This window comes from Melanostigma gelatinosum (assembly GCF_949748355.1).
Source record: "Melanostigma gelatinosum genome assembly, chromosome: 19".
NCBI classification, from domain to species: domain Eukaryota; kingdom Metazoa; phylum Chordata; class Actinopteri; order Perciformes; family Zoarcidae; genus Melanostigma; species Melanostigma gelatinosum.
Window position 1 is genome coordinate 176,600 of NC_136652.1, and position 72,089 is coordinate 248,688.

Consider the following 72,089-nt stretch of genomic DNA (forward strand, 5'->3'; position numbering starts at 1 on the left):
TGCCGATGCATGTGATAGAGTCTGCTTGAGAGTGGTGAACGCTTCTTCTGCTTCCGCTGTCCATATTAATGGGGCTGAGGTGTTTCTAGTTCCTGGTTCCTTAAGCAGGCTTCTGAGGCAGGTGGTGAGGTCCGCGTAGTCAGGAATGTGACTGCGAGAGTAGCCTGTTAGACCCAGGAATGCCAGCATATGTCCCACGGTGCTAGGTCTGTCATGATGGAGAATGCTTTCTCTGTGGGCTGGGCTTACTGCTAGGCCGCTTGATGAGAGAGTGCGACCTAGGAAAGTGACTTGTCTTCTACATGTTTGGACCTTGGTTTTCTTGACTTTGTAGCCTTTTGAGGCTAATAGTTGCAGCAGAGTCTCAGTCGTCTCCAGGCACGTGGCTGCTGATGGGGCAGCAATCAGGAGGTCATCCACATATTGTATGAGGACGACACCTTCCGGCACATCTATGTCAGACAAGTGTAGTCTGAGATGATGGTTAAACAACCCTGGAGAACAACGATAGCCTTGTGGTAGGCGAGAATAGGTGTACTGCTGGTCTTTGAATGTGAATGCAAACAGTGACTGTGAGTCTTTGTCCAGTGGGATGCTGAAGAAGGCGTTAGCAAGGTCAATTACTGTGAAATACGAGTGCTGTGGGCTGAGGTTTGTCAAGGAAATGTGTGGGTCTGGAACCGGATATGCGGCAGGTATCGTGGCCGCATTGATTGGTCGAAAATCTTGTACCATCCGCCATCCTGCGTTGGTTCCGGCTTTCTGTACTGGCAATATTGCTGTGTTGTATGGTGATTGAGTTTTCACTAACACTCCAGCGCGTAGCAGTCCTGCTATGGTCGGAGCGATGCCTGCGATTTGTTCTGGCTTTAGTTTGTACTGTGGGTGCCAGATAGGAGGTGCCAATGGATCCAGCAGCGCCACCTTCACAGGTTTGACCGTTGCCAATTTTCCTACATCATAAGGGCCTGTCGTCCATAGCTTCTTAGGTACGCCTTCTAGTAGAGCTTCAGTGGCTGGATGGTCAGTGCATGGTCTACCATGATGTCGTGGCAGTGGTAAATGCTCAGGCAGTGTGTGTTCTTTGGTAGTGATGACCCATCGCCACATATCTTCTTCTGTTGCTTTCAGCAGTCCTGCTGTATCTGTGTGCACCCATGATAATGTATGGGCTCTTTTTATCATAGGACCGAGTCCTCTGGCCTCTTGTCCAAATCCAACCGCTAGGGTGACATGTGGAGCCGATTCTTTGCTGAGACCATACCACTTGGTCTGAAAATCATCCAATATCACTGCCGCAGCCACTCCTTCTTTTCCACAATACACATCTTGACATATGATTGATGGAGTTAGGTGTGCCATATGGTTGTCCCAATCCTCAGCATATGGGCAGTCTGGATCTTCCGTGACATTCATAGTGCAGTGCACATCTGGCAGAGGAGCTTTATATGGATGCAGTCTTTGAATTCGCTCTCTGTGTATGTTGAACCAGTACTGAATTGTAGGTGTGCTTGGTCCTGTAACTAGACATCTCAGCCAGTACACTTCTTCATCCAATGATTCCACATTAATGGATGCTCGTGGCATTGTTAGTATTCGCACCGGCATTGATAGTGTGCTTGTGGGGGGAGGGTCCAGTGAGACCTGGACTCCGTCGTTGTTTAACCATATTGTTAGGCCCAATTTTGACATCAGATCTCTGCCCAGAAGGTTTACTGGGCAGCTTGGAGCGGATAGGAAACTGTGTGTCCACTGTTGATTTCCTATCTGCACATTTAGAGGTTTAGTGCACCACTGGCGTTCTGGCGTGCCTGAGACCCCAATCACTGACACATATTTCGATGACAGGACTTGCGGAGACCTGAGGCTGGAATATGTTGCCCCTGTATCCACCAACAATGTGTGTTCCTGTCCATTTATTGTGCAAGTGAGAGTTGGTTCACTTGCTAGTTCAAATTTCATAGTGTTGGTGCCAGGTGGTTGTGGGGTGTCCTAGTAGGGGCCCTGATTGTAATACCCCCACTGTGTTTGTGGTGCTTGGTTGACATGTTCTCCAGAGCGAGGGTCAGTTGGCGCCCATAGCTCAGTGCCTCCTAGTGGTGGCTGGTATGGCTGTCCAGCTTGATTTTGATTTCTCGGACCCTGATTGCCTCTCCCTCTCTGGCAACTTCCTCTTCCTCTGGGTCCTCCTCCTCTTCTTCCTCGTGGTGGGCCACGCGAGCGGCAGTCACGTGAGTAGTGACCTGGCTTTCCACAGTTGTAGCAGTAGAAAGCTCCTTGGCCATCCCATTGGGCGCCCCCTCTTTGTTGGTTCTGCTCCAATGGTTGTTGCATCATCATCACCGGGAGCACTTGTTCTGCTTGTGCTTCCTGTTGGGTCATCTGTTTCTTTTTATTCTTAGCACTCTTTTGAGCCGCTTCAAGCTCTGCTAGCTGTCTCTTCATTAGTGCCACTTGCAGTGCTTTGAGCTCCACCTCCGTTCCTTCCACCGCGGCCCTGTGTTTATCATAGTGATGCAGTACATGTTCTCTCCATGCAGGTTGAGTGAAGGAGGCAATACCCACGGTGTTTCCAATCGCGTCTCTTACTTTTTCGGGCAAGCCTTTGGTCACCATGCTCCTCCAGAGTGCTAATGATGTTGGCGATGTATCTGGGGACTCTCTGAAGATTGTTCTCCACACTTGCTCCGCACGAGCTAGGAGATCGGCAGCAGCCTCCCCAGGCTTGGCCGCGAAGGTGGACATTTGGCTGTGGTCTGTTGGAGTAGGGTACTCTCTTCTTAGGGACCGATGTAGTTCCTCCCTGATACTGCCTATTGGTGTGGAGTCTGGCAGCTGCTCCGTTCCAGCTGCAATTTCAATTTTGTCCAGCGTGTGCTGGTCAGTAGCTCGGGCTAACAGGCCTCTGTAGTCACCCAGTGCTAGGCTGCGTGTTGACGTGAATGTTCCCAACTCACTGATCCATGGCTCTGCTCCTGAAGTTAGCGACGGCAGTGTGGCCAGCAGTGTCGTCATATCCATGAAGGAGAAGGGGGTGAATGCCATTCGACGAGGCGCGTCGGCTGTTGGAGCCGGCCTGAGGGGCATCATGTGGTGACTGCCGCGGAATAGTTTCCCACTTCGTGTTTGTCCCGCATCCTCGGCCGTGCCTGTGAAGTCTCCGTTGATTTTCAGTCTCTTTATTGTCTTCACTGGTGTCCGTAGCTGGTACGCTCCTTCCTCCTCCTCTTCTTCTCTCTTATCTCTCGCTTCATCTTCACTTGGGTCGTGAAAAACCGAGTTACCTGCAGCTGGCGGAGGCGACGTTAACAGCAGCCCTCCACCCTCCCCCTCTAGGGTAAGATCTGCCAACTTTGATTGTAGATCAGGGCGCGGCGCCATTCGATCGACAAAGTCACTCAACAGACGTGACTCTCTTCTTTCTTGTATTCCCTGCGTGAGCTTCATTTCATTGAGGAGGCGCTCTATCTCTGCTGATTCTGTCAATTCCTCACCAGTAGCGTCATAACATGCTCCGCTCCTTCGTCTAGGTGTGCCTGGTGTTTGAAGCTCACGGAGGCGTTCTTCCAGCACCTTCACTGTTCTTTCAACTTCCTTTGCTTTTCTTCTTCTATCCTTCTCTTGGGGGGAAGTCAGTATTTCCAGACTTCCTCCCTCCACTGTGAAGAATCCTTTCAGTTCTCCTTTTTTCACCTCCCTCTGTGGGGCCTGTATGAAGGGGTTGGAGGACACCTTCTCGGGCGGTGGAGGTGGCAGGTCAGGATACAGATTGCTTTGTTCATGCTCCTGCTTATTTTGGCTGTTAGGAGCATCGTTGTCGTGTGGGGGAGGGGCTGAGGGGTTTAAGGACGGAAATATGCCGCTGACATCTCTGGCGGCCCCTAGTGGTAAGCCTACTGCTCCAGCTGCCAGCTTCATCTCGTCCTTCTGTTCTCCCATGGGCATCGGCTTCCCGTCCATCCTCTTTGTGTCATAGTTAAAGCACCTCTTGATGTAGGGCCAAACTCCTCTCTCTTCATCTACTTGAGTCGACGCCCTCCTTTTCCCCATGTTAAAACTTTTAGGATTTCTGTTCTCCCATTCCTTCTTCTTCTCTTCGTAGTGTTTCAGTACTTCTTTGTTTATCTGTTGCAGCTCTTCTCCCGTTGGAGGACTCCCACGTTCTCCATTCCAAATGTCTTTATCTTTCCATCTCTTTATCATCCTCTTAAATGCCTCTTTCTCCACTGGCCAATGCCTCTTTCTCCCACTCATCCTGCTCTGATTCTGGACCTCATTCTCCAAATTCCACAGATAATTGCTCACTTTCCCTGCCATGTCAAACTTCTCTGCACTGTTCACTGTGCACTGTGATTTGAAATATAAAATTTTTGGAAGTAGTATTCTCAAATGTCCACCAGATGGAGCCAAAGCTCCTGTCAAAATGTTCCTGTTGCCCCTAGCAACTCTCTGTCTGCAGCTGGTTGCTTATCTCCAACTTTGAGCCTTTGTGGCCTTGCTCTGTTTTCGCTCCTAACTTTGTTTAGTCTCCCAGTAAACTAAAGTATTAACCCTCAGCTGTCCCTCACACATACCAAATTAAAACTGTCGCCTCTAAAATACGCACAAATCACGTATCGATCTATTCTAATGTTTTATGTTTGTGTTTGATAGCTTTTTGTTTGGTCTCATATGTGTTCTCTGCTGCCCAACTGGCCCTCAAACTTTGAAAGTCACACACGAACAATTGCAGCAGCTGCAGCCCTCAGCTTTTTCTCTCATATGCACGCTCCAAATAATCACACTCCTTTAAATAAAATTGAAACCAAGCACACTGCCGTCTTTGGAATGCGCACAAATCACAAATACGGTCCCGAAGGAAATGTATACCTTTTACAAATTCAGTCAAATAATAAACACGAAATTAAAACCATCCACTCGATCTGTTCTTTTAACCACTCAACAGTCAATCCACTTCCTCACCCTCAGCAAACAGACTGGCGCATCGATGACCTCTTGATCACGATACAAATGAGAACTGCTTTTTCAGCAACCAAAATACAGTCAAATCATAAACAATTCTTTCCCTGACCAACACACAAAACAAACAACGTTATTTTAATGCATCACAGCGGCCACTGCGTATCATAAAACACAAGTATAATATCTGCTTTGGCTGGGGTTCGAACTCAGGCCTACCGCGTGGAAGGCCGCAATGCTAACCACTATGCCACCAGCCCTGTATATCCACAACACAATTTAGCACACTTAAGTAGCCAAGGCCTCTGCTCTGGACCTGTACTCTGCTGGCCACTTTTCTTTTAAACTCCGACCGTTATCAACGACACACCGATTAACTCAAGATTTGCGCTCTCGTCCAGAAACTCCGTCGAGGATACTCTAAGCAGAGATATCATGTTTTTCCACTGCACCGCTACGCACAATCCTGGTGTCCTGAGACTCGATGCCTTGATAAGGTAATTTTCCCTCTTCGTCCGCTATCAATGATTCATCAGTTAATTTAAAACCTGTGCTCCCGTGCAGAAACTATCTGAAGGTTACTCTTCGCAGAGTTAACTTGGTTTTACACCACACGTAACACACTTGATACGGTAATATTTCACGGTCAATTCACTGTCAGTTTACAGTTTATCAATGACCTTTAACACACATATATCCCCGTCATGTTATACAGTTTCTTCGTAGTCCAAAGCGTCTTATAAATTTCGTTACAGATCACGCTATTTGTGGCATGGAGTGCTTCGTGATTCACGCGTGTGTGCGTTTCACCCTACTTCACATCCAGCCACAGGTGCGCGATCTGTCGTCTTTATCCTACGTTTTCTGATGGACTCAGTCACACCTGTGTACAGACCCCCCAAATGGCTGTATAACAACTCTGTTGCTGTGTGTTTATTCTTTACAATACTTTATAACTATTCCATACCCACAGTTCGGTCAGTCTGATATCAAATTTAGAATTAAAGCTATGAATACAATATGCAGGATTCAGTTAAATAGGGACCTGCTCACCTGTTTGTTATGCCGGCAATATCAGACCTCCCGAAACTGCTGGCACGGACCCAGTGGCAGATACTGGGGCTCCCAGCCTCGGGGAGGATTCGCCAATTATTTCTGAAATCACAGATAGAGAGGTACGTCAGTATTCCAATCCTATAAGCCCTGCGAGAGTCCCGGGTTTCGGCACCAACTTTGTTGTGAAAAATAAAGCTATCTTCCACACTAGGGCGGATTTAAGAATACAACGAAAGCTCTCAGAGACGTTTGGTTATATCAAAGCAATAGATTTATTTATCAACAGAGTTATTCAGCCCAAAACAATTAAACATGCATGGGTTCTAATGGCTGCACTTTGCAAAGATTCACCATAAGACACGCTTGAACACATCAGCATGAACCTTAATATAGGGGGTCCACCCCTTGATACACATTGGTCAAAGTCAAAGATGCAGGCGTGGCACGTTTTTACGTTATGGCACCTGGATGGGGGCCGTGAATGTCCATCCACCTTGGCCCCTCCCAGAAGGCGTCTTCTTCCGTCAGTGTGTGTGAAATGTTGTCGACTGCGGGGGGGTGACTGGTTTAATACAGCCCGAGGCTGCTGGGCCTACTCTAAACTGGCGGCCCTGCTCTTGTGACGCAGTTAAGCCAGTGATCTGCCAGTAATCTTCCACTGCTGCTCTCTCGCCCTACTGTCTCATATGAGTACTGCCTGAGTCACTATTAAAGCTAAGACTATTTAAGCTGCTATAAGCTACTGGTTATTAGAACTGCAAATAAGCTAGTGTTTAATTAAGCTGCATATAAACTAGTTGCTAATTAAAGCTATTTTATCCCTACTAATTGCAAACAGTAGAAGGTGTAACCTATTACACCTTAAAAGGAATATTTTCTCAACAGTGGACAGATTCTCAAAGTGGGTGGAGGCAATCCCAACTAAAAGAGAAGACGCACAGACAGTAATAAAGTGGCTGCAAACACAACTGATACCTCGCTATGGGGTTCCTAGATGCATAAGGTCCGATAATGGTTCACATTTCAGTAATAAGCATTTGCAGGAAGTGGAAGCCAGACTAGGAATCAGACATAGGTATGGATCAGTGTATCATCCACAGTCACAAGGTTTGGTAGAAAGGGCAAATCAGACGCTAAAATCAAAAATAGCGAAGACATGTGCAGCATCAAAGCTGACATGGGTTGAAGCTTTACCACTAGCTCTAATGGCAATGAGGAGCGCACAAGGAAATGAGACACATCTTTCACCACATGAGTTAATGACAGGGAGGCAAATGCCTGGTCCTCCAAGAGACGGTAGTCATATTCCTGCCCTAGATGTGCAGCAAGTTGAAATGAAGGCATATATGACTGCATTAATCATTCTCACGGAGTCTCTCTCCAAACAGGTCCAGCGAACCAGTGCAGCTGACCAGGAAGAGGTAAAAAATCTCATCCGAGTGGGGGACTGGGTCAGGGTCAAAGTTCATAAGAGAAAGTGGACTGACCCCAGGTGGACAGGGCCGTACGAAGTGAAGGAGGTTACTTCACACTCGGTCCAAGTCATAGGTAAAGCAGGAGCACCTTGGCACCACCTGTCACATTGTGCCCCAGCACCTGAGCCGTCCAGACCTCTAGCAGAGGTCCGAGGTGATCTGACGCAAAATGCAGGGTAATTTGTTTTGTAATTTGTAATTTGACTTTTAAGCAACCACCAATCCCTTATCTCTGTCTCTAAACAACGTCACCAAGAGCAGTACAGGAAAAAACATAATATGGTTCGCCCTATTAGTGGACGTCTCCGGCAAAGACCCGAGAGTAGGAATTCAGATAAACATAATTCCACCAGCAGTGAACAAAACTCTGACCCTAGAGAGACCACCACCACCACCGGACCCACCAATTGTCTTGTCAGAAGATTTCTCTAAATGGACTCCCCAACAGGTGATCCAATTAGCTACAGGACATGGAAACAACAATGTTTGGTTAAATTGAATTGTTGATAATGCTATAAAAAACAAAATGGGTGGCTGTGTAGCTTGTGCTGCAGCAAGACCAGCTATGTTCACCGAACCAGCACCACTATATCCTGAATCTGACCCAACAGGATACGCGTGCATGACAAATATGACTAAAATGGCTACTCCACCAAATTGCACGACTCTGGCATCCATATTTCCACCAATTGACAACCAAACTGCAGTAGGTTATTTCAAAGCTTACAAAGGACTAGGATCCAGATATGTCTGTTACCATTTCACCAACGATAGAGCTCAAACCAACCTAGGCAGAGTGCCAGAAGACTGGTGCAATATGACACGACCAGGCTCAGAGATAGGTTCTTGGGCTAGGGGAGGACTATTCTACTACTGTGGGGGTCTGCGCTTATTCTCTAACATACCAGCATCTACAATGGGAGTGTGTGCTATGGTGAGGCTAGCAATGCCACTTACCTTAGTGGGAGACAAAATACTACAGGAGCAAAACAAAGTACAACGCCTGACCCAACGCAGACGCAGACATATCTTAGCAAAAAGAGCAGCTGGAACTGAGTTCAGTCTGGACAAAGGTCCAACCTACATAGATGCAATCGGAGTGCCCATAGGAGTGCCGAATGAATACAAATTGGTAGACTAAATTGCAGCAGGTTTTGAGAGTATCGTGAGTATAATTCCATGCATAACAGTGAATAAAAATGTTGATCGTATCAATTATGTGCATTACAATGTTCTTCGTTTGGCTAATCATACTAGGGATGCAATAGAGGGTCTGGCTGAGCAGCTGGCCCCAACTTCTTTGATTGCTATGCAAAACAGAATGGCTTTGGACATGTTGCTTGCTGAAAAAGGGGGTGTTTGCTCAATGTTTGGAGACCTGTGTTGCACTATCATCCCCAACAACACTGCGCCGGACGGTTCAGTCACAAAAGCACTGAATAGTCTGAAGGCACTGTCAAAAGAAATGCAGGAAGCATCAGGTGTAAACAATCCATATGGAGATTGGATGGAAAACATGTTTGGAAAATGGAAGCACCTGATCTTGTCAATAGCAGTGTCAGCGGGAGTGTTCGTTGCAATACTGGTGTCATGTGGATGTTGTATAATACCCTGTATTCGTTCTTTGGTTGGCCGTCTTATCACCACTGCCCTCTCCAAGGACCAGCCTGGTAGGGTCAGGTGAGGCAGAGCCAGACACAAGCGTGTGAACAGGGCAGGAAGGTAAAGAAAGTGACGTCCTTCAGACGTCAAGAGAGGGATTTGTTGATAAAACTAGCTTATATGCAGCTTTAATTAGCAACTAGCTTATATACAGCTTAATCAGCCACTAGCTTATATATAGCTTTAATTAATCACTATCTTATTTGCAGTTTTAATAACCATTCGATTATGCAGCTCCATTAACCACTCATACAATACACACAGTACACGCTAGGGGCAAGACCAGAAGCAGGAGGGAGACTACTGATTTAACTGCGCCACAAGGAATAGGCCGCCATCTTTAGATAGATAAGGGAGGAACAATAGACAGTGAGATACAGGGACAACGCCCCAGCAGACTCCCCTCTTCACACTTTTCCCAGGTCCTCTCGCCTCAAAATCTCACTACACACTGATAGAAGAAACGCCTTCTGGGAGGGGCCAATGTGAACGGACGTTCAAGGCCTCCAACCAGGTGTCATACACGTACAAACGTGCCACGCCTGCATCTTTGAATTTGACCAATGGGCTTCCATAAGAAGTGACTATATGAATTATCACGCTGCAATGTTCAGGCGTTTTTTTATGGCTGACCTCAATGCGAGCGAAGCTCTATTAACCCATGCATGTTTGATTGCTGGGCCGAATAACTCTGTTGATAAATAAACTATTGCTTTTGATATAACTATACGCCTCTTGAGAGCTTCTGTTTCATTCTTAAATCCGCTCTAAGTGTGAAAGATAGCTTTATTTTCACAACACGGGGGAGGTGTTCAGGTTGGTGTAGATGGTGTCAATTTTTGTTTGGAAAAATTAAAGAAAAGAGCTGCATTTGTTCACTGTGAAGGATGTGGAGGTGTTGTCCTTGGGTTTGAGAAGGTTGTTTATTGTAGAGAACAGAGCCTTTGGGTTAGAAGAGCCAGAGTGTATGAGGTGTGAGTAGTAGGTGGACCGGGCTGAGATGAGAGCGTCTTTGTACTGTTGAAGGTAGTCGGAGAGGGCTTGGAGATGGACTGTTAAACCGCTTTTCTTGCAGAGTCTTTCAAGCTGGCGCTTTCGAGATTTCATCTGGTGGAGTTCGGGAGTGTACCAGGGGGCTGAGTGTGTGAATGAGACAGTTTTGGTTTTGATGGGAGCCAGCTGATCCAGACAGGAGGAGAGTGTGTTATTGTAGTAGTCTACAACAGGGATTCCCAAAGTGGGGTGCGCGCACCCCTGGGGGTGCGCGAGCTGCCTCTAGGGGGTGCGCGAGAGGAAAAATGTAATGGCGGTGCAGTCCTGTCTCCAAAAAATTACGTTCCCCCAAAACTAAAATGCATTCTCAATTACGTTTTACCACGAACGTATTTTCTCCCTGATTACGTTTGTGTTTGACGTACAAATACGCTTCTCATCAACATATCTTTGCCATACTCTAGTCTTTATTATTTTTCTGTGATCTGCCTCGCCTCTACCCCGCCACCCACAAGTTATTGACCCGCGGCCTGTTCCGAGGGCTGACAGACCTGATGATCGGGTGCCTCACGGCGGGGGCGGCTGGAGACCCAGCGCCAACGAGTGAGCGCCGCCACTCGGAACCATAAAACCAAGTCCCGGATTTCACCCGGGGGACATTCTGGAGGTATTGTGACCGGGTGATGTGCCTCGTTGCTGGGGAGGTATGAGCCGAGAGTGGCGGGGTGTTATGGAGGTATATATTACAACTCGGTGTTGTTCCCGTGCGTGGATGAGCGCATTTCTGCCGAAGACAGGCGGCGTGTTGTGGTAGTATTCTGACCGCGTAATAGGGAGAAGGAGAGGCGGTAGTGGAGAGGGAAAAATGTTAAAGAGATGGTGGAATGTATGATTGGAGAGAGAGAAGCGAAAAAGTTGGACGTGATCCCGGTGTCCAACAACACTGTCGCGCGCATCGATGCTTTGTCCGAAGACATCCTGGCTACATTGGTCGGTCGCGTGAAGAAGAGTGAGTTTTACGCTCTGCAAGTAGACGAGCCTACAGATGTGGCCAATCTGGCCAATCGTCCGTTACCTTCGTAACGTTACGTCCGTTACCTTTTCGAAGGCACGGTGCAGGAAGAGTTTTTGTGTTTTTTATCTTGTAAACAAACGCCACGCGTGAGCAAACTGTTCTCTCATTCGTCCGATTTGTATGCGGCTCTGTTGCTTTTTTTTTTTAAGGTGTGTGTATGTGGGGGGGGGGGGGGGGGTTGGGGGTGCGTGAACCCGGTCGGGATGTAGAAGGGGGTGCGTGGCCTAAAAAGTTTGGGAACCGCTGGTCTACAAGATCGGAGGGATTATCAGACAGCGGGGCACGGGAGGCAGACATGGTACTGGCAAGAGAGGCTGAAAGAGTTGTGGGGAGATGGATTTGAGATTTCTGAAGGATATTGTACACAGCGTTGATGTTGTTCTTCCAGTTCAGTCTGCTGTCGATGGAGACACCCAGGAACTTGTACTCCTCCACCATGTTCACATCCTCTCCCAGAACTCTCAGCAGTTGTGGAGCCATCGTCTTCCTCCTGAAGTCGACCACCATCTCTCTGGTTCAGAAGCAGGTGATTTCTACCGGCCCACTCCACAAAGTCCTCCACTACTGCCCTGTACTCCTCCTCCCGTCCGTCCCTTATACACCCGACCACTGCAGAGTCATCAGAGAACTTCTGCAGATGGCATGACCCCGAGATGTACTGGAAGTCAGTGGTGTACAAGGTGAGCAGGAAGGGAGACAGAACAGTTCCCAGTGGGGCTCCAGTATCACTGACCACCGTATCAGACAGCACACGGCCCAGTCGGCCAAACTGTGGTCTGCCTGTGAGGTAGTCAGTGATCCAGGAGACGGTGGACGCGTTAACCCCCACCTCCCGCAGCTTCTCACTCAGCAGCAGTGGTTGGATGGTGTTGAATGCACTGGAGAAATCAAAGAAAGTGATAATCATAGAGCCACCGGTTCCATCCAGGTGCGACTGAGCTCATTGCAGCAGGTAGATGATGGCGTCGTCCACTCCCACACAGGGCTGGTATGCAAATTGCAGAGGGTCCACTGATGATTTTACCTGCGGTCGGAGGTGGGCCAAGACCAGCCTCTCCAGCACCTTCATCACATGAGATGTGAGGGCAACTGGTCGGTAGTTGCTGAGGCCAGATGGTGTCGTCTTCTTGGATACAGGAACCAGGCACGACGTCTTCCACAGCACCGGGACTTCCTCCTGCTTCAGGCTCAGGTTGTAGCGGTGTTGCAGGACATCAGACATCCGATGGCGCAGGGCTTCAAGACCCTGGGGCTGATGCCATCAGGTCCTGCAGCCTTGCCTTGGTGGAGTCTCTCCAGCTGTCTCCTAACCTGGCCAGTCGTCACAGAAAGGGGGGGAGGGGGGTTCTAGTGTCGGTGGTGGCAGAGCCCTTTGAAGTGGAGGGCTCTGAGTCCATGTAGCTCACCAGGGGGGACAGAGGGGGAGTTGTTTGGGAGGTGTGGTGTGTGGAGGAGACAGATGAGGGCTCTGAGCTAAACCTATTGAAGAAAGAGTTTAGCTCGTTGGCCCTTTCCAGCACCCTGGTTGTCTCCCTCCAACCTTGAAGCCAGTAATCTGCTTCATCCCTGTCCACACCTCCTTCACGTTGTTCTGCTGGAGTTTGGCCTCCAGCTTCCTCCTGTAGGTGTCCTTGCACTCCCTGCGCTTCACCTTCAGGTCGCACTGGACTCTCCTGAGCTCGTCCCTGTCCCCAGACCTGAAAGCTGCTTTCTTCTTGTTAAGAATAACTTTCAGGTCACTGGTGATCCATGGCTTATTGTTGGGGTAGCAGTGTACAGTCCGGGATGGAATCGTAGTTTGTTCACAGAATTTGATGTGTTCTGTGATACAGTCCGTCATGCTGTTGATGTCCTCCCCATGTGGTCCACACAGCACATCCCAATCCGTTGACTCAAAGCAGTCCTGCAGGGCATCATTAGCCTCCTGAGACCACCTCCTCACAGCCCTGGTGGTCACAGGCAGCCTCTGCACCAGAGGAACATACCTGGGTGTCAACAGGATCAGGTTGTAATCAGACCTGCCAAGGGGGGGAAGGGCAGTGGCACTGTATACATCCTTTGCATTAGCATACAGTAGGTCCAGAGTTTTATTGTTTCGTGTGGGGCAGTCAACATACTGGTGAAAAGTCGACAGGGCCAGTCCAGAGTCCAGAGTGGTGTGGTTAAAGTCTCCAGTAATTGCCAAAAACGCACCAGGATGTTGACAGCAGTCCAGACACAGTGGAGTGGATTGTGTCCACTGCTACCTCAGCGTCAGCTGATGGCAGGACGTACACAGCCACAACAATGGCGGACGAGAACTCCCTCGGCAAATAATAAGGACGTGCTGCAGTGGATGAAAACTGTTTACCAAATGTGTATTAAGTCCCTCCTCCTGGGAGACATAGGACCCTGCCTCTGTAAATTAACCCTAATATTGGTATTTACTGACAAAAATATTGTCATTTTAGACTGTCTGAAGTAGATCATAGTAAAGAAATACCCCAACATCTCTGCCAATCATATCGATGCCAGGAGAAAACGGCTAATGATAGCAACTGATGCTAATTTAACATGATTGTGGTTAATATCAAATGAGATAATAATTTCTGTAATTGGTTAGTCAGACTGGCGATGGCGGCAAGGCTATCAATAGCTATGCCGACGTCAACATAATTAAGCTTTGGGTACATCGACAAGGATGTCAGAGTGAGACAGAATTTAAATTTCCTGTACTGTCATCAAGGGACGTTGAACGTCTGATAGTAGCCTCCGACTTTATGAAACGTCAGTGCCGACGGAAAGATTTTGGTGGCTGACTTATCTTATGACTCGCGACCAGAGGTGTCTTTAGCTTGCTAGTTAAGAGTTTTCAGGATTTAATGGCTCATTTCAACTTTAACTTATCTTCATCAAGTTTATTACAAGACAGTAACATGGTTGTAACCTCGCTAACTGTACCTACCTCGGTCGGAGAGAACCAAGCTCATATGATTTATTTTAAATTGTGTCATACATGTGTAGCTAACCTTAGCTAACATAGTCATGCCTCAGGTGCATGTAACGTTAGCCCACAGTGGGGCTTCATGTCAGCAGCAGCCTTCCATGTCGGTCTTTAAAAAAAGAGACTCCATGACACTAACAACATGAGAACAAAGTGAAGTGCTGCTACATTTAAAATAATTTTGACAAAACAGAGCAGTATAATGTCAACTTACCTCCTGTCAGTGTTTACAGTGGAAGCAGATACCAAGAGCCAAGTCAAACCCACCAATAGAAACTCCTGGCTCATTCAGCAGCGTATGCCCCGCCCACTACATCCAAACTCTACTCGTAGTTTTTTTTTTGAAAGTATAGGGTATTAAGTGCAATACTTGAGTAAATGTGCTTTATTACATTCCACCACTGCATTTGAGAATTGCTACTGTCATCTATTTATAACAAGAGGGTTAGGGTTACTATAAAGCAACTGGTTTATAAATAATTTACAAATAATTAAGACATATATTTAAATTATGTTAGAATGATGAGTTAATTGGTAAACTAATGGATAATGATGAGTCCTTTTGGTAAAGGGGCATTTATTGCAGCAAAATGTAACTCAAAATGGCAGTACAAACATCTCATAGTTCATGTATGGGGTGACTGCAACAACCTTCACCAAAACAATGACTAAACATTTTTTCACTCTAGTCTATTATTGACCCTGCAATCCATTGCATCTGATAAGCTGATATATTAAATTAAATTGATCCCAATGAAAGATTATACTAAAGTATTAAATATATATCTCAATTTTTTCAGTTATGTCTTGAAAATTAAGTAATGCAGCATTGAATATTAATTATACTGTGCAGTATAGCTTCTTTTAAGAAATGTAACAGCCACCTAACACATGGTTACAACTTTAACCAGTACAAAAATGACAATTACTAATATAAGACACCATGTTCTGAACAGACACATTAGACATTACAAAGACCCTAACAAAATTATTAGTTGCATTTTTGAACATAAAACAGCAAACTTAACAAATTACTCATACCAGCACTAGGCATTAGGCAGGCATGATTGGAAATGTGGGCCGTCCCTATCACCACAAAGGGGGATACAATATATATCTATATAAACACAGCACAAAAAGTAAGGAAATTAGTGATTTGTAGATTATTTCTTTGTTGTAACAATGCTTCTTGGCAATAAATCTTATACCTGTCACGGGAGTTCACAGATAGGACCCAAACGCAAGACCACAGGAGACAGAAGTGAATATTAATCAGGTTTTATTTAGGCTGTGCGTGCAGGTGTGGAGCCCGTGGTCCGACACCCGAGTGGCAGATCGACGGTGTGAGTCCCGTGGCTCGACACCGGAGGCCTGGCAGCTTGACGGCGAGTGTAGTCCGTTTAACACACGGCGGGTAGAGCAGCGGAGTGCAATCCGTGGACCACAAGGAGGGCAGAGCGGCGGAGTGTAATCCACAAACACAAGGAGGGCAGAGGATGCCACGGGGTTTCAGCGGGTGAAAGACGGTACGACCTGACAACCCCAGACTGCAGGGCCAGAGCTTATGTAGTGACATGAGACTCATTAGTGGGCCCTGAGTCTGGTGTGTCAGGCTGCAGGAGGTGATCGGCTTGAGTGTCCTCAGCTGTGCACAATTAAGGGTGCGGCCATGGGAGGTGTCTGGAGGCAGAGGACAAACAGAGCACATGGCACACCACAACAAACAGGGGAATGACAGGACACATGAGGAGAGGAGATCAGGGGAAACACACACCGGGTCAGACAGGGATCCTGGATCCTGACAATACCGTTGGAAAGCCTGTTTATTTCCCTTTTAAATGGGGCCACATTTGTAAGGAACATGTATTTGTGGGATGAGCAGCAGAGCTGAGTCTGTGGGTTGCGCCCATGAAAAATTTGCCAAATCTTCTCTGCCAATGCAAACAGAGCAGTTCATCAGAGGCGGCCTCCAGAATGTGGGAGTGGAGAGAATGGAATGGCCTGCCAGCAGTCCTGACCTCAACCCCATTGAACACTTGTGGGATCAGCTTGGGTGTGCTGTTTGTGCCAAAAATTGTCTGGAGGCTTGTAGACCAGCTGCAATAACCAAACAAGAAAGGGATCTGTATCTGCCAATATAGATAATCAAATATCAGCAATTAGTATAGGCGGCAAAAAAACTTGATCAGGGATCTCTAAAAGTTATATTTGCTCCCTTTTCTCTTTGGTGCTGATCAGACCAGTGACTCTGATCGATGATACGATCTGAACCGTGAGTTTTATGATCCGTTGCAGCACTAATCTAGACTGATAAAAAACACTATAGGTAAGGTGAGGACAAATATGTGTTTTGGATTTGAAGCACAATAATGATTGAGATGTATCAGGTGTCCTTCTCTTTACTAACAGAGTCGATGTGTTTGTCATCATTGCAGAGGCCTGTTAGAGGCAACGGGCACAAGGTGGAGACATGGTACAGTGGAAGTAGGGGACCATGAACACAGGGCCAAAGATGTAGAACTGGCCCACACTGAATCCCACTTCCAGGATGATCTTGAAGACCAGCTGGGTCATGTAAGTGCAGAAGAGGATGCCTGTTATCTTCACCTTCCCTCTGTCATCTGTATACTTGGGCTTCCTCTGTACAGTTCCATGAGTGCTGTCCCATAGCCTCTCCAGCATCTTCTTCTCTTTGTGGATGATGTGTACAGCATGGCCCAGGGAGACTAGGGTGGGCGTTGACACAAAGGTGATCTGCAGAACCCAGTAGTGAATATAGGATATTGGGAACATCCAGTTGTAGCAGGCATGTTTACATCCTGGTTCCTGGGTGTCACAGTAGAACTCTGACACTTCGTCTTCCCAGACTTTGTCTGCAGCAGCACCCAGGACAAAGATCCTGAACAGGAAGAGGATGCTCATCCAGATCTTCCCCACCACGGTGGAGTGAGACTGGACTTTGTCTAGCAGTGACGACATGTAAGACCAGTCCCCCATGGCTGTAGGCTACTGTCTGAAGTAGAGGAGAAACACAGACATCAAACTTACAGTTGTGGATTGAAAAGGTAATGAGACCAGTACAGAGATAAAGCATAATACTCTAATCTTTTATTTATCAAGGTGTCCAATTCCGATATCGATAAGACCTCATTAAATCCAGAGAAATTTAAATAGAGTGTCGCATGAAATAAAATAAAACCAATTTAAAAAACAAGAAGTAAATTAATTAAATAATATTTAACTCTGTTGACCCAGCCTGACTGATCCTAGTGTCCTGTTCTGGAGCTCCCTGACGGTGCCCTGGTCGTGCTTTGCTGGCATGGTAGTGGACGGGGCGATACTGCCCCTGACTTTTTTTTTTACAGAGGTTATTATTTTGCAATTTATGCAATTTTCCCTTTCATTTATGTACTTTCTTATGGTATTTTCTTTCATTTCAAAAGGCTCAGGCAAACACACAAACACACTCCGAAATCACACAGTTCTCCCATACACTGTCTATATGATGTTTGCTGGCTTGTATCTCACTGTTCTTGTTATGTTTATGTATTGTCTCTTGTCTTGCAATAAAATACATTTAAAAAATGAAAAACCCTATATGATTTTGTTTTTTCATGATAATAAGAAAACTAAGTGAAACATGGAGGAAATGTGCTGCTGCTAGATGAGGGTGACAAATAGGTAATGCCTAGAATCGTAGTACAGCACAAGAGCTCCTCCTGTAGATCACCATGTTGAATGATACATTGTGATCCATGATATATTGTACAGTTAATCCAAAACATGTGTGCTTGGCTTTGTTTCTGTCCATCTACGTAAGTCCCGGTCCTTGATTATGATTGAGTCGAGGCTGTTGTATAATACGGACTGCGTCAAACAGATTGTCACAAAATGTCAGATTTGTTGTGAATTTGGATTCACTGGGTGCGCAAAGCATGGAAGAGATGGACAACATAGAGGATGAAGATAAAAAAGAAATTGAAAAGCTGGAAAAGTGAAGAAACTAAGCAGGACCGTTAAATAGACTATGTGGTTCACTGATTTCAGACCTGGTGTGCCGACAAAGATTTTAAAACAATCACCTAAATGGAGCTGAACCAGGCTCTCTTATGGTTTTATGCACTGTGAAAAAAGGGAATGGTTATAGCAGGTAAGCAGAGAAGAAGCTGGAGCTTCTGGCACTGCACAAATATAACGCACCTGTCCATCTGAGACAAACAGCCCTATATACCAGCAAAGACAAGTGCCAACATGATTGAATACCACTTCAATAACTGCACAATTAATGATAAAATCCAAATAGATGTTAATAATCACCCCAATCTGTAAGCATACTTTCCACTGTGTCTGTGTGTTGCTTGGCAACCCTTCTGTTTAATGTAGAAGTGCATGGCTTGGTGGTTATTTGAAATTTCACTTTTATCAGTTTGAATAATAAAGGCCCAGATATCAAAAACTTTTGCTTTCTAAACAGTACAATCTACTGACATATACATACATAAAATGAAGTAAAAACTTGAACTAGTAAGTAAGAATTGCGACTGGTTTGTCTTATAGAAACACTGAATACCTCCTGTGACACAATAGCTTGCAGAAACATTAATTAAATTACATTTTATTTGTATAGCCCAATATCACAAAACACAAATTAGCCTCAGAGGGCTATGTACCGCATACGACATCCTCAACAAAAACAAAACATTAACGGGAAAAAAAGTAAGAAACCTCTGGGAGAGCAACCGAGGACAGAGAGAAACATACATGTACTCACCTGTCAGGCTTCAGATATTAAAAATTCCATCACAGAAGAGTGTGTAAGACAGTGACCAGAATGAGACTTTAATGCTGTTGAGGCATATTGGTTTGGTCTGACTGACTCCCGTACACTTCAGTCTGCTGCTCACAGCTTCTCGTTTCACTCAGTCAAACTCGTGATCATTTTTGATGAGTCATGCCGAGTTCCCATAAAGGATTGATGACCCTTAACACCACATTGTTCTATCATTAATTATCTCTGTAAGTCATATTTTGCCTTTCCTCCCACTTTGATTGACGGGTATGTCACAAGCCTTATACCCAGACTGTACACCTATGTTCATTTCATAGAGGCAGAACACTACAGGTCACGATGAAACTGCAGGCAGAAGTGGCCCAAATCCGATTTATTTTGTACATATGTGACACAGATATGTACAAAGTCATACATACATGTAGTGGTAGTCCTATGTAGTCACAGGAATTCATGCGATTTTGACATTATCTGGCTCCGACTCTGCATCCACACACTGTTCCTTACAGAAGTAGCAGCCACTGCTCCCAGAGAGTCGTAATTAAAAATGGGTATCTATTTCTCTTCATCCTTGTCATCATCTGCTCACAAATTCACTGGCTACCACTCCACATTTATTTGTATAGCCTCAGGGACTTTATAATCTGTACAGCATACAACATCCTCTCTTCTTGGATCTTCATATCGGAACAAGTTTGCTTTAATTTAATTTAGTTTAAAACTTATACTACACATTTCCTGGAGAAAAAGACCCTCTTTAAGACAAAGACCTACATTTAGGACTCTATAATGTCAGTTGACATGTTTTAATGGTACATACACAAACAAAATTTCATTTTAATTGAACAAACCAGTTGATGAACAGCAGGTATGGAGCTTTCAGGGCCCCCGTCTGCGACTGATGCATCCAGCCTCGGCTACAGTGTTTCGTAGCAGCTTGAACTTCAGTGTTGCTAAAGGGTAATTGAGGAGTGAGGGTTATTCATGGAACAGCTGATTTGGTGTCAGCACTGGGGTGTCATTTGTCAACATCAGTCCATTTCAACACTACAGGGTGACGCAGTCATGTCACGGAGTCTGGGCGGGTTAGTGTGGCTTAGGAGGATTCTAATGATTTTGCAATGTCAGCTGAAATATAAGAGGGAAGTGAGAGAATCCCAGTCACTGTGCAGGGGCTGACTGAACAAGACAGTAGTCATTTCTGAGGTAGGAACAGTTTTGTTGATATCAAGTTAGTGTTAATATTGTTCAAATGCCATATTAATTATTGACAGGTTAAAATGTTAAAAACATGATGGAGAAATGTAGTTATTTGCTTATATTTCACAGCCTTCAGGAGTCTTGCGCTGGTTTCAGAATGTTTAGAGAATAAAAATATACTCTGGCATGGAAAAATACATTTCGAATCATATGCAAATGACGAATTGCATATAGAATCATCCTATCCTATTTAGTCCATCCAATACACGGGCCCTTTGTATTTCCTGTTGCAATGTCTGTTAATGCAGTAGCTGACTGGAAGTGAACCTGGACCAAAGCAGTTGCCCTCTCCCCTCTCACAACAGAATGGAAATGAAACGCATACATAGAATCTTTTTCTGTGTCTTTTGTGGTCTCTTGTAACCTATTTGACCTTTTTTGTTTTCTATTTATCGAGCAAACTTCTGGAACAGGATTTTTGTTGGACTATATTCAGAGGTACTGCTGCTTTCATTTATAAGACTAAAAACAAGCACATTCAAATTTCCTGATTGAGAGAATCGCATTCCAAAAGCCTTTCTTTAAAATCACAATTGGCATCAGTAATACATGTTTCTACAATATGACCGACTATATCAATTTCTTCTTTTGTCCATAACTTATCAATTAATGAAAATATCTTGTCCAAACTAATTTGCACGTCCTTCCTGATGGAATAGCAAGACTGTGTGAAACCTACAGTTACATTGACTCACCTGTTTATAGAAAGACAAGTTGGTAAGTGTGGACTGTATTGCATGTATCATTTGTGTTGTAATTCTGCCATGTCTTGTCTCAAAATCCTCTTTGAACTGTTGTGTGTATGAAATATTCTACACAAGTAAGGTTGGTTCATGCCGACTTGACATGAAACCATTGCTCTTCATCATCATCTGTCTCTTTGTCTTCTCTCTCGTAGTCATCATGGGGCAGTGGTCCTTCCTTTCTGATTTGTTGGAAAGGTGCAGTCACACTCCACTGTTGTGGGGAAGGTCTGGATGAGTGTTCTCTTCCTCTTCAGGATCTTCATCCTAGCTGCTGGTGTAGATGAAATATGGGGAGATGAACAGGAAAACATGGACTGTAACACCAAAAGCCCTGGCTGCAGGAACGCCTGCTATGATCGATCCTTTCCCATGTCTCACACACGCTTCTGGGTCCTCCAAATCCTCATGGTGTCCACTCCAACACTCATGTATCTGGACCATGTCCTGTTCGTGATTCGCAGAGAAAACAAGCTGAGGAGACGCTTGGAGCAGAAACTGGGTAAAAATGGGAAGATTAAAGCTCCAAAATATTCAGATGACCATGGCAAAGTAGAGCTCAAGGGCATCCTGCTGGTCAGCTACATGACGCAGCTGCTAGTCAAGATCTTGCTGGAAGTGGCATTCATTGTAGGCCAGTACTTCCTGTATGGCTTCATACTGATGCCCAGTAAGATTTCATTTCCCGACTACCCCTGGACGGCCCCGGTAGACTGCTTCATAAGTCGTCCCACAGAGAAAAATATCTTCATTGTCTTTATGTTGGCGATGGCCGTCCTCTCTGTGATGCTCAACATCATGGAGATGTTCCACCTGATGATCTCAAAGATGAAGGAGAAGTGAAAGAGCAGTGGCTCAACAAACCAAACCACAATTGAACTGAGGGAGTTCAACTTTGCTGAAGGACTGTGAGCAGAGCTGTTCAGCTGAGTCAGTCCGTGAGGGACCTTGCTCTCGCCTCGCTTCAAGGTTGTTACACATAAATATTGAGTTAAGTACTACATGTTTCTTGTATACTGTACCAACAGTAATACATCATATGTTTTAGGATTGTATTAAACCCTATGTGTCAAATTCTATATTCTGTGGTTGATATGAACATGACATTATCTGATTCAAGAATACTAAATGTGGAGTTGAAACTTAAGTAAAAAAAAGAGTTGTCTAGATTTTGAATGTAAATTGGATCGATGTGCATCTGTTGAGTTAATGGCTAACCAAAGCACAGAATTTCTAGGTCATTTCTTAGGTAATCTCTGCATATTGTGGCTGGAGCTCTGGCTCAGGGTCACTTTGACACACTTCCTCCTTACATGCATGTTGGGCGTGCCCCTTAGGAAGCTTAGTTGGATGATGACCATATGCTGCTTTCTTACATTCAAAACTCCCCAAAAATGTCTTAAAGACACAGAAAGCTATTCTACAAGGAGAAGTGCAACTTAATTTATATTGTTTGGTTTTAAAAAGGCTCAGTGTGTAGCATTTAGGGGGATATATTGGCAGTAATAGAATATAAAATAAGTAAGTGTGTAATGACTTAGAATGAACATTTCATATTTACATAGGGAACAGGTCCTCTTCATGTAGTCCACCACATTGCACTGCCATGTTCCTACAGTAGCCAAGAACGGACAAACCAAACACTGGCTCGAGAAAGAGCTTTCACTTTTTACGTCACCTGAAGACCACCGTACTTCTACACGCTTGAGACACAAGAATTTCTGTTGGCTGCAATGTGCAGCCAGAAAATGATCACACTCTTTCCATTGCTATCTAACACAGACGTAAATCACTGTTATTACATTTAAATATTGATTGTAAATAAGTAAAACATTCTTTGGCTTTGCTGTTAAGTGTGTCCAAATGTTTAATACAGGAGCCACATAGAGACAGACCTGGGACACGAGCATTTAAGGTAAAATACTGTCTTCTGGAACATAAGCCTTTAAGTTGACAGACTGCCTACTTGGACTCAAGCGTTTAAGTAAAGAGACTGTCTCCTGCACCAAAAGCCTTTATACTAAGCCATTATGTTAAGAGAAGGTCTTCTGGGCCACGAGCCTTTAAGTTAAGAGACTGTTTCCTGCGAGTTTGCCTCATTACTTGACACTACCGCAAATTCATTTTCACAGGAAGTAAAATCTACATGAGAACCTCACTTAATTCCTCTTCATTTACCATGAATATTTCAAAACAAAGACATTGGACCAGCTGGAATTGCTCAATTATTTATAGCCAACAACCCATGATGCCATTAAGGTAAATTTCAATTCAATGTAATTGATTTTTGTAGAGCCCAAAATCACAAATTTGCCTCAGAGGGCTTTACAATTTGTACACATACGAAATCCTCTGTCCCGGAACCCTCACTGAATTTCAGGTTATTGCCCAACTATCAACCTGACTTCATATCTCAGAGTTCATATTAGTTATATTGTTATTGCGTTACATCTTGGGTAAGATTTATCAACTCTACATTTCCCAGTCTATCTCATAGGGGTGGGGGTAAAAATCGATACAGCATAGTATCGCGATATTTTGCGTGGCGATATTGTATCGATACACGGACGCAAAGTATCAATCTTTTATTATATAAACTATTTTAATTTTTTTTTAAAGAAAAATAAAGAATTACTAGAAAAATCAAATCAATTGCTTTTTCAGTCCACTAGATGGTGCTGAGTTGTTTTCTGGTGAGGTCAGCGTGATTGGTAGGAAGTTGGTCAAAACAAAGAGAGACATCGGAGAAAGAAATCAGAAATGCACCGTCCGCGTTTATATCAGACGTCTGGACTTATTTTGGATTTTTTAACAGGGAAGGGAAGAAGGACATGGCTATGACACATTGATATGACACATGAATATGACACCGTCGCATCGTTTTTTCACCGACACATCCGCGCCCAAGCCCGACAGGGAAGTGAAGCTTAAAGTTGAGGAGTAGGCTGTGTCCCAATTCAGGGTCTGCATCCTTCGGAGGACCCAGCCTTCGCGGTCTACGTGGGTCGGGTCCTTTGAGGACCGCAAAGGCTAGACCAGTGGTTCTCAAACTGTGGTATTACAGGTGGGGCGCAGGGGGAAATGCAGAATTTTTGTATTTAAAAAAAAAAATATATATATATATATATTTTTTTTAAAGTAATTAATAAATACATGGCGAAATGCCTGTACTTTCGTGTAAATGTTTACGTTACGCCGTTAACAGGTTACGCTTGCGCATGCGCGACGGCCATGACCCTTGGCGACTCACATGTGTGGCTTAGTGTTCCAAACGAAGAGACATTTGGCGGGAACAGAAAAGCAACCGCAAGCGATGCATCCGAGACGAACCGAGGTTGCACTTTATTGTTATCTTGAAAAGATGTTTAGTGCAAAACAGGTTAATTGCAGCCAATTGCAATCAGCAATTTTTTGCCAAATTGTAGTTATTTTTTGCACAGATATAACTTTATTTGCATTGTTCTACAAAGTGATTACACATTTTATTTGTTTTTGTCTGATGGAGCAATCTAGTTTACTTAAAGGTGATTGTAATTTTCTTTGTTCTATTATTTGAAAAAGCAGTCACAAAATGTTGTTTCAATAAAAATTCAACACGGACCATTTTGTTACAATTTTGTGGGGGCAGTGGGGCATGAACATTTTTCTTCCTCCAAAGTGGGGCGTGACAGAAAAAGTTTGAGAACCACTGGGCTAGACCATGCGGTCTCCGAAATGAGACTGCCTACCCTACAGAGGACTTCCTGTTTGCGTCAACAGCTGTTCCCGCCCCGCCCCCCTCTTGCTGCTCCCATCGCTTAGAATCCATGCTCAGCAGGATTATAAATATATACACATAAATACAATAAAATATTTCAGTAAATATACTTTGAAGTTTTTAGTTTAGTGTTTTTAATCATCCATTCAAAAATTCATTCATAGTTTTTCACAATATTGTTTTTCTAAATTAATAACTCAGTATAACTTGCGATGTTGTCACTTGTTGACTACATACAGACATTAATACAACTGTTGGCTACTTCAATATACAGTATATGGGACTAAATCATTGCACAAATTAGACATTATTGTGATGTTCCGGACCTTTGATGAGGAAATTCTCTCAAACTGTACCTCGTTGAATAGTAATTGAATACCCCTTATATAGATCATTCTTCGTTTTTAGATAAGCTAAAACAGTATGGCTTCACCATTACTGCATTACAATGGATGGAAAGCTACTTGACAAATAGGAGGCAGAGTTTTCTCTGTCTTTGAACATATGAGACATACTGGTTTTGAACTGGTTGTATGAATAATTAACATACAAGAGTCTGTCCATTCTTGGTTAAAGGCTCTGGTTAAACTTTCCACATTTCTCTTTTTCGAGCAAGTCAATAACTTCTCTGACGCACATACTTTTTCCCTGTCTCGCCCGTGTGTGCGAATATCACACTCGAGTCAAGGGCGATGCTCATCTGAATACACACATATGATTGGACAAGCAGCATCACGTGAGATGGCTTGCTACGCATATTCAGTAACTGGTTGGTGTGTTTCCTGGACCGCTGAACGAGTGCCGTAAAGTCTAGAAAAGCTGCGCCAGTTAAAACAGAAGCGCTCCGTGAAAATGTCATGATTCTCAATTATCTATCTGCTATATCCAGGGTCCAGATACAACGGCATCTGGGTCTGGACTCTGACCTCGGTCCGCCTATTAGTGACCACGCAGATAATTAATTTGCCTGAGCTTCACTGCTATTATAGCTCAGTCCCTCCAGCCTTTTCAACTATAAGAGGACGCAGAAGAAAACACAATTCCACCTGTACTATTCGAATGATTGAACAAGTTTATTTCCAGACTACAGAAGGTAACTAAATCAGACATCAGGAAAAAAATTGAATTGATGAGCCACACAGCAAAACGTGATTGCATTATTGTCCACATACATAGTAGCCCATGGTTTCACATTTTGGCTTTCTTTGAAACCTCTTGGTCCCAGTCAGTGTCAAGAACATCATTACTTAACTCAGCAGAGTCAAACAGAGACAGTCCAGAGAACGGACCCTTGGAAGCATGAACACTACTTGGTGGAGGGCCCAGCTCAAAACACTTTCTCTTCTTCAGATTGCCACTTTGATGGGCAACAGGACCATCATTTGCCATGTCTACACTTGTTCTTTGGTTTGAAGCATGAGAAGGCTGTGCTTTGCATTTAGATATTGTTTTAGTTGGTGACTCTGTCCCTTGTTCATGTCCCTGTCCTGGTGTGAGCTCTGTATTCTTTACTTTGCTCATTACAATTTGCTCTTGAGCATCTTTAGAATTAGCTCTTAAGTGTCTAGTACCATCAATTTGAAGTGGCCTTTTTTCCACTTCAGTAGCAGGATCTGTTTCGACTTCAGCTGTGCAGAGAAATGAGAATCTTGAGAGTTTAGCCAGGGTAGAAGAGGCCACAGTGGACATAGTGTGGCCTGATTTGTAAAGTGCTGGATCAATGACGATAGTGTTTGGCTTTACTTTAGTCTCCTCACTGGTGTTGACTCTGGGTATTTCTTCTTGACTCACAGTTTTTCCTTGAGATGTGGCTTCAGATCTTTTTCCTCCCACCTCACTGACACAGCTCACCTGTATTGTCCTGTTTTCGCCTTCCGAAAGATTTAGGTACTGGTTCTGCCTTTTCTTTCTCTCCATGTCTGTAGGTGGGTCAGCTGAGTCATCATGACTAACTGGCTTCGGCTCACTCATTCTGTTTTCTGTGTAGGTGTGAGGATCTCTGCTGCCCGAGTTACATTGAGTTTGGAACTCTGCACTGATGGCTGAGCTGGCGTTAAGGCTATGGTTGTTGACTGAAGGCCTCATCTTCCTTGGTTTGAATATAAAGCTTGACAATTTTGCATGCAGCTCTTTACCTGTTTCAGCTGCCATCTTTTCCTTTAGTACAGTACTGATGTTCTTAGTTTCAGTCTGGTCCTTCTTGTCTTCCTTCTCAAATCTAGTTTCTTTGCCAGGAGACAAGTTACCCTGAACTAGGTTATTTGAGAGGCTCTTCTTAGCTGAAGACAGTAAGCTGCTAGTGTGGGAATCTAAAACATCAGTCACATCTTTACTTGCATCTCCAGACACCACCCTCTCTCCATGCGGATGATTCAGCTCCAGGTCCCTTCTTCTGTGTCTCAGATTATTTGAGACTCTCTGAAACACCCCCCCCAAGGACTCTGGATGTTTTTTATCGTTCTGTCCTTCAGACTGCATCATCTGCTTTTGGATTATGGAGCTTCTTTCTTCAATGTTTTCTTCTTGTGAAGTAGAGGTACTTGTTCCAAACGGATTTGAAACGACATTGTGGTTTAATGATGGGCTAGTGTTACTTAGAATGTCCTTCTCAGTTGGAGAGCTTGGCAGTTTAGTTGCTGTAGACATGTCTGACCAACTGCAGTTTGGTTTTCTATTGAAGTTTTCTAGAGCTGATGTAGTTATGGACGAGGCTATATCATCTGGGGACAGTAATGAAGTGATGGAGTGGAACCAGTCCAAGCCACTGTCATCACTCTTGTTACTGGTAATGTCATGGCAGTGTGTTTTGTTGATGGAGTTTGTGTCTCTGAGTTGATGTTGGTAATGATCAATGCGGGAGGCCTCTGAGATGTTGCTCTTCAGCCTATTGAACAAAGAAAATGCAGATTAACTCCTTTAGTGATGTCTAAAGCTTTCGAAACCCTGATCCATGTACAATGATGTGTCTATGAACTCCACGGTGATACAAAACCTACTTAAAAACATTAGAGATGATGATGCAACTGTGCAAAAACACAGGTTGCTGTGGAAGTATTGAGAGAAAATACAACCACAAGATGAGATAGAATAAAGTACCCTGGCAATGTCCATCCCAGTATTGATGGTCTTAAAAACAGTGTTTTGGTTGCATAGATATGGTTACATGGACAATACGTGGTAGGATTAGGAGGTTCACTGATCTCTTTATGCGATTTGGTGACAATTATGGAAGAAAAATAACACGAGTCACATCCACACTAAGACGTTTTGGTTTTAAAAAGGAGAACTTTTGCTTTACACCTAGAGTCCACACTGCTCTGCATTTTAGAACCCCTGAAACGGAGACTTCTGAAAACTCTGTGATTACGTATTGTGGACGCACTCCTGATTGTTGTCAGTAGGGGTATAACAGGGGTTCAGTATTTCTGCTTCTACAATTCTCCATCATCGGACTCTTGGCTGTATCTTATACTCATTTATACAGATTAACACAACAGACTGACTAAATGCACATGTGAACTCACATTGTAGCAGGGCTTAAGCATTCTCATCATATGTTTTAAATCTGTATCGTCTATGATGGGAGTGTGATCTAGGGCTGCAACTAACGATCATTTTAATAATCGATTAATCGGGTGATTATTTTTTCGATTAATCGATAAATCGGATTAAAAAAGCATTAATTTCCAACACTATTCAAAAACAGAACTGATCTTCAGAAAGTGCACAAACAGGTTGCTCCTTGAACATCCCTGAGCTGTTAAAAGTAATAATAAAAAATAAATTTAAAACATGGACCAACACAAAAAACAGACATGTGCACAAAAATATGTATATTTTTGTTTAAAAGGGACCTGAGCTGTCGGCACAATAAATAATTTAGAAAAAATAAAGAAAAATACAAATCAGAAAACTTAACAGGATTTGTTTGAACGTCAGAACTTGTTCTCTACACTACACTCACAGACGCACACACTCACAAACTCTCACACTCACAGACGCACAAACTCTCACACAAGTTCACTTGAAGCTTATTCATTAAATTATTACCATCATTGTAGTAAGTGCAAGTTAAGTTCATTTATACACCACATTTAAACAAAGCTTAATGATCAAGCGCTATAAAATAACTTTTTAAATAAATTAAAAAGTACATCACACAAATATATTTGTCAACAATAACTGATATGGGACAAAGCACAGAATATATATACATAACAGGATGAAAAATGAATGGGCCAAAAAAGGCGAGTGAATAAAAACGTGTCTTTAGTCTTGCAAACTATACCAGCCCTGCTTTACTACTGTTATTAACGAGCTAACGCTAACTTGTCATGCTTGTCAAGCTGGATAATGAGTAAACACCAGCATCAGAAGAGCTACTGGAGGGACGTTAGGTTCCTCACTTCAGAACGGAACTAAAGTAGGATTCTCTAGTGATTTACCCTGCTGTTGAACATCCTTCCTCCTCATCAAGGACTCCAACATGTTTACGTTGTTGAATCAGGAAATAAATCCTGTCGCCGTCTGTGTTCACCCAGAGCTCTACGATACCTCATATCAATAGAGACCGGACCAAACTATGTGTACACGTGTGTGTGTGTGTGTGTGTGTGTGTGTAAACTGTGGTGGAAATTTATCATATGGTTCTTTTAGTGATAACTTAAACACTTAAACCTGCATATACCAGCCTAACCCTTTTCCCACGAAAAGGCTGGGAACCTGGCCTTGGTGGGTGAAGCGGCCGACAACATCTGTGAGGGGGAGGGTGAAGGGAGAGGAGACGAGATAACGCGCATATATACTCTGCTTTGTCTTTTAATTGTTGTTAGATCTCCGAACCATCCGTGGGGAAAGAGCTCTATACATTCAGCTGAATTATTGTTGAAGTGTCTGTTCATTAAATATGTTTTTAGTACTTTAAGAAGTTCCATCGTGATTATTTCTCATTATTATTTTTCCACCACAAATGGCGAAGAGGATGGGATCGGACGAGTAATCAGGACTCCGTTAGACGACAGAAGCGCAAACAATATAGCTATTCCTCCCTGAAGGTGAGAGGCTGTCAGACGGGGTTCCAGATTGCCGCTCCGATCCTGGAACCGGGAAAAGAATCCCACTCGGTGAGAGATTATCTTGTGATGGCGCAGACACTTTAATGGTTGAACTTCGTGCTCACACGTTTAGAGTGCTGGACAGTAGGTCCTAGTGTAACTTGAAGGTTTTATAGGGGTTTGGGGTATCCTTTCAAGTTGATTGATTGGACCAGATGTTCTTAAGATCCTGAGACGGTTAACTAGAGCGAAGTTGGTAAACCGGTATTGTTATGGGAAAATATGTCATAGTCTTATGCTTTAGGATTGAAGAATGTAAGTCTTTAAAAGTGCAGGCACAAAACCTATTTGAGTAGATGATTCTATCAGTTTTGCATCCAGGTGTCTTGTTATCTGGTTATCTGTTTTCCTGTGCATTGTTTCTGTCTTCAAAGACGGCGACACACAGAGGCCTTGATTACAGTATTTCCTTGATGGGCATCAGCTGAAGGGCATGACCCTCTTTAGGAATTTATGATGTGTGATGGTTCACAGGCTTATTCCGTCTCTGCAATACTGTGACTTAACTCTTTGACCAGGTCACAGTGACATCAAAGGACGCATCTGGCTGGGTGTATCCATGGTTTATTGTGGGGCAAACTGATAACAAAGGGATTCGTAAACAGGCCATAAAGTGCCTTCAGGGTATCGTAAAGACAGGACACTGTGCTTCAAAGGAAAACATCTGCCTTGACATCTTTTATTATCTTCTGTCTTCTTTTGTTTATTCTTGTTTGCGAACCAAGATAACAGCATGCTGGTTGGGTATAAATGTCTATGCATTTAACTGTGTCATCAGAGCATCTCTAACAGATGACGGTGATGTATCTGTGAGACTGTGTTCTCTTTGCTTGCAAGCAAATAAATTGACTATTACAACTTTGATCGTTCATCCAGACTCTGTTTCATTTGACATTGATTTGATAACACTTTGACACTCTTCTCCCGACTATTCATAGAAATATTCCACAACAGTATTCTCGCACACTGTTAGGGTGGTTAGCGTACAGACGTGTCCTGGTGAACTTGTAGTATTTCAAAGACGATTTGGTGTATCCTTTCAAGTCGATTGATTGGACCATATTGGGTTTTGAAGATACCAGAATCTACAGTAACTAGAGAAGATGGGTTAAAGTCAAAGTTAGTCTGAGCCTAAGCAGCCTGATGCCAAGGTCTTATCTCCAATAATAAAATACATGTGGGACAAAGATAATCAAACGGCCAAACAATTGGAAAATGGACGAAATTGGGGTTCCCTGGAAAAGGCAACTTTAGCCTACGACAAAAATTGGATCAACCCAAACCGTGTCTGGAGCAGAGAGGACAAGGCGACGCAGAAACAGATGAAGTAATGTCCAAGAGGTAAAGAAAGAAACAAATATATTTGAATAAGACATATACAACTGATAGAAAAGGAAAATATACTGCTGAACTTTGTTTTTGTTGTTTTTGTTTTACATGGTCGAGTGGATCCTGATCTGGGCCCCGTGCGTGTCTAACTTAGTTAGCAGGATACTTTTCAGGATAAGATGACGTAGATCAGGCTTTTTGGTTCCACGACGCAAGTTCGGCAAAATCACCATGGCAACACATCCAAAAGCTTGAACCTGCTCCAGCGCAGGCTCAGTGAAGGTAGCTGGATAAACTGGTCACTCCCCCGGAAAGAATGGCAGCTCCCGTCATATACGGTAGTCTAATGCGCATGCGCATATACTGGGAGTTATACGGGAGTTTCGGAAATGCATGTAAAGTGAGACACACTGTGATCCTTAAAACCAGCTGAGCAAACTAAGACGCCTATATTGCATTAATGTACAGCTCCCTTCCTCAGAGATCCATTGATGAAGGAGGATATTAGTTGGATTAGCATTTTATAGGGAGAGAGTTCTTCCACATCGCCAAGATCCGTTATCACATCATGATGACTTCCTATACGAGCGCTATCGATTCTGCCGACAAGAAATCATTTATTTACAGACCTTCTCGAGCCACACATTGAACACCACACGCCGCAGCAGAGCATTGACTGTCCCGCAGCCTTGAGCTGTTCTGCGAGTGGTACATTTTAGTACAGTGTCGGCGATGCGGAGAACATCGGGAAAGCCGCTGCATGCCGTGCTGTTCGCAAAGTTTATTTGGTGCTTAATAAACTTATGGATGTGTCCATGGCACATATTGTATTGACTCACCATTCTGAATTGTGTGTGTGCTTAGTGTTTACTTGCTCCCATGTCCTCTTGATGGCTGGGTTGCATACATGGGGTTAAAGCACTCATAATGATATGACAGTGTTATTAGTACACCAGCACATCATTATTGTAGAAAATGATTAAGGTGGACTCATGATAAGAATAGAGAGAATCACACACTATTTCTTTTCACTGCTTCAATTGATTGAATGTCTGATTATGAATAATACACATACTGATCCGCCCATATTCTCTCACACACATATTCAAACTAGTTCTATATGGTAATCTACACATAATCTATGCATGTATATACACATATATAGTAGGCTACATGATACATAAGGGCATACAGTACATATATCCTCATATTAATTCGTATCAGTTAGATACTCTTTGGGCTTGTTTTTATCTACTTATTCTGAAAGAGTTGAGATCATTATTGTCGCTATAGATCTCATTGGATGATGCATTCATGAAGTCTACTGCCAGCAGGCACATTTAAAGACATATCATCTGATTGATTGGGGTGATGAGGCATTAAAATTAGCTGATACATTTTCCCAACACTTACGCATTTAACTTGTCTGTGATATTTTGTCGTGCTTCCTGTCCAGCCCTCGCAGCGGTGGCGGTGTTCGATTTTGCCGTGATTATGGTCTTGAAATCCTCATATGCGTTCATGATCATCTCCTGCTCGTCAGCGGAGTAAAAAGAGGCTCTTTCTTTGACTTTATTTAACATTGTACTGTTAGAACATCATGGTTTCGGTGATCGGCGCTTCCCCCTTTTGACGTAGGACGAGCACGTGCAATCATCCTGATCCCGATCGTCTGGTTCGAATTAACGAGACTGTTTGAGAGCGGATCAGCCTTGCAGGAACCGAGATAGCCTGACATCAATCATCTCGTTAATGTAGGTTGGCTAATAGGACATTTGATCGACTTTGCTGAACCACTTACGTGGCACCGGGCCCTGGTCTCCGCAACGCCGCTGCTGTATGCTCCCCACAAACAACATTACAGCCAAAAACCCACCAGTCAGCACTCCGAGGATGAACAAGAAGGACTCATCAAAATCTATGGGCACTAAGTCAACGCTCACAACTACAGCCCGTCAATGAACATTGATGACAATATGAATTTGGATTATCTGAACGCGAGACAAAGAGGACATTACAACATAGAAAGAAGACGTGAAGAAGAAGCCATGACTCATGTGGAGAGTTCGAAGAGCAAATTCACAGAATGCAAGAGAACTTTGACCTCCTTTATTATAAAATATCTGCGGCATTCGCACCAGCCGCAATCGACCTGCAGTGTGTTGTATACGACAATGGAGTATAACCATGCAGTGACAGCCCTGACTGGACTTTGTAAGGAGGCTTTTACATCATCCGTGAGCCTGAGATATATCACACCTAAGAGAGTTGTGTGACATGGAATACTGCAACCATATTGCAACACACTGAGGAGCAGTACAACAACAGACAACAAGCAAAGACTGAGTTTGTCAGCGCAAACCCGAGGATGCCCAGCCGACAATGCTGGGGCAGAAGAGGAAAACAGAGGGGCAGAGACTTTGAGACACACACCAGCTGAAAACTCTGTTGACTGTGTCATCAATGTGGCCAAGCCGGACACAGAGAAGAGACTGCCACCAATCTCCATGGAACAAAGACTGGTGGGGAGGCTGAACAATCAGATGGAGGGGAGGAGCAGGGGCAGCGGGGCGGACCCCAGTGATGGACCATTGGACGCACACACACTACAACAGAGGGTGAGTAAACTTTAGATTCTGACGAAGACAACCTTGTACATTAAAAACACACATTAGAAACTAGACAAACACCACTAACACCCACATACCATGTGTATTCGAATGAGAAATTAAGGGTTTAGAAAGTTACCACCGATTATGTTAACTATTAATAACAGCTGGTGCTCCGCATGTGTTCTGGGAGGCTACACTAACGAGCTTAACGGGAAAACAACAGCAGCAACACGCATTCTGCTACACACTCGAGGGCACGGGCCATTCAGATATTAGATGTAAAGAAACAAACGCAGTTGACTTACCAAATGCTGTTCACTTAAAGACAAACTCCATCCTCCTTTCTTTGTTGACAAAGAGTTTAATCCCACGGTTAAATCCCAACTCACCAATCCGTTTCTCCTCCTTCAGCCATTGAGTGTTTAAAAAACAAAGCTAGGTAAAAAAAACAATAATCTACACCGAGCAAAATGCAACAAATGTCATTTATTCCATATCTTTCAATTTGAACTCTCACTACTCCGACTAAGCCTCTGCTGTTAAGTTTCATTTCACAATAGTCACGTGCTCGCCCACTGACCAATCACAGCACACGCTGCAGAGCTGCAGATAGAAACTGAGCTGCTCGTTAATGCTGACGTACTTGTAGGCCAGCTAGCAGTCTCTGGCACGTCAAAGAATACGCCCAACATGTCAAACTAAAGATCGGATTGGTTGAACACTGACAATCAACAATATCGTCTCCATTTACTTTAATCTGCACTGGCTGCAGGTGAGACTCTGCAGGCCTCGGGCCTCTCTTCTTACCTAGAGACACAGAGGTGAGATCTGATTGAATAAAAGCTCCACTTAAAACAAGCTCCACTGGAAGCAGAGCAACTGAGGAAGACAGTAGCTGTGAAACTAGAAAATGCATTTCCTGCTGAAAATGCGTTGGAATGCTGAAAACTGAAATTAATCGCAAAAACACTGCCGAAAATAGATATCCAATGCAAAAACAAATTGCAAAAAGCTTAATAATTCAAAAAGTTTAAAGATTACAAATATGAAAAGTCATATCACACCTCTCCTGAAAGAGCTGAACATCTTGACACTTGAACAGTTTCTGTGGCTTAAAATAATTCATCAGTGGTGATATTTGTAGTAGTGTAAGTTGTAGTACAAGTATTATCAGTAGAAGTATTGGTAGCATTGGAATAAGTACTAGAAGTAGTGATATTTGTAGTAGTAGTAGAAGTTGTTGTAGAAGTATTATTAGTAGTAGAAGTATTAGTAATTAGAAGTAGTAGAAGACGTAGTATCAGTAGTCATAGTAATAGCTGTAGTATTGGTCGTAGTATTTAATATCAGTGGTAGTAGTAGTAGTAATAGTAATGGCAGTAGAAGATGTAGCAGTAGTTCTAGTAGCAGTCGTACTAATAGCTGTAGTAGTATTACTACTTTTAGTAGCATGAATAGCAGTAGTAGTAGTAGCAGTTGTCGTATAAGTAATAGTAGCAACAGCAAAAGTTACAGTAGAAGTAGCAGTAGTAGTAATACTATATTAGCAGCAGCAGTAGTAGTTGTCGCAGTAATTTAAATTTTTTATAAATTTCAATACATGTAGTGTATTTAAGAAAAAATATTAAATTATAAAATAGATAACTTTGTGATTCTGTTTAGGCCAGCAGAGAAGGCTTTGCAGGTCCTGACGGCCCACCACTGTACACACAAAGTTATTCGTCATGGCGTGTCCTTCCCCGATTCTTCACTACCCTATCACATGACCTTTTGCAAGAACACCCAATCTATGTTTTCCGTCGCCTTGACCGCCTTATACTCGTGTTACTGTCAGTAACATCGTCAGCCCAAGCAAAGAAAGCTCTGGGCTTACTTTACACCATTGGTGTTGTTCCTCTTGAGTATTTTCTGCAACTAAGCAACCCTCTGCAGAGTAGATACCAGCATGCTCATGCCCAGTGTACGTGATCATGCGATATGCGTTTTCAGGGTTTTTTAAGCATAGATGGAGATTATTTCTGAATAAGTGCTAAAACGCTGGAGTGGACTGAGATGTGTAGCTGAAACGTGGGAGGCAACACTTGACTGAGACTCAACAAAAGCCATCAGTTACTCACCTGGCCTGTCTGTCCATCTCTTTCTGAAGGAGCAGTGGAAGGTTCAGCCCTTCCAGTAACATCTGACACTGAATCTGATACTGCTGACAGGGGTCATCAGGGAATGAGGTGAGTAATGCATTCACATTCCCCAGCAGAGCGCCGCCCTGAAAGACGAGTGCACCGCATAGTTACAGACTGCCACAAGATCACAGGCTGCAGCATTATGGTGGAAAATGGGCCAAATGGTTAATAGTCACTAGGGTCAATGTCAAAATGTATCACAATAATTTGTTGAATATTAATCAATTCAATATTTCTGCTGAGCTTAAAGAATAAGCTGTCACTCTGTGATGTATCCTGAACATCGCAGTGACTTTCAACCAGGCCACTATCTGGATGCATTGAGTCCCAAAGCATATAAGGTTGCATAAAGATTCATGTAAACTCTAATTTCACAAGGTGATAGATCGATAAACAATATTTATTATTGTAGATCAAAAAATGTCGAAATGGGCAACAGGGAAAATCTATTTAAATAGATACAAAAATAACAGATACGAAAATAATAAATGAGAAGTGCTGCAGTAGACACTGGTTGCAGCCATAAAGCTGATATTGCATTGACTCCCTAGTTTTCAACCTGTCTCAGCACCATAAAAACACAACAGGACATACAAACTCTTACTGTCTATTTATTTTGTTGTTGATGCAACATTGATTGTAATGTTAGGATTTGGTGAAGAGATTTCTCTGAGCAGCTGGTGAGAGCCTTATTGCTTGTATCTGAGGGCTGGTTAGACACTGAAACTGTACGCTGATGCTTCAGATGATAGAATAGGCTGTGCTGTCTCCAGTCTTTGTTGGCACAGATTTTCAGCACAATTAATAAATATCACCAATCTGTTTCATGAAATTCAAGGAGCCATTTTTTGATAATTTAATAAATGTGTAAACATTTCTAGTTTTTTGTTTATCATTATGTGTTATTAAGTGTAGACTGATGGGCAAAACCAGCATTTTTTTCCATTTCAAATTACATCTACAACACAGTAAAGAGAGTACAAAGGAAAGTTTATTTTACAGTTTAAGTATACAGTATATATTACTGTTGTCCATCTTTGTGTCTTTGTCAAATGAAAACTGAACATTGTTCCATCATGGACAAAATACATCACTGGCATTGTAAGTTACAACACTAATATTAAGAAACAGAAAGACACGGGTAATCTCATTTTTGTGATCAATATTCTTGTAATAAATAAAATAAATAAAATAAATAAAATAAATAAAATAAATAAAAGAAATAAAATAAATAAAATAAATAAAATAAATAAAATAAATAAAATAAATAAAATAAATAAATTAAATAAATAAAATAAATAAAATAAATAAAATAAATAAAATAAATAAAATAAATAAAATAACTTGCCTTGTAGCAAAGAAGGTAATTTTGTTTTCATCTTACCTGCATGGAGCACTCCATGACAGAGACAGCCATGACAGCATCCTCTATGGTCACTATCTGTCTGTACATGAGCCTGGCATGGGCTGCAAGGTAAAAAAAACAAAAACCTGTGAGTGGTAGAAAGTTCTGCTGCTTTCAGCTATTCATACACAACTCAATTTATTCACATTTTGGCTTGCCCTAAAACAATGTTTGCGGTTACATTTAAAGAAAGTTTATATCATAATTAGATTTTATTAGCTTCTGTCAGGGTGTACAGAAATTAGGGCTGCAACAACGAATCGATTTTATCGATAATAATCGATTATTAAAATAGTTTTCATTATCGATTGTCAAATTTCATTATCGATTCGTTGTGTCGCGCGATTATTACGCCACTCAATGAGTCGCAGAGATGTTTGAGATAAAAAAAGGAATAAAAGAGCAGAGCACAGCGCAGGTTGTTGTGAAGTGGAGCTTCTAATGACGACCAAGACACGTCTGGTTTGAACGGAACACTTTACTTCCTGAAAACTGCAGTTTAACAACTGTTGCAGTGAACAGACATATATTGCACCAGACATATACGTTTGGTTTTGACTTATCGTTGTCATTGTTGTCGTGAATAAGCACGTATCATGCTACTTCCTGTCTCTTCACAGTAACATCACTTCCGTTTTCATGCTCTTCACAATAAAAGTAAACATGCACTCAAACAATTTACAACAGAGGAAAGAGAGAAAATATTCCGTCTCCCACTTTTCCTGGAATTGTATGTGCTCTTCGCCAACTTTTCTCTTCACGGCAGGTTTTGTGAAAGACATGACTGGGACTGGGTGAGATATATTTTACTTCCACTTGGTGTCACTCCTGAATCACGTTTCAACCAAGTGACGAGTTTCGCAAATTCACGTTGTAAATATAAAACTCCCACAACGACTCGGCAAAAAGGTGCGCGTGAGAAAAACGCGTGGGCTGCATTAACATTACACTCAACACGCAAAACTATTAGCGTGGGTAGGGGGCCGCACAATATCGGCTCGCGGGCCGCAATTGGCCCGCGAGTTTGAGACCCCTGCTCTAAACCCTACCGAAAGTCCGTAATTGTGATATTTGTGTAATTTTTCCATAGATTTTGGCCTATTTCTAGTCCAGATTGCGAGGGCCCGTTCATCGCTGCTCGCAGCTTTAATTTTCTTTATTTTTTATAAATTATTTATTGTTCTGACAGCTCATGTATGTTTTTTGTGTTAGTCCATTTTTTTTTGTTGTGTACTTTGACATCCTGCTCCTCACAGATTAATCAGATCCCTCTAAAATGTTGTCAGAAAAGCCTTAATACCTTGATAATGCTTCATTGTGAAGATTGTAAGAAGTTGTCGAAGGGCGGCGACGTAGCGTCTCGGCGAATTTCGATCCTTCGCCATGAAGAAATAAACTGATGTAACACGACTCCACATCATCTGATCTTCACCAGATTACACGTGTTTGATTAGACTCCAGGCTTGAAGACATTTGCAGGCCAATTTTGAATCATAGTCATAGCGCCACCTACAGGTAACAGTCAGTTAAAGTAAAGCCTTTATACTTTGCCTTGTTTCTCTTATGCTGCATTCACATCAAACGCGTCGCGAATTCATCGCGCCGCATATTCGACCAAGTGTTCATTCGCGTGAACCGCGCTGGACGCGCCAGAGAGGGGGCGCGGCTTATCGCCCTGCAAACCGTTCAACTGTCCTTAACCATGGAAAAATTAACCTATTTCTGCTTAGAAATATGCAACCGGTATTTACAGACATTAAACGTATAAGTATTATGTGTGTGCTCATTTGCAATAGTGTTGCGTGTGTCATAGAGCAAAGGTTTGAATCTCCGGGTGAGGCGCTCACGCGCTTCCCGTACAAAGAAGACGCTCTGACGCACAGAGCTCTGAGCTTTAAAATGTAGCATTCTGGTGTACTCTGAGAAGAAAATTAAGTGATAACACATTTACTTTAAAGCAAATGTATTATTCAGTTATTAATCACGATTTCCAGCTCTATTATTATTAACCTTTATTTAGACACAATCCATTGAGACCGAGGTCTCACTTTCAAAAGTTTTGGTCAAATAAAAACAAAGATAGCAAGAGTAGCGAGAACCATCGCCTGTACAAATAAAGTGATTCGTTTTCATTTATAATATTAATATTAACTTCCACTGTTACTGTAAAGCTGTTAGAATTGTGGCCCATCTTCTATTTGCAATTAATATGCATTCAATCCAGTTCAATTATTTAAATGAAAATGATAATCTACTCTGGCTAAAGTAGTTTATCAAGAGTAAAATAATAGCTGTGATCTATACACTCCTCTGCATTAGCAACCCGCCGAAATTAAGGTACAGGCACCTTAACCCTCTCATTACTTCAGGGTTCTTGGGAGCAACGTGGGACTGTTGGGACTGTTAGTACACTGGCTGTGGTCATTACAGTGAACAGTGTGACGAGAGGACATGTGAGAGGACACGTGAGCCCTTGTTGCTGTACTTTATCTCCTTGGAGCAGAGGCTGCATTTAGCATACCCTGAATATCAATGTATTTAAAACACTGTGACAGCGGGTAGCTGTACTCACGTCCGTTTAGACCTCCACCTTTATCCAGGCCCAGCTCCACCTTTATCCAGGCCCAGCTCCTTCACAGCTCAGCCCTGCGTCAAGCTGCGCTACAGACAGCCTCCTCTCCCTGAAGCTCTTTGACCTCATCATCTCATCAGAATCTGAGCCTCATGTTTCGTGGTCATGAAAGTTATTTTGACCACGAAATCATCCTCATTCTACTTTGAGTTAAAAAAACAACCTGCAACAAGATGTTCCGGTTTAACGTTAATGAGTGACCGCGTTAACTGAACCGGAACACGGGGGAGCTGCACGTTTCATCATGTTACGTTTTTTCCTTCTCGCGATAATGACGAACGTTAACAGTCGACAAAGTTCCGCATGCAGTGGACGTTAACTTAACCCAGCAAGTCTGAACTGTAACGGAACATAACGGAACTTAAACTTTAACGGAGGGAAATGAAGACGCTGTAGACATCTGAATGCTGATTGGCCAAGACTCGTCACATCAAAGATGTTCTATTGCGAAGATCACGACATCACATTTTCTCCTCGTCTCACTCCAATCTGAGAAACGCTGGCTGGCCAGTTGACCCCCCCTCCGAAAAAAAACTCTACGGATCTACATGATTCACATGGATGATATATTTTGATTCATAAACGGCGAATTTCGCCAAAAAGCGACAAGTTTGCAGGTATGGTATTTGTAGGTGTTGAGCTTCATTTTTACGAGTGCAGGCCCAGGTATAAAATGCACAGCCCGCCACTGCCATTACGTAATAACTTTTGAATTCTTACTACCGGAGTGTACCATTAGGGAAAAGTTTAAACACTACATGTCTATCTGATGGTGATGTAGCTCAATTTAAAGAAGCAATTCCATCTGTATTTAACTCAATACCATGTCTTAGTATAACAGAGAACTCCTATGATAACTTTAGTCTGTCCCAGGTTGATTATTGTGTCGATAGTGCTACAGGCTCACTGAGAGTGACACTCAACTCTATTGCTCCTTGAAAAAAGAATCAAAGGAGGTTCGCGCCATGGTATAACCCTCAAACCCACAAATTAAAGCAAACATCGCGAAAAGTTGAAAGAACATGGTGTTCCACGAATTTGGAAGAATTGACAGTCTTAAGATATATAAGAAGGCCCTCTGTAATGCTAGAGCAACCTATTAGTCATCGTTAATAGAGAATAGGATCTACCAGTCAGCACCGTATAGTCAACATTCCTACCACAGGGCAAACTCAGATCCGTTTACTTTCTATATCTATATTAAAATTGCACTTTAGGGGTCCATCATTTGGTAAGTATGAGAACGGACCACAGCCAATCAATCAGCTTCAAAGGCTAAGGTCAACTAACTTATGATGATTCATTAAATTGAGATCAAGTTAAAGTTCCCTCCTCACCTTCAGCCAGTCTGCTGAGACTCTCCAGCATGCGGATGGTGGTGCGGGCAGCGTTGCGACCATCACTCTGTCTCTGCAGCTGGTAGTAACGTGTCAAGATGATGTTGGCCTCCTCAGACAGCTGCGGCTGCAAGCGTTTAATCACACTGAAGTAAGCCTTTATTTTCTCCAAGGACCACACACTAGCAGACTCAGCAGGCAGCCCTGAAAGCAAAACAAGAGCACTGATGTTTCACTACTTCATCATGAAGCCTTTGAAAAAATTAATGCTAGAGCATTAAATCATTACAGATTTGATGATGTACAATCACAAAAATAAATACTTAATATTTACTTCATATCTTAACAAAAACTATTAATAATAATTAGCCTACTGCTAAATCAACATTCTGCTATTTTCAAAAAAATACTGTATATGTTCAGACGTAAGATGTTTTCAGTGTATTCATTTTTTAGGGCTGTACCAAATTACATTTTTTAATTCAAAGCTGCTATTAAGGTTTTCCAATGAAGCGCTGAAAGATGAGTGAGCGCTGAGTGGAGACAGCATCCTCTGTGCATCTGTTGGCTCTTTATGCAAACTGGTGAGGGTGAGAACCAGTTTCTCAAAGCACTTCATGCCACAGGGTGGTAGATTTATACCTGGACACTGCAGACTTTTTAGGTACAGGAACAATGGTAGCTGTCTTGAAGCAGGCAGGAACACTCTCCTGTGAAAGTGATTTGTTGAAAATGTCAGTGATGACATCAGTTAGCTGGTTGGTACGCGTTCTTAATGGTGCGTTCACACCGGTCGCGTTGATTTTTTGACGCACTGCAAAAAAGCGTCCAACGCACTGCAAAAAAGCGTCCAACGCGCCGCCGGTTGTGTTCACACCGCTCGCCGCAAAATCTCGTAGCGCCGGAGAGGGGGCGTGGTTTATCGTCCTGGAAGCCTCCATCTGGCCGCCATTGTTTTCCGCCGTCAACCATGACAGGAATAAGGACAATTGCTGCTTTGTACGTGTTGTGGAAGTCCCTCAAACATCGGAATGCCAAACGCCGTCATGTCTGGTTCATAATATTGTTCAGAGGAGCTCCGTGGATTGTATCGAGCTGTATTCACTGTCTAGCAAGCCACCGGTCGCTGTTTACTACAGCTGTAGGAACACAAAATAAACTGATTTTTTGCTGTGATTCAACGGCAATAAACCGACAAAAAGGGACTCCGAAATAACTACGTAATGATGCCGATTTGTACTTGTCTTCTCCGACAAAAAGGGACTCCGAAATAACTACGTAATGATGCCGATTTGTACTTGTCTTCTCCGACAAAAAGGGACTCCGAAATAACTACGTAATGATACCGATTTGTAGGTTACTGGTCTTCTCAATGGAGCTCTGATGGATCGGTGCTAGGCTATGCTAACATCGTAGCAGCTCCACCAGCACTCAATAACGTCACGTAGACGTAAATACGGCAGCGTCTATTTATTGTTTGTACCGTATGGTTTACACACACACATGCATACACATAGTTTGGTCCGGTCTCTGTTGATATGAGGTATCGTAGCGCTCTGGGTGAACACAGACGGCGACAGGATTTATTTCCTGATTCAACAACGGCAGGAAGCCAGTGATGACAGGGGGAGCAACTCAACGCTGATAGGCTATCGCGCCACAGCGTCACGCGATTATGTCGCTGAAGTTGAAAAATTTCAACTCGCGCGTTGGCGATTTTGCGGCGTCCAACGCGTCCACCGCGTCCACCGCACTGCAATAACGCGTCCAACGCGCCGCGGGATCGCAAAATCGAGGCGGGCCAGTCTCATCGCGTCTGTGCATAGACTTTGTATGTAATCTCGACGCGCGTCAAAAAATCAACGCGACCGGTGTGAACGCAGCATTAGACTGGACCAGGGATGTTATCAGGCCCAGCAGCTTTACTCATATTAACTCATCAGTGATTTTCTCACATCCTCTGTGAATATGTGGGCGGTCCTCTGGTAGACTTGACAGCTGACTCTTTGTTGAGGAGATGAAAGTGAGTATAAAAGGTGTTCCGCTCATCTGGCAGCGTGACCTCACAAATGATGGGTGAACTCTTGCTTTTTTAGCCTTCGTCATTTTGGATTGTCTGCCACATAGCTTTAGTGTTGTTGAGGTCTCATTAGTTTCTCTTGACACCTCCGCTTTGCCTCCTTGATACCAGCTTTCAGTGTTGCTCTAGCGATACTGTATGCTTCCTTGTCACCTGACCAAAAGGCAGGTTTTTTTGGCTTTGGATAGTGCCATCAGCTCTCCATTCATCCAGACTTTCTGGTTGGGGAATGATCTAATTGTCTTTGTGATTACCACATCATCACCACATTTGCTGATATATGATGCTACTGTTGATGTATATTTCTCCAGATTGATACATTTTAACAAAATGAAGGTTGAAAATCCTGTTAACAATTTGATTTGGCTGCAAAATATTCACTCAAATGTCCTCCTGTTTGTCAAGCATTTAAAAACAAATTGGTGCATGCTTATATTAGTGAACTATTAGTGACAGCCACGTCTGAAAAGCTCTGATCGCCATCGTTACAAAAAATTCACAGGTGCACGACCAAGTGCCACGACCACTTCCAGAGCACAATGCTTGACAGAGAGAGACATTTTGAAGCTGGGAATCCAAATAGGAACACAAAATATCATGGCAACCAAAAAAATAAAAATAAAAAGACAGATGTATTTCTTCTGAAAATGTAATGAATTAAATAGCATTTATTCTGAAAAATTCAACTCTGTCAACAGATTTCAGAGTTTAATGAGCTCTCAAATTTAAAACAACCCCTTGGAGAAGTAGAGAAGGCGCCTTCTGCGGCCCAATATCTGTGCGTGCGAGCGCACACGCACACACACAGTTTTATATCTTTTTAAATTCCATTATATTTCTTGTTCTACTTATTTACCGGTTCAAAGTTTGTCTTACATGCTTTGTTTAATTATGTCAATGTTTCAAAAAACAAAATATTAATGCATGTAGCCAAATCTTTATCTGCAATTGTGCACAAATACCAGCTTTGACCACACTATACAGAAATGCAAAAAAAAATGAATTAGGTAAAATAACAGTTATATACTAATTCACCTGTGATGGTTTTGTAATAGCATCACCATATTGTAATAAATAACATAATAACAATCATTCAAATATTAATATCATCAAAATGCATTTTCTGAAAGTAGTTGTTTTGATTTTAGCATTTTTTTCTAAATTCAAACACTTATACTATACCTCTGTCCTCTAGAATGAAAGAGGAGATGATGTGGTCCCACTCTGCATTTCTGGTGTCCAGCAGAACTAGAACCAGGTCAAAGCGACTCAGCAAAGGGCTGGCCAGAGCCACATTGACAGACAGTGGCTCGTTGGGATCGTACTGGCCTTTAGGGTTGGCAGCTGCTAGGATGCTGGTTCTAGTATTCAGCTTACACACCATACTGTAAAGAGGAGACAATGTAAAGCAGGATATAGAATAAACTCATTGACTCAAGTCAATCTTTACTTTGCTTACAAACAACAATATTGTTTTTCTGAATAAAAGTGTGAGAAAGTGTTTTCTAGGATAATGTTGTATAGGACTGGATGACAAATCTAATCCATCTGGTTACCACTATCATCTCTTACCTCAGAGATGATAGTGGTAACTCGTTGGCAGGGTTGTAAGAGTTACTTTAAAAATGTAATCCGATAAAATTACTAGTTACCGGGGTGACGGTGGGTAAGTGGAGAGCAAGGTCGTCTTTCGATCAAAGGATCGGTGGTTCGAACCCTGGCTCCGCTAGTTACACGTCGATGTGTCCTTGAGCAAGACACTTAACCCCAAAATTGCTCCCATAGCTGTGCCTACGGTGTGATAGAATCTGAATTGTAAGTCGCTTTGCATAAAAGCATCTGCTAAATGACTGTAATGTAATGTAGTTACCTGTTAAAACATGCAATCATGAACATAATCCAAATATCACAATTTTAAAATTATTCAGTTTCTTTTGGATTACCTCATTACCAAATATGCAAGAGGAAAGTGATTATTTAGTATGTTAATTATCCAGTCAATTGATTATCTGTAACCACTTATCCTATTCAGGGTCGCGAGGGACTGGAGCCGATCTAAGCTGACATTTGGCAAATCCTTTACTGTCCCCAGACTATTGCAGGGCTGACACATAGAGACATACAACGAGTTACGCTCACATTACCACCTACGGTCAATTTAGAGTCATCAATTAACCTAAATTAGTCAAAGAGTTTGACGAGGTTATGTGCTTAGACCATTTGTATTCACCTTATCCAGTATATGCTTCCATGACAATATTATCAGAAAAGTCTCCAAAAACCTTCATTGTTATGCAGATGATACCCAATTATATCAATCGATCAATTATATCTATCGATCAAGCCAGATGAAACCAACCAGCTCATTAAACTTCAAGCATGTCTTCAGGACATAAAAAGCTGGATGACCTGCAACTTCCTAATGTTAAACTCAGACAAAAGTGAAGTTATTCTACTCGGCCCTGAACACCTCTGAAATCAGTTATCTGATGATATAGTTTCTCTAGATGGCATTGCTCTGGCATCCAGCAGCACCATAAAGAATCTCTGAGTTATCTTTGACCAGCAGGATTTGTCTTTTAACTCCCAGATAAAACACATTTCAAGGACCGCCTTTTTTCACCTACATAATATTTAAAAAATCAGTTCATGCATTTGTTACCTCTAGACTAGATTACTGCAATTCCTTATTATCAGGCTGCTCTAATAAGTCTCTTAAATCTCTCCAGTTGATTCAGAATGCTGCAGCACATGTACAAACAGAAACTAAGAAAAGAGATCATATTACTCCTGTATTAGCTTCTCTGCACTGGCTTCTACAATATAATTAAAAATTCTTCTCCTTGCCTACAAAGCCCGAATTGGTATGGCACCATCATATCTTAAGGAGCTTATAGGACCCTATTACCCTACTAGAGAGCTGAGCTCCCTAAATTCAGGGTTACTTGTGGTACCTAGTCTTAAAAAGTAGGATGGGAGCCAGAGCCCCGAGTTATCAAGCTCCTCTTTTGCGGAACCAGCTTCCCGTTTCAGTCTGGAGGGCAGACGCACTCACCACATTTAAGAGTAGGCTTAAAACTTTACTTTTTGATAGTGCTTATAGTTAGGGCTGGCTCAAGTTTGCCTTGGGCAGCCCCTAGATAAGCTGCTATAGGCCTAGACTGACGGAGGACTTCCGAGGATACACTGAGCTCCTCTCTCTTCATCTCCTTCTGTATGAATTCCTGTCCCATTAATGCTCATTACTAACTTTGCTTCTTCCCCGGAGCCTTTGTGCTTTCTCGCCTCACAGGTTTCCATGGATCGTGGTTATATCTAGACCAGGGGTCGGCAACCTTTTCTACCCAAAGAGCCATTTTGCCCTATTTTCCACCAAATAAAATTTGTCTGGAGCCGCAAAAGCTATTTGATATCACAGCTTATAAAGTTGTATATATCGTTACATTATACATACAAAAACTATAATTTGTTGTATTTATGAAAATATAGAACAAGAATAAAGACAACTCTTGACATTTTACTGCAATTTTACCTCATACAACAATATCAAACTCTTATGAAGAGCTCAGTTTGCTGCAGCAGCTAAGAAATCGCTCTTTGTCTCTCATCTCCAGCGTGACACTTTTCAGAAAATGCTGTGTGCTTGTTCTGGAAGCATAGAGGTAAGCCAGCATCGTTGGCAGTGAAAGCAAATGAAGACGTCCACGCAGAGTTAAACTCTATTTTCCTCCGTGACTTTTCTTTTTTTGGATTTATCCATTGATGGTTTACAGAGGGCGGGGGTCTGAAAATCATGATCAGCCACCTGCAGGGAAAAGCGCTTGACAGGGGTAGATTTAACTGCCTGTGGGAATAATTAACATATAAGATTCTGTTCATTCTTGCTTATAAATGATATTCTCTCTGAACACGTTTGTGTCATGTGAGATAACTTCTTTGATCAGCGCAATGTTCCTGCTCTTCTTTCTATTTCCTCGTCTCAGCCCCGTGTGTCACGGTGTGTGTAAACCTCACTCGAATCAGGAAACTTGTCAGAATACTCATATTTGATTGGCTGAACTGCATCACGTGATGTGATTTGCAATGCATCGATTGGAGAGAGAAGCAAAAAAAGTTGGACATGATCCCGGTGTCCAACAACACTGAGTCGCGCCGCATCGATGCTTTGTCCGAAGACATCCTGGCTACATTAGTCGGTCGCGTGAAGAAGAGTGAGTTTCACTCTCTGCAAGTAGACGAGCCTACAGATGTGGCCAATCTGGCCAATCGTCCGTTACCTTCGTAACGTTACGTCCGTTACCTTTTCGAAGGCACGGTGCAGGAAGAGTTTTTGTGTTTTTTATCTTGTAAACAAACGCCACGCGCGAGCAAACTGTTCTCTCATTCGTCCGATTTTTATGCGGCTCTGTTGCTTTTTTTTTTTTAAGGTGTGTGTGTGTGTGGGGGGGGGGGGGTTGGGGGTGCGTGAACCCGGTCGGGATGTAGAAGGGGGTGCGTGGCCTAAAAAGTTTGGGAACCGCTGGTTCTAGAGGAATCGAGATTGTGTGGCTGTTGCTTTAGCCCTGTTTGAATCAGTAGGGAACAGCTGCCTAAATGCTGCGGGGAGTTTGTAGCGTGTGCTGCTGTTGTTTTCCTGCTAAGCTAGTTTAGCATAGCGTGCCTCACCAGAGTACAATGTTCTTCTTCCGTGGTGGGCGGACCCATTGCCTGTTACGTTAGGTGGGTTGCCATGTTGAGCGCAGTGGCTCCACCGAGAGAGAACATTATATTTCCCACAATTTAAGCTTCTGCATTTTCCAAATGAGATAGTGTTATTCAAACGTATTGTTTGATTCGTAATGCGTACCGAACCGTGAGCCTCGTACCGAACCGTGAGCCTCGTACCGAACCGTGAGCCTCGTACCGAACCGTGAGCCTCGTACCGAACCGTGAGCCTCGTACCGAACCGTGAGCCTCGTACCGAACCGTGAGCCTCGTACCGAACCGTGAGCCTCGTACCGAACCGTGAGCCTCGTACCGAACGGTTCAATATGAATACGTGTATTGTTACACCCCTAATAACCTGTAGCGTCATAATGAAGTTATTGGGAGGTGGCTAAACTGTAGTAGGACAGCACTGAAGGCCCAGGTATAAAACACATGGCCCGCCACTGGTTAGTTCTCTACACAAGAGCAGAATAGCAAATAACTTTTAAAATTGCTCCATCAACACTCAACATATCGTCATATATGCATAAATACAGCAGCGTTGTTTTTATTCTTTGTATCATATGGTTTATAGACATAGGGCCTGTCTCCTTTCACAAGTACGGACTTGGGTACTCTTGGCCTCCGGACTGGGAGTCTGGAATCCAAGTCCAGAGAACGCAGTACAGACAATTGGAACAGCAGCTTACTTGATGACATCACCACCTCAGCTGGTCTTTCTAATGAGTTTAATCCGTTTTTTTTTTTACTGTAAAGTATTTTTACAATCAAACTAAATATGACAACCTCGCTTTTTTCATTTCCATTGAAAATAAAAAATGATATATTATTATATATGTGTATTATATTATATATATATATATATATATATATATATATATATATATATATATTAGGGCTGGGCAAGTTAACGCATTAATTAATTAACGCCAACAATTATTTTATCGCGCGTTAACGCAGTTTTTTAAAAATTATTATTTTGAAGGTCCGTTGCTCACTGGCAACGGTGGAGGGAGACTTCGGCAGACTACGTTGGATGCAGCGTGTGGAAAAAGTACAGATAAACAAAAGCAAGACAAGATCCCTCCTCGATCCTTGCTCCTCCGAGCTAAATAAGAGCTTTGGGACGGCCGTCAATATGCCGGTGCAGAACAACTTCCGGTTCAAGCGAGGAAATGACAATTAAGAGACTTGGGATGTACCCAAGTCACCTCCGATGCATCCCCGGTAAAATGGGAGGAGCAAGCCACATCCGGGCATTTGGACCTTGCTTGGCTCGATGCGAACTTTGAATTGGAACAGTACTTGGGCTGAGACTGATGACGTTTCACAAGTCCACGAGAAGACAAGCACGCATATTGAAAAAGGCGTCCGATCTCTACTAATATGAGGTATCGTAGAGCTCTGGGTGCCCATCTACGGCTACAATATTTTTTTCCTGATTCAACAACGGCAGAATGTCAGTGATGACAGGAGGAAACCTCAACGCTGATAGGCTTTCGCGATACAGCGTCACGCAAATTTCTGACCAGAGTTGAAAAATTTCAACTTGCGCAAATGAGGGGAATTTGAGTGATACACATCACTCCATTCGTGACGCCTCGGTGTGAACACAGCATAACAGAGGGGCAAGAATACACAAAAGCATGATGAGCCTCAGGTTACAGAGGCAGCTCTATGCATCAGTGACATGACATTTGTCACAACAGATTTTACACCTGAAACTGCTATTTTCAAAGACCTTGTAATGGATGGACTGCACTTGTATAGTTATTTTCTAGTCTTCCAACCACTCAAAGCTCTTTAACACTACATGTCATCCATTCACACATCATTCATCCATTCACAAACAGATGGCAGGGGACACAATGCAAGGTGCCACCTGCCCATCATCAGGATCTATCTATGCATTCATACCAATTCATAAACCGCAGCAGTAATTTGTGTCTTGCCCAAGGACACATTGAAATGGACTAGCGGAGTCGGGGATCGAACCTCCAATCCTCTGATTGAAGGATGACCCTGCTCTACCACTGAGCCACAGTCGCCTTTGTATACCTTATTACAGCAAAACCCCAATAAACCTAGATGAATGTCTGTGTTCTAATTCTGTGACCATTTGGACATGTTGGCATGACTGTCCTACCCAGCTTTGGCCACACTGATAGACTGTTGTTCCATAGCTTCATGGATGCTGATGCGGTCGTGTTCCTTGATACTGTTGAATTCATCAATGCAGCACAAACCACCATCTGCCAGGACCAGGGCTCCTGCTTCCAGATGCCAATCACCTCCATCTTTCACCGCCGCTACGGTCAGTCCTTCAACAAATGACATGATTTGTCAATACATTTTGTTCATCCAGCAAAACATGAAGTGATTGGATATGTTTATATGTAAGCATGTCAAATTCTTTATGTGAGAACATTAAGCTCTTGATTGACAAATTCCTGATAAATGGATAATATACAGCACTGACAAGAGAGCTGACAGAGAACACAGCCTACCTGCACTTGTTGATCCAATTCCAGCTGTGAGTACAGAGCGAGGGATGATCTTAGCTGCATACTTTAGAAACTGAGATTTCCCTGTGCCAGGGTCGCCGACCAGCAACATATGACACTCCCCTAGAGAGGAAGAGATGAAGTCGTTGTGAGAAAATCCAGCATAGAAAAAACATTTGTCAGTCTCCATATTGTCATGGCCACAGGTTGTCATTTGTTGGTTTTTCGGGTTTTCAATCTCAACAGGGCGGGTCTCACGCCCTGTTGGCATGAGTCATTCGGCATGAAAAAGGAAGTTGTCCAAGGTACATTATCCAATCTGCACAAAACTTCTTATGCATGATGCTACTTCAAGCTTGAACATACTTCAATTCAATAACTCATAGCGCCGCCTACTGGCTAAAGGAAATATGATATTTTATACTTTTAATTATTCCTCCTAGCCAGGTGACCTGATGAGTCTAGAATTTGGTACGGATAGCCTTAAGACATGGATGATGCAAACACATTATTGAGAACTCCTACACACTGGGTCCGATTTCTACGAAATTTACTGTGGCTCATAATTGGATCTAGATCAGGGGTTCTGAACCTTTTTGACCTCGGGGCCCAACTTTTCAAGTACAAAGTGTCCCGGGGCCCATTCAAATATTAACACTGTATTAGTTTAACTAATTGATCGCTCTTAGTTTGATTGGTATTCAACAAATATATAAAATCCACTTACAGTTTAACAAGCAAAACCCTTGTCAAATAAATGAGATGATACAATGTTATTATCACAAAGACATTTATTTATCATGTGTATGTAAACCTGCATACACAACAAGAAGCCCAACGAGCGTTAGATGTTTCTGGACCTTTTGGAATTTTAGTTGAATACCCCTGCCCTAGACCTTAAGAGAATCATTGTAGCAGTACTACCTGTGCCGTGACAATGCAGTATATTGCATTATAAACGTGTAAACTCTCTGGCTATTGATATTTTTCCTTACTTTATGTGACACATGTGAAATATGACAGAGAAAGATACCTCTGATCATGGTCCCAGAAGAATCCACTCTCTGCACCCCACCAGCCAATACCATGGAAACCGCCAGTTTAATCACAAACATGCCAAATACCTGTGGGCACAGGCTCAACAAGATCTGGTTCCTACCTACAGAGAGAAGGAGGAGCATTAAAAAATAAATACAAATTAGATAAAATAAAAACATGGTTGAGTTTTGAATGTTATGAGGCAATTCTTACCCACCAGCTATGGGATCACATTTGTAGATATTCCAGAAGTCTTTAAACTCCTTCTGAACATCCTTCATGAGAAGAAGAGCAGCAGCAGCCTGCTGGTTGTTTACTTCTATGTTGTTAGCTTTGAGGACCAGCTCCAAATCACAACGAGTGCCATCATAAAAGGGCTTCCAGCGCTGGTACATCACCCCATAAACAGTTACATCATCTCCTAGAAGCACCCCATAAACAGTTACATCATCTCCTAGGACAGGGGTCGGCAACCTGCGGCTCCCTGAGCCTACATCCACACTAATCCGTTTTTGTTAAACGATCTCTGTCCACGCGGCGTTTCAGCATCGTTTTCTAAATCAGTGGGCCCGTGGATCATTTTGTACCGGGCTGCACAGAAAGAATAAATATTATATTATTTCCGTTTTGTTGATTATCAGAGTCTGAAAGAAGTTTTATTTTGAAAAATGACCGGATTCTCTGGCAATTTCCTCCGCCTGTGCCTCTTGACATGTCAAGACGCTTGTCTCGTCACGTGATAAGTTACCTCAAAAATGAAGCCCGCAAACTAGCGAAAATTTGTAAATAACTTTTGGAGAGTGTCTTTGCAAAGGGAGAAAGGCCACTCAGGAGACAAAAGAAGAGCAGACAACTTCCAAGAAAAAGAAAGCTTCATTTAACAGACAATATCAGGAGTCTGATTAAATATCGGGAGTAATTCTGACGCTCTACAGAATATGTGGCGACAGAGGATCAGCTGCTGGAGACTGTAAATGACGGTGGCCTTAAATGTTTGAGACAACAACTCTGCTGGTGTTTGGATTAAAATCAAGGCTGAATATCCTGAGATCGCCACTAAAGCACTGAAAACTCTGCTTCCATTTCACACATCCTCTTTGTGAAGCAGGATTTTCTGCAGTGACGGCAATCAAAACGAAATGACTGAGTAGACTGGACATAAGGAAAACACTTCGGGTGTCGTTGTCTCCCATTAACCCAGATGGACCGTCTCGTTGCAGAGAAACAAGCTCAGGGCTGCCACTGATTCAGTGTTATTGTGAGTTGTATTTATTTATGCATTTTATATTTGTTTCCATGCCGATCGTATCATTTTATTTCGTCGTGTTTTTCCGCCAAACCTTGTAGGCTGGTCCGTGAAAATATTGTCTTGCATGAAACCGGTCCGTGGTGCAAAAAAGGTTGGGGACCACTGTTCTAAATGATCTCCGTCCAGACTCAAACACCTGAAATCGAATATCACGTGACTATTCACGTACACTGGGTGGGTACCGGTGTAAACAGGCAGTGGATTGGTTGCTCAAAGCCGCTAACGTGACTTTAGACGGCCGCTCCGTAGGTCTGATAACGCCGCTAATCGCTCCAATAACAGCTGCTTCCTCCGTAATTATGCAGACTTTAACTGGACAACAGCTGCTAGTAAAGACAACAAGGTCAGTAATACCTGACCTTAAATAAACATGTTTTAATATTTTGTCAACTAAAATGTGCGTCACATCCTATTACACCTGTCAAGCGCCTTTCCCTGCAGGTGGCTAATCATGATTTTCAGACCCCCGCCCTCGGTAAACGGTCACGGAGGAAAACAGAGTTTAATTCTGCGTGGACGTATTCATTTGCTTTCACTGCCGATGCTGGCTTACCTGTATGTTTGATATGTACAAACAATGTAATGTTGAATGACACTTCTAGAACAAACAGCATTTGCTGAAAAGTATCACGCTGGAGATGATTTCTCAACTGCTGCAGCAAACTCTCCTCTTCATAAGAGTTTGATATTGTTATAACAAGTAAAATAGCAATAAAATGTCAAGAATTGTCTTTATTCTTGTTCTATAATTTCATAAATACAACAAACTATAGTTTTTGTATGTATAATATAACTATATACAAAACATTATAAGCTGTGATATCAAATAGCCTTTGCGGCTCCAGACAAATTTCATTTGGTGGAAAATAGAGCAAAATGGCTCTTTGGATAGTAAAGGTTGCCGACCCCTGTACTAGGAGCACCCCATAAACACTTACATCTACTAGGAGCACCCCATAAACAGTTACATCATCTACTAGGAGCACCCCATAGATTTAATGTGTCAGTTACTGAAAGCTATCGTATAAGCATGGCATTGCACACTGCGCCATCATACGGTGTCTCATTTAATTTCAAACTTCATGCTGCAACAATGCTTTGTCCCACATCAGCAGACAGGACCTAGAGTGTATTTTGTCATAGATATGTGAACAGCTTTTAATTTAGTAATTTTAATTTTCTAAACACATTGTTGTACTAGAAAAGTGGAAATGATATATCAGAAGACTCTGATCACTTTGAGGCAGTTGGTGATGTGACTGGGTCATCACTGGCAGTCAATATAATGACAAAGCCTTCTGTTTGCTTGGGTACACATGTGCATACATTTGGAGAAGCTGGTTATAGGTGTTACTGTTAACAAAGCTAACTATTTACAGTTCTTACCAGATTTACAACTGTCGACAAGGTCGTCCTCCAGAACCACCAGCATAGCGCGAGGAATACTGCCCACTGACAGCCTCTGCACCTGTGTGTGTGGTGGGGAGGAGAGATTTACACTGACCAAACGTTAAATCCATACACACTCTGCAAATGAACAATAACACATGCATAGCTGTCCTACCTGCTCTTGTATCTTGATCTCCTGGAAGTCCCTGCAGGCAGCAGGCTGAGATCCTCCAGCCAGACAGCTGAATTTGAACGAATTACAGCCATGAGGATTAGGACAGGCCACGGGTGGGACAAAGATGTAGAACTGGTCAAAATCAGCCTGCACAGTGAAGACATGATGACACTTTGCGCACATGTAATCACGCTCGTATTCCAAAACCTATGAGAGGAAGAGAAGGATCTCTCATGACTCTCTAGACAGAGAGGGAACACAGACACTTGCAACAGCATGAAGATCCACCAATTTACAACCAGCTCCAAAATGTATGTCTGCATCTCATCAGCCATTACCTAACCCTTACTCACGTCCCTTTATGCATATTTCTGTCCCACTGTTGGCCACCTACTTCCTCATCAAGGCATCCTATCACTAGTAGTGATTTTACGAGTAGTTTTTTTTTTGTACATTTCTGTTCTATTACTATCATCATCATCATCATATCTTAAGTATTTTTTCTTTGTAGTGTATGTTTAATGTGCTGCTGCCATCACAGCCAGGGGACTCCTTTCTACTCTACTGGTCAAATATTCCTTCAGTCAGGGATACTGGTGGGAGAGGCAGAGCCTTCTTTGTTCCCCACAGTAATATAGTCATTTTGTTGATAAGCACATTATAGACCTTGTTTAACAACTGAATCATAACAAAACTATGTCAAAACATAGTATGTGGTTTGACCATGTTCAGTCAATGTGATAAATGGTGTTACATATAAAATGAAATTTTCTGCAATGGTAACTGTAATATTTGTTTTGAAAGTGGACTGATTTAGCATCTCACATGACATGGATATTTAATTTATTGGTTTATTTGAATGGGACAGTGCACATTAATAAAAACATTTCTGCAAATGTGCCAGAGTTAGCCAAAAGGCTATTTTTCATCTGCAGTTCCAAAGGCAGATGTTTATAAAATAAACCTAAAAACAATGTAAGATTAAAGTTAAAAGGTTATACAACATTGTCACTTAATGCGTGGACAAACAATGAAAAAAGTGAGAATAACTATGTTACACTTTCGACTTTATTTTCATCAAGGGGAAAATCATCTCCACAGCTGACACGTCAGACAAAAAGACGCTGCAGCTCAGAGATAGAACGGGTCGTCTTCCAATCGGCAGATCGCTCCCTGTCGACCCGTGTGTCCTTGCTCCTGATTGCTATGCCATCGGTGTAAGAATGGGTATGAATGTGTTTAGTCCTGATTGGCAGGTGGCACCTTGCATGGCAGTTCCTGTCATCAGTGTATGAATGGGTGTGAATGGGTGAATGATGACATGTAGTGTAAAGAGCTTTGAGTGGTCGGAAGACTAGAAAAGCGCGATACAAGTACAGTCCATTTACCTGGTAGTTTCTGTCATCAGTATGAATGTGTGTGAATGGATGAACTGATCCCTGCCATGCCATTACCTTGGCAGCACTGGTGCGTATGACAGTTCCAGTGACAGACAGAAAGTGTCCTACATCTCTGGACCTGGGAATGGTGTCTCTGGTCAGCTCTGGACACACTGGAAGACCTGGGCACACAAATGAGTCAATAAACAGAGAGGTGACTTGTATCCAATAGGGGCAGTATTTAAAGTCTTCATCCAACTAAGGTTTTATCATGTGTGCAATTACATGGAGATGGGAGAGGGCCTTCCCCATCGACACCCCCCCAGCACCTCAGACATATTATTATTATTATAGCTAAAATAAATAAAATCGGTGCAACGTCCCAAGTCAAGTCAGACTGTATTTGTACAGCACAGTTAACTAAAGTGCTGAACAGGCATCTGACCATCATTCCCAATTGGATGTCTGACCTGTAATGCGGGCATGAAGAGTGTGTCTCATTCTCTCGGTTCTTTGTCCTCCATACCGCGATAACTCCAGTGCTGTTCTGTGTAACACTTTATCAAATAGAGCAAGGACATCATGGGGATAGGCGTTGAAATAATCCCCAACCTGAGGCGTAGTAGAGATACCATAGCATTAGTGCAAGATAGATAGATATATATACATTAGTGCTGGGCAAGTTAACACGTTATTATCGCGTTAATGCATTCATTAATTAACGCCGACAATTATTTTATAGCGCGTTAACGCATTTTTTATTATTTATTTATTTTATTTTTAATTGAAAGACAAGAGACAATACATAGACATAACAACAAGAGGATGACAAGAGCAGTGGTATAAAAGCCAGCAAACATCCTATAGTCAGTTGGACATCGCTGCAGTAAAGTCAGCAGACACTCAGATCTCTGTGGTCAACTCAGCAGACACTTACATGTTAGTGCACCTATATGCTGAAATTCACAGTAAACGCATTTAAACGGCACAGATCGGGAGCGAGTGAAGGACTTTGAAAGTTTGCGGAAAGATTAACGCGAGACAACATCCGGTTTCTTCAGACGAACATCTGGTTTTCAGAATAAGATGCCAACAAAGTATGAATTATATGCACATTAAGTATAAAACATGCTGCCTGCATCTCGTGAACCAAATGTGATTGCCCTTTTGTTCATATAGCAGTACTTTTAAAATAAAAGTGCACAATACACTACTTTTGAATTCATTATTGAACTTTTGCCATAACAATGCGATTAATCGCGATAAAATATTTTAATCGTTGCCCCGGACGGACGGACGGACGGGACAGACGGACGGACGGACGGGACAGACGGACGGACGGACGGACGGACGGACAAGGTCTTAACTAAAAAAAACAAGCTAATACTAATATTTTGGGAGAAAGAAAAATACTGGTACAGATTGTGAAAATACAAAGTAATTTGACATAGCCATGTTAAAAAGGTGCTCAGTTAAACTAACTTCCAAGAAGCAGTTTGCTGCTGTTGGTGTATATATATATATATATATATATATATATATATATATATATATATATATATATATATATATATATACACATATACATATATACACATATACATATATATATATATATATATATATATACAATATTTTTTTTATCTAAGACTATAGGCCAACGTTCTTTGCATTCAGTGTTCTTGGACTTCTTTCATTAATAAATGGAAAGCAAAGTTATATTTGTCTCATGAGGTGTGTGATCCGTTGCACTCCTAGTAACCAATAGGGCTGCCACTTCTGACAGTCACATCCCTGCACTTTTTAAAGCTGCATCAGAACAGGTTAACAGGTTAACCGATCGGCTTGGCCACCCAGAGCCCTCCAGCCATTAAATTACATTTAATTATTATTTAGTTTGAGACACTTTTTTCAGAAAGGAATTCTCCACTCCATGAGAAATCCTAAAACACACTATTCTTGCAACAGGGTTGGAACATGTGGGCTAAACCTTTGTGGTCCAGAGGAGCAGCAAGCTGACCAATGGTATTGGTGTCATATCTGACCCGTTTACACTTTAAATGATCTCTTTAATTAATATACAACGCAACACTCTCTGCTCTTTGACCCCTATAGACAAGCAGACTGGGAGAAACAGAAATTATTCATCAAATGCTTTAATTTATTTACCAATTTGGCGACCTCTCCTCTAAATAATCCAGCCACATCCCTATCCATTCATGAGATTAAATCACACTTTAGGGTCGTCCTCATGGAATATGCAGCACCATGAATGATTTATAAGAGTGGCATTCACAATGTAATCCTGGCCAGGCATAAAACACAGAACAGAATATATTCCAACAATATAATTCACCAAATCTCACTTCAGGATGTTCAATTCAGAGACAAAAAATGGTTTACTAAAAACAGCGAACACTCGCTGACAGAAGTAAAACGCACCATAAACTCAAACTGATAACGGGATGATTCACTTTCCTCTCCCCCAACTAGATTTGTTATGGTTACTTGATGTTCAGTTCCAGGTTTATACATCTAGTTTGATATTTATTGCTTTGACGTTCAGGCCGAAAAGCCGATTAAACGACATATAACCCAGAGCAACGCAGGATAACACACGGAAGGATTTACATATTTAGAAACAAAATGAACTACAGAACTTGATGGATATGTGGACTAGCATTTACAGGTAAAGCATGATAATTGACAGGTCAGCTGTTCGGAGTTTAGTGTGGGCTGTAATTGAATGGATTAGTTTCCATGATCATAATCTTAGGAAAGGTGCATTGAAGAAAAACTGATGTTGAGTATTTATACAAATAATCTATGTTTTGATAAGATCATACTGTGTATTTATAAAATTGTGGTTTTCCAAGTAAAATGTCATTAGAAAGTGGCTTCAAGAGTATTGAAGGTTCGCTGTTAAATATTTGAAGAAAGAATTCTTCAAATATTTAACATGCAATACCTGATGGCAGAAACACAGTATATTGAATTTACTTTAAGTTGATTATTTTACAGGTGATTACATATGTAACATTGTGATATATTCGTACAGGAAGAATATGCTTCATAATGTCATACAGATTTGAACCATATTGCCTGGCTTAAGTTGAACAAGTCTAAAGCACACTGACTTACTTTTATCCATTTAGAATACAGTAGATTGTGTTTTGAATTGTGTTGCAATTACCTCCATATTGGCTTCAAACAAAGTCATGGCATTAATAACCACAGGATGATGGGTCTCTTCATTTGTATCTGCAATCAGCTGGAGAATGTCCTTATGATGATGATCCATCAGATAGGTTTCAAACACCCGACCAATCAGGGCCTCCTGATCGGGGCTCATCAACATAGTGAAGTGATGTGATCCCAACACCTGGAAGATTAGACATTAACAATGCAATGGTCAAGGTTTCACATTTATAAAGTCCCAGTTAAAGCAGCTCAACCAAGTTCACAACAGATTTCTACTCGTTAGAAATATGACCATGTCCGGTCAAGAATAATAATAATTGGAAATCTCTCCTTCTGTTGGACTCCACAGACAGAAATAATCACATGACAGTAATCAACTAACAGGATGGGGCTTTAGAGCCCTCTGTTGTGACAAAAATTGCTACAATTACTTGTCGTCTTCTGGTTATTGTCTTAATTAATCATTTATTTATAAAATATTAGAATATATAGAAAAAAGTTTCCAGTAGCTTTATCATCATCCAGCCAATAGTCCAGTCCAAAATATGTAGCTGATTAAAGTGAGACATAGAGAGGCAGTTCGCCCTCACATTGGTAACGTATTAATAATAATGCACACCTAATCTGCGGTCTCGAGTTAGAGAAAGCACAGCCGGTGATAAGTGACCTTACGTTTGCTCCGGATGGGTGTAGTTAACCGTCTTTAAGTCAGCCATAGAGACTTCAGTTACCTCAATAGCTGCACCATTGTTTTAATTAAAAAATAAGCGTTCACATACCGTATCTTACGAAATCAGAAGCATTCTTTCGTCTGTACAGATATAAACATGCGGCTTGTATTGCGCGGGCAGAACTGGGAGGAGAGGAGAGCTGGGCAGGGCAGGGCAGGTCGTCGTCTTCTTCTTCTTCTTTACGGTAGCTGTCCAGGGCGGGTCTGAAGCTCTTCTTCTGCTTATATTTGTAGCAGCTGAGACGCAGCAAATACGTATCGCTGCCTTCCACAGGCCATTTCAACACAAACGGTACTTTTCTCTTACTTGCGTCTTTTCCTGAGAGACAGCGAGTAGTACTCGCCGAGTACCAATACTTGCCACTGTCGGCAAGCGTGTGGCTAGTCAGTGGAAAACGTCAGTCAGGTGTCACAACAGCGGCAAGGGAGCGGCACACGTTCTGCACCCGCCAAGAAGCTGCCGAGCTGAGCGGGCGGAGCCACATTTCCTGGGAACACCCATTGTTGTTACGACAGGTCAGCTGCCGTAAATCAGTTTTATGATTTTAGTTGAGTCACCTGAGCCACCTGTATACAGCTGTAGCTCCCTGAGTCTCAATTCAGGGGCTGCATCCTTCGGAGGACCCAGCCTTCGCGGTCTACGTCGGCCGGGTCCTTTGAGGACCGCAATAGACCATGCGGTCTCCGAAATGCTGTTCCCGCCCCGCCCCCCTCTTGCTGCTCCCATCGCCTCGAATCCCTGCTCAGCAGGATTATAAATATATACACATAAATACAATAAAATATTTCAGAAGATATACTTTGAAGTTTTTAGTTTAGTGTTTTTAATCATATATTCAAAAATTCATTCATAGTTTATTTTCATAATATTGTTTTTCTAAATTAATAATCAGTTAATTAAATCAGTTACTATGTTAAATAACACATTTTCAGTTATAGTTCTTGCAATTAAAACAATGTATTTATCAATAACTTTGTTTTATTTCATTCACACATACACATATATATATATATATATACATATATATATATATATATATACATATATATATATATATATATACATATATATATATATATATATATATCCATATATATATATACATATATATATACATATATATATATATATATATATATATATATATATATATATATATATATATATATATACATATATAGCAATCCTAAGGCAGAGGAAATCAATCAAGACAGTTAATATTAACAGCAGCAAAACAAACGTCAGCAAACGTGTTTATTAACTTGCAGTAACACATGTGCATATACTATATATTTTTTAAATAAGTAAGCAGATTTTACAGAGCAGAATATACACAAATTCACATAGAAATCATTTACATCAGGGGTGTCCAAACTTTTTTCACTGAGGGCCACATACAGCAAAATATACCAAGGGCTGGGCCACTCAGGTCCGATCGCCTCACCCCTAGTGTGTTAAAGTGAGCAAAATCAATCAAATTTGGTCCTCAATGTGCTTTTGTTCAGATTTAACAGAGATGTTTGCTCACGTATGTTGAGCCGAACAGACTCATTATTCAAATAGAAGGGAGTTGAGAACAGCTCGATGTCTCTCTCAATGAGAGAAACATATTGAAAGCCATGGCAGCTGGTGGAACATGTTCTAGGTAGGGCTGTGCCACATCCAATCAATTTCAGCAAACATCCCAGTATGATTTAATGCTAAATAAATGAAGGTATCAAACACGTATTGCTACTTTCCAGTTAAATATTTAACATTTATTCCAACATGAAAAAAAGCAGAAAATAACACTTTGACAAACACGTCAGGACATCTTATTTACAGCTGGTAGCTTCACATGTACTGCTTCCCTTTCCTGCTAGTCTGCTGTCTGATTGTGAGGTCAGGCTGATCTGATATCAGCTCTGCAGGTTCTCCTCAAAGTTCTCCTCTCAAACGGGTCTTGGAGGAGTAGTGCTCGCGCTGGAGCTCGCGCCCACCTGTAGAGACTCGTCCGGACGGGAACGCGCAGCTTGGGGCAGAATCGATTCTGCTCCAAGCTGAATCTATTTGAGGGCGCTGATTGGCTAAATTGTATGTCACACATTTATATCTTTAATCAGCAATTGGCTAAACTGCGTCACTGCTCTTTTGGGCAGTTTCTCCAGCGCTGCTGAGACGTGCACACGCAGAGAGGACATGCAGGAAAAGCATATATTTACCGCAGATATCATATTTTACACATATTACTGGGTGATTCCATATTTCAAAAACACAAATATTGACTATTTGTATAGTTTATTATTATTATTATTATTCATTTTATTTTGTTTGTTGTGGCTCAAGGTGGGGCGGCGCCCTATCGCCCTCTATTGACCAGCCGCCACGTAAGCACTGACTGAGTTCTGTCACGAGAGACGTTGTCACAGACACGTATTTCCCCCTTTTAGCAGAAAGGTTGGCCTTTGGAAAAGCACATTTGACTTCGGACTGCGTGGGGAAGTGCGCAACATTGAAGTTGCGTAGAGTGCCCTCGTGCTCGAATTATGTTGACAGTTTTCACAACCGTGTTCATCACATCGCCGGGCTGGACTGTCTGAGCACAGAGGGCTTGTTGGTGGGTGACACGCTGCATTTTAATAGCCTCACCTCCGCTCGCCTGTCATAGCTGGAGCCCTATCTGTTATAACTCCACACAGCTTGTCCCATCTTGTCAATTGCATCTGACACAGCTTCAAACATGTCCTTACCTGTTGTTGTGCTCTTTAGACTCCTAAAATCAAGCAGCTCCTAATGCAGAAATGATCGTCAACTCCCCGCAAACTGGACACGTTTCTGGACACGCTAATGTTGTTGAATTCCTGCATTTATTCCGGGCACTTGCGACTTTAGTGAGGCGCTGTTTTATGAAGTCACCATCTGAGAAAGGTTTCCCGTGGCGGGCAATGAGTTGAGCTACCTCGTGGCTGCTATTGTGACTTTTTCTTGTGTTTTGTTTGCACGGAAAAAAACACTCTTATTGAGCGAACTGCCATTTAACTTTCTGTTCTCGCTCGGCACCAGTGTAGGACGGGTCATCATCCGGGGCTAAACGTTTCTTTGACTGCTCTTATTTTGTGGAGAAGCTGCCTTGTTCAACACAGTATCGCCACCTAGTGGTGAAACTAAGAAGTACAATACAGTCAAGCGCAAGTTTCAAGTGTGGGCCATATTACATTATATTTTTAGAAGTTGCTGCGGGCCAATTAAAAATGGACCGCGGGCCGTACTTGGCCCGCGGGCCGTAGTTTGGACACCCCTGATTTACATGGATGTCTTATTTCAATTAAAATAAATAAAATGAAAAGGTGACATCACAACTGTCATCTCTGTGACAGCAACATGAACACACAGAAGGATCTACTGGTTGTGTTATTAGTGAAGGCTTTGTACAGGATGAGAGCTCATGTAACTGTAACCGTACAGGATGGTCAAATGGAGATATTACAGACGGACTAATGTCTTAAATCAGAGCTACGGCTGCTGAATATTTGTCCATCGTTCTCTTCCCAGCTCCTGGCTCTCTGTAACAAAACAAGAACAGAATCAGCAAAATACTCAAATTCAGTGTATTCGTGTAATTAATCTCAACATTTGAAACGTTACCGGACTTAAAGTGATATTTCAGGTTCACAACCTGTCTACCTGAGCTCACGTTGGTCCGTTTATGTACATGATATAAAGTATAAATCATCTGTAAAATCATCACAAACTCAGTAAGATATTATTCAACCTCTGAGCTTTGAAAGTGAAGTGATTAAAAGTTACTTTACAAGGCTTACTACGGTCGGATGCAGGCTGCCGGTAATAGCGCACCGGCACGCAATGCATCTTGGGTTATGGTGGGCCGCGAAGGATACATCAGATGTGTCCTCCAAATCTGGGACTAGAAGGCTGCATTCGTCGCTGCATTGAAGGACTCTTCAACAAAAATGCGAAATGGGACAGCACTAGTCGCAGCGCTGTGACGCAACCGGTCTACGAATGTAGCCTCCGAAGGATGCAGACCCTGAATTGGGACATAGCTGTATCTGTATACATCCTTAGAGTAACCACGTTGTACTTTTTTGTTCATCATTCATTTTATTGAAGTATGATTTTGCTGGTTTTATAGTCATTTACAACAATCGGCTAAAATAATGAAAATAAATTATCTGTTTCATTATAATTTAAAACTATATATATAAAAACTTTAAAAAATGAAAACCCATAAAAAGTCCAATCTGAAAATACAAGTCTGAAAATATCTTCACTCTTCCTCTGCTTATATTGTAAGTCTCAGTAGGTGCCACAAGCTCCCAGTGCCAATAGTTGTCACAGGAGTGTCACCAGCAGTCAGACGATGGCCACTAGTCAGAGGAGTGCTGCCAGTAGTCAGAGGAGGGCCACCAGTAGTCAGAGGAGGGCCACCAGTAGTCAGACGGTTGCCACTAGTCAGAGGAGTGCCACCAGTAGACAGAGGAGTGCCACTAGTCAGAGAAGTGCCGCAAATAGTCAGAGGAGTGCCGCCAGTAGTCAGACGATGGCCACTCGTCAGAGGAGTGCCGCCAGGAGTCAGATGATGGCCACTAGTCAGAGGAGTGCTGCCAGTAGTCAGAGGAGTGCCACCAGTAGGCAGACGATTGCCACTAGTCAGAGGAGTGCCACCAGTAGTCAGAGGAGTGCCGCCAGTGGTCAGAGGAGTGCCGCCAGTAGTCAGACGATTGCCACTAGTCAGAGGAGTGCAGCCAGTAGTCAGACGATCGCCACACTGTAAAAAGTAATAGTTGTCCAGACTTACATTTAATGAGTTAACTTTACTTGGTCATCAAAAATATGACTTCTTACTAGATTTTTACGAAGTCAGCGTTAATTGCGGGTGGAAAAAAACGATTTACTTTGTTGTTTGGAGTTAAACTAACTTCAAACACTCAAGAAAAAAAAACGGCTGAGGTCTGAGCATGCGCAGAAGCCAACATTCAGTCCTTGTGCGCGCTCAAGATGGTGGATGGGAGGACTCAGTACCTGAGGCAAGAAAGACAAACCACTTGGCTTTTGTGAATATTTATTTTGTCGTTTGAAGAATATTAAGGTAAGTTATCAAGCAAACATTAACTGTGTGTAAAATGTTTATGTTTCTGACTGCTGCCAATGTTAGCTAGTGTGAGCTAACGCTTGCTAATCGTTAGCTAACTAGCCTATGCTAGCTGACTTAGCTAACACTCACTGGACATTTGTCTATTTGCTAGACTTATTCAGGCATGTTTTGGCAGTAGCCTAAAGACTAGCTTTTCCCACCACTGCTCCAGGTTCGCCTGAAAGCACATTTTAATTGTTAACTAGCCAACGCTAGCTGACGTAGCTAACACTCGAACATTCGTCTATTAGCTTAGCTAAACTTGTTCAGGCATGTTTTAGCGGTAGCCTAAAGACGAACGTTAGCTGTTCCCACCACTGCTCCAGGTTCGCCTGAAAACATATTTTAATTTTTCCATAACGAAAGTGGAAAGTCCGATGTACATTTTAAATGTTCGGTTTTCTTCGAGTTGACACAGCCAACGTATTTTGGTCGCAGGTCGCACGACATTACAACTTGGAAATTCCAAGTTACAAGTGCGGTTTGCAGCCGCGTTAGGTGGACAACTAACGTTAGAATACTATTTAACAGTACTGTTTGTTTCGTTAGCGGTGGACTTATATAATGTTACGTTTCGTGATGGGTGTATGATGTTAGCGGACATTTTTTATATATCATGCAAAGCGTGGTTGAAGGAAACGAAAATATCATGGGAGTGAACTAGGGCTGGGCGATAAATCGATTTAATCGATTAATTCGAATGTGTGCTTTAAGGCGATGTGTTTTATTGAAAATCGAGAAAATCGCCCCCACCCCTTTTTCCCGTAGTAGAGTGCGCGCGCATTGTTTACAAACTAAAACAATGGCGGCCAGCAGCTTCACTGCTGCCGCCGCCACCTCACAAAAACAACCCAGCATTTTGGAGACATTCACCAACTGTACTCCGCATGAGAAGAAGAGTGCCCGGTGGAAAGCCATCACGGATGCAGTCGCGATGTATATCGCAAAAGATATGGTGCCCATATACACCGTGGAAAAGCCGGGGTTTATTCACCGTCTCAAAGCTTTGGACCCCAGGTACGTGCTACCAAGCCGTAAACATTTTTCTGACGTTGCCTTGCCTCGGCTGTACAATAGTACACGCCAAAGGATCTCTGCGGAGCTGGAGGGGATGTCATTCTACTCCGCAACAACTGACCTGTGGTCCAGCAGGTTGACCCAGACACCGATCCACTTGACTGGTGGAAGCGTCACCAACTTAACTTTCCAAGGCTAAGTACTTTAGCAAAGAAATACCTCTCTGTGCCAGCTACAAGTGCCCCCTCTGAGAGGCTTTTCAGTGTGTGGGGGGGGGCATTGTTACATGCCACCGTGCATGCCTGAAGCCAGAGGTAGTAGACAGGCTTGTCTTCCTGGCAAAAAATATTTAGAAAAAACATGCACTACTGTTTAATACTGTTGGTTATGTTGTGAATGCACTTGATTTTGTTTACATGCACTTATTTACTGTGCAAAATATGTTATGTTGATGTTAGATCAGATGTTGCACTTTTGAAAATGTGAATGTTAAAGGGTCATATACATTTTATTTCATGCTGTGTTTGTATCAGTGTATTCAGTTAGAAAAGCTTACTGTAAAAAGTTACATTTGCACAGTTGTTTACAATGGAAGGCTACTATTTAATGCCATTTAATGTTATGTTTAATTTAATTTTATATTTAAATGATTCAGGCAAACAAAAGAGTGACCAAATACTTTTTGTATACTACAGGCACCTTTCTACAATGTTCAGGTTTTGTTTGCACTTTATTTTTATCAACCTACTTGGGAAAATCATCACAAAATAAAAGAAAAAATTGTTTTCAACAGCTTCTGTCATCTGCAAAAAATTTTGGGGGAAAAAAATCGATTTAAATCGTGAATCGGATTTTTTGTAAAAAAATCGGAGATTTTTTTTTTAGGCCATATCGCCCAGCCCTAGAGTGAACGCAACAGTTATGGTAGGCTATGCTACGTCTGTGTATTTAATGACTAGTACTGTTGTAACAGTCTTTCCAACACACTGCCATAGTTTATTTCACATGGACGCGAGTAGCCACCGGCTTCATTCAACTTTAATTCGATTCCAGTGAAAGTGCTTAAAAGCTGCAGCTGCGCGTGCAAACCCCTCACTGAATGCGCAAATTAACGACATTTCCTTGGTCTTAGCTTCTTTGACCTGTGTTTTGTTGTGTTGGAACACTACTGCTAAATTAATACGGAGGAAATGCTACTTTTGAATTGTTTCATGAATGAGGCCTCAACTACGTATTTATGTAAATGGTTTACATTCATATCAACAGTGTGTGTGTGTGTGTATGCATATATATATATATATGCATACAAAAAAACAAGTATTTTCCTGTGATGCCAGTAAAGCATGCATTTATCAAGGGGTTTGTCTCTAAATAACAACATATAAGTAGAACTTCCTTTTAACTTAAACATTCTTTTCAGAAGAAGTGCTCACGGTAACTGCCTGAGGGCTCTTGAAGAGCTGCTTCGTCAACACGGTATGACGGTTCACTAAAGGTGAGATGCCAGTAGCCTATAATTTTGAGGATATTTAAGCTTAAGGAGTTCTAATCAGCGGTAGAGCAGTTTGACAAATCGTTAGCAATGCTACAATTTTATTAGAATTAATAGACTAGCTCGCTGTAGCAAAAGTTAAATCAAAATCAATTTTCAATCAATACTTTATCCTGTCACTCAGCCTGGTGACTAAATAGCAGTATGCTATTGATTCAATTTGGCAATTGCAGTGATGTCAACAGTTGTGACGGTGTTTTTTTTTGCAGAATGGTTTTCAAAAATGTCCACATTGGTCCAAGCCGATTTAGTCACTCTGTCTTTTTTTCTGTGTGTTCTAGGTGTTCGCAGAGTTTAACTGGATCCACCACAAACCTGCAGAATGACTTTTTTGATGCTGTGGAATGCTACACAACACCGCACTTTGTCACAATCTTCAAGTCCAAGAACGGAAGTGTTGGAGAGACATCTGCTGAGTATGTGCAGCAAATTGATTCACGGGTTAGTCCGTACTGTCAAACAAACATCCTGGTGACACTTGTTTCATTGTCACATTGACAAAAATATTTGTACGGTCAGATTTGAATGTTACATAATCTTGAACTTCTTTTGTTAATTATCCACTTCTAGAAACCAGATGCGACAGCCATGTGCACCCAGTGCACAGAGGCCTCCCTGTTCTACTTGGTGATGACCCCAGTCACTTCTACCACACCTGCTTTGTAAGTTCTCATAGTTACATCTTATCCTAGACATTTGTGTGAAATAGTCATAATTAGCACATGAATTCTTATATTCGAATAGTGCAGAAATGCCCCCCAAAAAATGGTTACAATTTTTTTTAATGCATATGAGTAAAGGTGTATTTTCCTGGCTTCACATGAGCTAGGCTGGTCGCATCACCCATAAGGTGAAGCAGCCCTATATTGAACTAACTCCGTTCGCAGGCCATGTCACCGGGTTGCACTGCTCAGCTCAGCTCAACGGTGCTAAGCCTGCTTGCCATCTCCGGTTGTGTATAATGCACAAGAGGTAGATCATATCTCTCCCTCGAATACACTAGCGAGTACAATCTAACGAGGATGGCAAAGAAAATTTAGTGTGAGGAAGACTTCAATACTTAATTTCTTTCATCTTCTTTACTGGACATCTGTAAACTGGTCAAAACTGTTTTAGGCACACTAATGTGGATACAACTACTAAATGCAGGTGTGTGTGTGTGTGTGAAAGGAAAACATGGGCAAGGCTGGAAGGCAGCGTAGACAGGACATATGACACAGTGACAATTTATATTTCCTTGTTGTAATGTTGTTTCTGTTTGGTCTTACACAGGATTCTGACAGGGATTAGGATGCCTGGGCACAAGTATCTGTTGGGGTGCTGACGAACATCAGTGAAGATGTCCCTCTCTCCAAATCAACTCCACCTTGACCCAGTGTCTACTTCCATCATTGTTGAGGAAGGTATTGTAATGGATGATCTCCTGAACCTACCTCAAGCACTTTGCCTCTTGTTTGGGTTGTCATTTTCTTTACACTTGGACTGAATACCCTAAAGCCATGAAAAACACTTTCAACTTCATTCAAAGAGTGATGCTTGGCACAAGACAAACTCCCACCAAAACTGCAAACTCTTAAAAATTGTTAGAACGTAAATTACTGTATAAAGGTGTTGACATTTGGCATTAGATTCAGTTGCTTTTTGTTACGTTAACTAAATTAAGGCACTTGTTTCAAATAGTTAGCCCATGGATTCATCAGCAAGTCATGTCCAGAGGCTGCCAGTGTATGTTAAAAAAGTGTGTGTGATCCAACACCAGAGTCCTTTCTCTTTCATACTGTTCTGCTAACTGAATGAAGCCACTTTGTAGTTGTCAGCCCGTTGGTTCATTACCAAGTTTGGTCTATAAACAACGTTTTATAGCTATTACAGTATTAACGGCGTTGTTTCAGGACTGTATGTTAGGTTAAAGATCAGGGTTGGATTTTTTCTTTTTTCATTATTATAATTACATTTAATTTTATAAAGCCCAATTTATACTACAGCTGGCAAGTATTGATGGCAGATAACTGATCATCACTGATTTTGATGCTGGCATATGTAGGCTGATGGGGAAAAAAAGACAGTCCAGCAGACTCCATTGTTCACAATACTCTTATAGCAGTGAGTTGGCAAAGAAGTGTAACATAGCTGAGCAATTGGTGTTTTAAATTGCTGTTGTGAAAAAGTTGTTCCTCTGTGAATTATAAAACCTCCAGTACATGTCTGTTTGATGATCAAATTGTACATTTTACTAAATGTTTTTATCTGAACCAAATCCAAATGTTAAAATAAAAAAATCACATACTAGAACTTTGAACTGTGTCACTACCTTGATTTATTATGTGTAAATGTGATTGTTTGAAGACAATGGAACCTGTTTTTCATTATTGTTTGAAGGATGTTTGACATACTTAAGTTAGACGAGGAACATCAACTTGGTTGTTTCAAGGCAATCGGTTTGCATGGTTTTTGTCACGTGCAACTTGAAGGTACTGAGTGTAGATACAAAACGCCGAGTTCAGGAGCCAAAAAGAGGTAGACTTTAATAAGATATCCCACAGAGGGAAAACACAGGAACAGACGTGTCAAGAAAACATGAGGCTCGAACGAAGGGCAAGGTACAGACACGCCTTAAATACACTTGAGGCAATTACACAGGTGAACCCACTTAAGGTGAGCCAAGTCCAATCAGTCCACTGGGGGTGTTAAGGCGCACTCTGCCACCATCTGCTGGATGTCCTGGGGTCCTACGGCGCAGTCCTGACAGTACCCCCCACCCGACGGCCACCTCCAGGTGGGCCAGGCTGGAGAGGGTGTGCACGGTGAAAGGCACGGATGAGGGCAGGATCCAGGACGTGCCGTGAGGGCACCCATGAGCGTTCCTCTGGGCCGTAGCCCTCCCAGTCAATCAGGTACTGAAGGCCTCGCCCCCTCCGCCGGGAATCCAGCAGCCTCCGGACGGTGTAGACAGGGCCACCAGCGACGACCCGCGGAGGCGGCGGCAGTGGGGCAGGCCTGGACAAGGGCGAGGAGAAGAGAGGTTTCAGCAAAGAGACATGAAACACTGGTCTCACCCGGAGAGTCCTAGGAAGTCTGAGTTTGTAAGCCACCGGGTTGATCCTCCTCTCCACAGGAAACGGGCCGATGAACCGGGGAGTGAATTTGGAGTCCGTGCGCAGAGGCAGGTTCTTGGTGGAGAGCCATACTCTCTGTCCAGGGCGGAACGTCGGGGCGCGCCGTCTCCTGCGATTGGCCTGGATCCGATGGGTTTCGGTGGCGCGTGTAAGCGCAGCACGGGCCTTCTTCCAGGCCTGGCGGCATCTGGCCACCGCAGCATCCGCAGAGGGGACCGCTGACTCGGACTGCTGAGAGGGAAAAAATGGCGGGACATATCCGTACTGAACCTCAAAAGGCGACATACCGGTGGAGGACCCACTCAGTTGGTTGTGGGCGATCTCAGCCCACACCAGCTTTCGACTCCAGGCACCCGGATTGGATGATACCATGCAGCGTAGGTATTTCTCCAGCTCCTGGTTCACGCGTTCCGTCTGTCCATTACTCTCCGGATGGTAGCCTGATGAAAGACTGACAGACGTTTCAAACAAGGACCAAAATGCACTCCAGTACTTGGACATGAATTGGGGCCCTCTATCGGAGACAATGTCACTAGGGATGCCATGGTGACGCACCACCTCTCGGACCACCAAATCAGCGGTTTCCTTCGCAGACGGCAGCTTAGGTAGTGGGACAAAGTGGCTTGCTTTGGAAAAACGGTCCACAATTACAAAAATCACTGTGTTACCGTCAGAAGATGGTAGGCCAGTGATGAAGTCCATTGAGATGTGGGACCATGGCCGATAAGGAACCGGCAGGGGGTGGAGCAGGCCCGCCGGGGCTTGGTTTCCTGACTTCTGTGTAGCACAAACAGAACATGCGTGAACATACTCCTCAATGTCAGTTCTCATGCGTGGCCACCAAAAGCGGCGGCTGACTAGCTCCCTCGTGCGGGCAGCCCCAGGATGGCCCGTCACTGGTGAGTCATGCCCCCATTGTAGAACTTCAGAGCGGGCGTTGAGCGGGACATACAGACGGCCCGGGGGTACTCCACTAGGACCTGGATCCTCCTCTTGCGCACGCAGGACGGCGTCCTCCAGGGCAAGCGTCACCTGTCCCACCACGCAGCTGGGGGGAATGATGCACTCAGGGACAGGGTCAGTAACGTTGGCGTCATACTGGCGCGATAAGGCATCAGCCTTGGCATTCTTGGTGCCGGGGCGAAACGTGATGATAAACCTGAATCTGGTGAAAAACAGGGCCCACCTGGCTTGTCGGGGGTTCAGGCGCTTGGCCTCACGGATGTACTGGAGGTTCTTATGATCCGTGATGACTGTGAATGGGTGGCGCGCTCCTTCCAGCCAGTGTCTCCATTCTTCAAGTGCCCTTAGGATGGCCAACAGCTCCCTGTCACCGGCGTCATAGTTCCTCTCAGCGTCACTAAGCTTGCGAGAGAAAAAGGCACATGGGTGCATC

The 72,089-nt window shown here is 42.7% G+C and overlaps 2 protein-coding genes and 1 pseudogene across 3 annotated transcripts; 1 reads left to right on the plus strand and 2 right to left on the minus strand.

Moving 5' to 3' along the window:
• Positions 1-16,335: 16,335 nt before the first annotated feature.
• LOC306793779 (gap junction Cx32.2 protein-like) lies at positions 16,336-19,061 on the minus strand. Its single transcript, XM_079291545.1, has 2 exons — positions 18,975-19,061; positions 16,336-17,216 (listed from the first exon to the last, which is right to left on the minus strand). Exon 2 carries the CDS (start codon positions 17,198-17,200, stop codon positions 16,646-16,648), a length of 555 nt encoding a protein of 184 aa, XP_079147671.1. The 5' UTR covers positions 17,201-17,216; positions 18,975-19,061; the 3' UTR covers positions 16,336-16,645.
• A 2,094-nt stretch (positions 19,062-21,155) lies between these two features.
• On the plus strand, positions 21,156-21,996 carry LOC306793634 (gap junction Cx32.2 protein-like; annotated as a pseudogene). The gene has a single exon. The product of its transcript is annotated as a gap junction Cx32.2 protein-like (transcript).
• Positions 21,997-25,013: 3,017 nt separating this feature from the next.
• mcm9 (minichromosome maintenance 9 homologous recombination repair factor) lies at positions 25,014-60,251 on the minus strand. Its single transcript, XM_079290331.1, has 15 exons — positions 59,923-60,251; positions 59,136-59,324; positions 56,413-56,554; positions 56,018-56,124; positions 54,564-54,770; positions 54,386-54,467; positions 51,908-52,111; positions 51,686-51,811; positions 50,656-50,775; positions 50,295-50,469; positions 44,624-44,826; positions 41,362-41,565; positions 37,372-37,454; positions 35,925-36,070; positions 25,014-27,636 (listed from the first exon to the last, which is right to left on the minus strand). Exons 2-15 carry the CDS (start codon positions 59,298-59,300, stop codon positions 25,941-25,943), a joined length of 3,660 nt encoding a protein of 1,219 aa, XP_079146457.1. The 5' UTR covers positions 59,301-59,324; positions 59,923-60,251; the 3' UTR covers positions 25,014-25,940.
• Positions 60,252-72,089: the final 11,838 nt, after the last annotated feature.

Bases quoted from the DNA above. Each gene is read 5' to 3' on its own strand.
- LOC306793779 (XM_079291545.1), bottom strand. From the start codon at position 17,200: ATGGGGGACTGGTCTTACATGTCGTCACTGCTAGACAAAGTCCAGTCT.
- mcm9 (XM_079290331.1), bottom strand. From the start codon at position 59,300: ATGTTGATGAGCCCCGATCAGGAGGCCCTGATTGGTCGGGTGTTTGAA. The intron at 54,771-56,017 runs GTAATGGCATGG...TTCCTCTCATAG, and splicing joins TACGCACCAGTGCTGCCAAG to GTTTTGGAATACGAGCGTGA. The intron at 50,470-50,655 runs GTAGGCTGTGTT...CATTTGTTGAAG, and splicing joins AATTGGATCAACAAGTGCAG to GACTGACCGTAGCGGCGGTG.